The following is a 71,366-nucleotide window of genomic DNA, read 5'->3' as shown; positions in this document are numbered from 1 at the left end:
CTACAATGAGATTGCACTATATTTGAGTTGTGGGTGTTTTGAGACAAAATAATTCATTAGTGGTTGTGTGCAAGCTATATGCATTCACCAAACCTAACATTTGGCTACAATGTCTACACCTGGGCAGCGCCTCACATTTTACTTTGCCATTGTTACTAATGGGAAAATCTACTGCATTTGGAACTTGCAGCATGTATCTACTCTTGATATCTGCTTGTTTGCAGCCCATTCACTTTTTTATAATGTACAGTTTGTATCAGAATGAGTTAGGTTGTCATATTTTCATCACATGGGAAAAAATGGCAAACATGGTCCCAACCATACATTCACCGCTGTGTTGTTATCATGTACCTTTACTTAAAACTACAAGGGTTTCATATCCTTCTTCAATGTATAACAGTAACTACTGCCAGTGCTTTATATTGTTTTGTTTTTCCCTTATAGGAAACAAGCCTGGACTTTGAGAGCAACACAGAGATATTATCCCCTGAAAGTCCATCCTCTGGTGTTGGTGATGACCCAGATGTTCCACCTCTGGGGACCTTCAAGATGATGACAAAAGGTTGGACATTGAATTATTATTGAAATGAACATTTCATTAACATTGAAATAAGGAATTCTTCAACTCAAAATGCAGAGAAATCCACTGAAGGGAACATTAACGACACAACCAAATCTTACTTCTTAGTTTCTTCTGCCATTGTCTTCTCTTCACTTGAGCAATCTGGAAAGAATAAAGTTTGGAGAAACACGGTCAAAGCAAAAAGATTGTCTGTGATAGGAAACCGATTCAGTCATGGTGGTTATCACACCCTTACCTAACTCTGACCCGATATGCTTCATGAATCAGCAACCTCCTCTAACACCTCTAACAATGGCGCAGCCCCCCCTCCTCCTCCCCTCGTCTTGAATCAGCGCAAACGTTTGGGGTAAACATGTAATGCCTTTTTAAAGTCCAAACTTTCTAAAAGCGTGACAAAACAGGAGAACTTTGACGGTTCAAACACTTAAACCAGGCGAAGCAACTAATTCTAATGAATAATTCCACTGACACACTACTGTATCAGTTCACATAACTGACAGGGCGCAAATGATTGCGCTAATTGCAGAGAGGTGTCACACTTTTTTTCATTCTATTTCCATTAAAAGTAACGGAGGTAAACACAGAGAGAGAGGGACCTGCTTTTACCGTGTCTGAAGATGAGTGTCGACAGGCCAGAGGTGGGCCGTTCTGAGAAGCTTTACCAAACCCCATACTCTGATTGGCTGAGCAGCTCAGGGGGGCAACGTGACCCCCAAAGTGAGCCCGCTGTCATCATGGAAATTTAAAGAACAGACAATGATGAGATAACGTAAATGTTAATATTCTTATCACTTTCATTATTTCCCCCCATGTTTTAGGGATGCTAGAGGTTTTGACTTGAGTTGTTTTGACCAGAAATAGATTAGCAACCATTTTTCTCAAGCATTTCCATTTGTTGGGCATACTTGTTGATCATTATCAGAGAAAAGACAGATGTGATAGATTGTTTTCGTTCTGACGTTATTTCATGTCTCTTCATACCTTTATCCTTCCCCTCTCTTCCATGCCATCATACTTTTCCTCTCTCGCCATCCTGCTCACTCCTTTTCACATTTTCATCGTTCCCTCTCCAGTCCATGTAGATGGAAAGATGGCCTTGTTGATATTGTAGTATGAAACCGGAAAAAAAATCTTTGCATTTAATTTTTTTGTACTTTCTCCGACACTCTTAGACACTCCCAGGTCAGGTGGTGGTCTCTTCAACTCAGAGTGTCAGGTTTCACAGATCATCCAGTCAGAGTTGGTCTTCAATACAACCCCACTCCTGTCCTCTTTCTTTTCTTGATAGCCTAGAGCCTAGAGTTTCGCTCACCAAACCCGTAAGGCACGTGACTATGCTGCCATGGGCAAGTGTGTGACAAATTCATACCTGCTCTCTGAAACGTTTATTGAGGATCAATCGTACATTCGTTAACTAGACATGGGCTATCTAGACATTCTAAATGTTTAGAATGCACATTTCTAGTCACTCTGAACAATCACAGCGACTCAATCAAGAGTGAAATCGACCAGCAATTTCACCTCTGTTGTGACTTCCTGGGCACCACCGCTTTTACGGGTGACAGGTTCCCTGAAAGTGACACGCTGGACGTAGAAGGGTTCTTTACGGGGCAGACACCCTCGCTCTGCTCTATAAGACAAGCTTCCACGCGAAGCACGCAGTAGGACTTTTGACAGACAGCAGTTTGATTCTGCTGTTCCTAGCTCTGGCCAGCAGAGGGCACTCTAGGACCTCTCTTAGAAAATGTCACAGGCCCTTTGAGCAAACTCAAGCTACAGCAGGGACCTCTGACCTCCCATTTGTAGCCACATATCCCCCGTCTACTGTTGAACTTGTCAAGAGTGATTAGGATGTACATTTAAAATGTTTACTTGTATGCATCTCAATCTGTATATTCTTTGTACTTTTAATAGTTTATCAGGTAACTCCTCGTCTCCACCTCAATCCCTATATTTTATGTATTTGTAATAGTTTCATCAGATGTCACTGTGTTTTTACTTCAGAAGATGTTAGACTGCTCCATTAGCCTGCTGGCCTCCAAAATCCCGCTATCACGGGGTTCCTCCACCGCCTCCTCCGTCTCCTCATCCTCCTCCACCGCCTCCTCATCGTGCTCATGTTCTGGACTCAAGTCCATCTCCGTGTGCATGGGGACGGCAGGGTTCGAGGCTCTCAACTGCGCCAGATGCATCACCGTCACCTGATATTTGGCTGCCTTTTGTTGTAGCTCCCGAGCACCACGGTCCAGCTCGAGGTGGCCTTTCATTTTTCAGATGGTGGGGCATGGCCGCACATACTTTCTGACAGAGAGGGCAAGCGTGAACCATCTTTGTGCGAGTCATATCTGGAGGGGGGAAAAGGAAGGAAAAAGAGCCATTTAGATACGGTATTTCATCATGCAATTCGGGGAGAGGCAAACTGTTTGCCTGTTATCTGCTGCTGCTGCCTGCTGAAATGGCGTGGAACCGCCCCGCCCTGAAGTAGAGGAATCGGGGGGCAGTCGCTCCAGCCTTGAAGGCATTCATTCCCCCATGCTCCTCAGTAAATTGCTCAGTATGGCCATCTGTAGGGTTTTTGCTTAGCCTCCAGAACACACCCTTGCTATCAAATCATTCATGCCCACATGACAGCCATGCCATAGGAACAAGCTAAAGCCACCAAACTTGACACACACCTGCTCTGGCTTCATACTAACACGCACACCAAGTTTCAGGAGAATTGCACCACGTGACCCAGCACTATGTGTAGCGTGCACAGAATGACGTCACACAGGCTCAATCTGGTGCTACACATTCAATGAAAGTGCTCTGTAACATACAAAAATATACATTTAGGTGTACAGTCGCTCCACAGCGCGTTCTACTTCTATCCTGTACAGAGATTCTCATCCTCGCGAGACTTCAGTGTGGCTCTCCGTCACAGACACTGCTTATGTCGCAACACTGACACCTACTGGCGATCCACTGGATCTACTGCCTAACATGTAGCTGATGATAAATAACGCTGTACCCTCAATTTTAACTACAATTAACACTTCCTCCTCATAAACACATAGGAAACATAGTAAACTCTCTTAACTTACATTACACCCAAACAATTATTGTACTTTCTGAACGACATATGACTTGTTGTGCCACATATACACCATCTGGGCCTCTTCATCATATATGATGCAGTCTATGACAGCCATGCTGATTCAGCATTCCAAGTATTGTTCTTTGAATCTTTATTGTTGGAATGTTGATTCAGCATTCCAAGTATTGTTCTTTGAATCTTTATTCCACTATTTCTTCCGTCGCGCTTGAAACTCTTCTTCTTCAGTTTGTAAGCTACAGAAACCGTTCAACTATGTAAATGTTCAACTCTTTCAGCTCATGTGTGCTATGTCTCTTCATATTTCCAATCTTTCAACTTTTTGAATTATTAACTTGTTCAACTTTCAAATCCTTCTACTTCCTCATACTTTCAGCTACAGACACCATTTAAACTTTTGAATGTTGAGAAAACCCTGATCAATGATTGTATGTTATAATCATTTTGATATCTTTTACACTTTTTGAACTGTAGCAATTTAGCTTTTATGTGTTTTTCAGTCCTTTTCTGCTTTTATAATGGCTGTGTATTGCGCAGCTTAGAGTGCGTGATGTCACCGCTAGAGTGAAGAGGACCTTGAGATTCCTGTGAAAAAAATATTTGTCTTTTGCGACTGACTCCTCAATTTTCACTCTTCATGCATAATTTTTGGACGGAAACGTAGCTAATCTTGTCCTTGTCGTAGACAAATGACTGTGGAACACATTTGGAACAAAAGCCTTTAATTGCCTTTAATTGAGAGGAAAACCAACTTTCTCCTCCATAGACCCCAATGTTAAAACGTACTTCAAAAAAGTCTTGCACAGACAACCGTACCCCATTTCTAAATCGCCATTGAAGCCACTTTTTTTTACACTACAGATCCAATTTTCGCATGATCTGTTCTTCAAGTCATCCTTGCGCTCCACTATTAATATTGGAAGAATAGGGGCTATGGTTATGGGGGTTTGTGGTTTTGTTTGACAGGTGTTTTCCAGTCTTTTTCTCATGAAAAGGCTGCCAGGCTGACAGGTGTTCGTGCTTGAACTAATTACTGATGTTTATAAACACACAGACTCATAGACTCTCCAACCGCTGCGTCGTCACCATGGGAACCAGTAACACACACACACACACACACACACTCTCTCTCTCTCTCTCTCTCTCTCTCTCTCTCTCTCACTCTCTCTCTCTCTCTCTGTCTGTCTGTCTGTCTGTCTGTCTGTCTCTCTCTACACACTCAGTCCATCTGACTGTCTGTCTGCCTGTCTCTCTCTACACACTCAGTCCATCTGTCTGTCTGTCTGTCTGTCTCTCTCTACACACTCAGTCCATCTGTCTGTCTGTCTGTCTGCTTGTCTCTCTCTACACACTCAGTCCGTCTGTCTGTCTGCCTGTCTGTCTCTCTCTACACACTCAGTCTGTCTGTCTGTCTGCCTGTCTCTGTCTACACACTCAGTCCATCTGTCTGTCTGTCTGTCTGTCTGTCTGTCTGTCTCTCTCTACACACTCAGTCCATCTGTCTGTCTGTCTGCCTGTCTCTCTCTCTCCCTTTCTGTGAACGAATCCTGTTATTTAATAACTTCTGTTTGTGTGTTTCATACATTCTGATTCTGTGTCCTCTCCTCCTCTCTCCCCCACCCAGCCCAACTCTTTCAAAATAAAAGCCCCATGGATTAACTGTATTTAAACATTAAGTTCAAAATTAGGCTTTTTTGTTGAAATAATTAATGCTCTTACTAATACTGCGACAACTACTACTACTGCTGCTGCTAATATTTCTAGTATTACTACTACTACTACTGCTAATACTACTACTACTTCAACTACAACTTTTGCTGTTGCTACTACTACTACTATTACTGCTACTATCAATATTATTACTACCACTACTGCTATTCCTACCACTACAATTACTTATACTACAACTGCTACTACTACTACTGCTATTCATGCTACTACCAGTACTAATACTACTACAGCTATTAGTACGACTGCTATAGTACTACTACAACTACTACTACGACTACTACTACTGTTATATTAAATACTACGACCACTACTACAGCTATTACCACGACAACTGATACTACTACTTCTACTACTTCTTCTAATTACTAATACTACTATTAATAATACTTCTACTACAACTTCTACTGCTCCTACTACTACAAATATCACTACTGCTACTACTAGTACTTATTCTAATGCTACTAGTACTTCTACTAATGATAATACTTCTACTTCAACTACAACTTCTACTACTACTACTAATACAAATATCACTACTGCTGACATTTTTAAGCCACAGAAACCGTTAAAATATCAAAATGTTCAGCTCTTTCAGGAGAGGGTGATATGACTTCATATTTGTAATTTTTAAACTATTTATAATATTAAGCTTTTTGCAATTTGTTTTGAATGGTGTTGTACACTTTGCTTTTGCTTATATGTGTATTGGTTTTGTCTATACGTTACTGTCTATCTATGAATTTGAATTCTATTTTTATTTGAAATTTTGTAATTTTTAGGCAGCCTTCAAATATCTGGCCGGGGACAGCAGATGAAACTAGCCTCTCTGGCTAACTCTGGCTCACTTACAGTTTTACTGTTGATTGGTGTGCATTGTCCCTGCAAAATAAATAAACAAATAAAACAAATGAATGTATGTTCGGACAAGGACTTCAAAGTTAATGGCAAGAAGCCACCCCAACATATGGTTTTTGATTTAATTTTATTTCATCTCATTAAAGCTCCATAGCATGACCTAAACTGTATACTGTTTTCCAAAATATGTATGGTTCATGTGGTGTTGTAGTTTACAAAATAGTGACTGCTCCAGTTTTCTGCACCCAGGAATAGTACATATTGAAGACAAGCGTTATTGACCCATTTGGCCACAAGAGGGAGTACACCTTTAAGTGAGCACTTCTGTCAGGCTTGAACTAGTGCAGGGAACATACATATGTTTTAATTATCACCACAGGTATAGAGATGTTTTCCTCTGTTTTTCACATGATATGTGTTAGCTACAGTAGCTTACAGCAGAAACCTAAATAGACTTCAATTCATAATTTGTCATCCGTACACTTTGTAGCGCATCATTAGGTTCTATATTTGGTGTTTTCCATCGTACTGTCGTGCTCATACGGATATTAAATAGTATTCTAAGAGGTACTAACTACCGGTTTGTGTCTTTATGATCAGAAACAATCAGCGTCACGATGTCAGCTGATCAGGAGCTCAACACGGACACGGCTGAGCAACTGGTGAGAGAAACTAGTTAACTCACTTCTTTACTGGTTAACTGGTTGTTTCAGGGTTTGAATTAACTTTAGCCTGTGTGTGTGTGTGTGTGTGTGTGTGTGTGTGTGTGTGTGTGTTTAGGTGAGACCAAAGGTAGAGTTCCAGACTTTGCTGCAAGATGCAGGAGCTACAAAAGAAGTTTTTACCATGAAGGAGGTAAAAAAAAAAAAAGGACCGCATTTATGAACGGAAAGTTAAAAAAGTACTCGTCTAAATCCAGTTTCCTGCACTTTTGAACGCTTCGTTGAGCGTGATGGGGGACATCGGGAGCTGGTGTTCTGCACAGTCGGGTGTTTTGCACGTCTCCCATGATGCATCTGTGATGGTCTGTCTCGCAGGTGATATTCTACCTGGGTCAGTACATCATCCAGAAGCAGCTGTACGACCAGAAGCAGCAGCACATCGTCCACTGCTCCCAGGATGCACTGGGGCGGGTGCTGGGAGTCGACAGCTTCTCTGTTAAAGAGCCGCGGTGAGAAATAGACGCACACAGAACAGGAAGTAGATGATTAACTGTCTGTTTGGATTCATATACGTGTAATAAAAGTACAGTATGATGTACATGTATTTGGTGTGTTTGTGTTCTCCAGAGCTCTGTTTGCTATGATCACCAAGAACCTGGTGGCCGTGAAGAACCAAGGTAGGACCGATTCTTTTCTCTCTGGTCGGATCCAACATGTCTCCACAGTCTTCAGACTTCAGTTAGAGCCGAGTGAGTTTACAAACCGCGAGAGGCCTGAAGAAAGTCTGCCCCTCTGCTCCTCATACTCTAATAACAAGCTACAGACTTTGCACAAATCTCACATGAATGTCCTTATTGTTTCACATGAATAGTTCTAAACAGGATCATGAACTTTATATGTGAGGCGTGTGCTAATTCATCCCCAAACTTAACCATGACCATCCCACTGCTCCTGAGAATGAAGTTTGAAGAGTGGACATTTGGATTCAGCTCTATTCTTCCACTTCAACTCTTTGATGCTGAAGATTTTCTCTCTTTCTTTCTCAGAGTCGCCGCCGAGCTCGAGTGAACCTCAGACAGACAGAGGGACAGAGGTAAGACTAATAATAATAATATCATAATAATGCAGCCACGTTGTGTTGCACCAAATTCAAAAGAGCCTCTCAGACATCATTGTGTTGGTTTGTTTTGAGCGTCTTACACTTTTGGGTAAGAAAAGCTTAATGAAGTACTTTTAATGCTGACTTTAGTAGAAGACAATAAGACTTTAAGAACATGTCGCACACAGTGTCCTACGGGCTTTCAAATGGACAACATTCACACTTCTCTTCAGGGTTATTTTAAAAGATCACTAAAAGTGAGACTGAATTTGTGTTGTTTTTTTTTGCTTTTAGGAGGCAGCTTCAGAAAGTCGCTCTTCATCACCAGACAGGAGAGGCAGGAGGAGGAGGAGGAGGAGCTGGAGGAGCTGCAGCAGCAGTGATCCAGGTGAGTTTCTCCTCCCGCCTCCTCGTTATTGCTCATGAACACAGAACCTGTGATGTTGAACTCTGCTTCGTCTCTTCAGGGCCCTCGGACAGTTTAGAGGAGGAGGAGGAGTCAGGGGAGGAAGAGGAAGGGGAAGGAAGGAAGAGGAGGCGGTGGTCCGACAGTGTTCTGGACAGACACAGCAGCCAATCGTCAGACTCTCACAGCACAGTGAGTATCACACACACACACACACACACACACACACACACTGTTATTTAGCTGATGTTGTGTTTGTTTATAACGCAGTGTGTGTGTTTTAGTCCGGGAGGTCGGAAGTCACGGTTGCGGCCTCGGACTCAGAAAGCGACAACTTCAGCGTGGAGTTTGAGGTGGAGTCCATCGACTCTGACGACTACAGAGAAGACAACGCCTCTCTGTCTGCAGACGACCAGGTACACACACACACACACACACACACACACACACACACACACACACACACACACACCGTCCTCTGTCTGCAGACGACCAGGTACACACACACACACACACACACACACACACACACCGTCCTCTGTCTGCAGATGACCAGGTACACACACACACACACACAGACACCGTCCTCTGTCTGCAGATGACCAGGTACACACACTCCTTCTCCTCACAGCAGACACTCTGGACCCCCGACTCCCAGTCCTCCTCCTCCATGGACTCCCAGGAGCTTCTCCCCCCCTCCCCCCCTACTCCTCACCCCGTGGTCCCCCAGCTGGACCGCAGCGTTGCGGCGGAGTGGCGGCTGCCGGACTCGTGCCTGAACCCCTGTCTCATCTGTCAGTCCCGGCCGAAGAACGGCTGCATCGTCCACGGCCGGACGGGACACCTGATGTCCTGCTACGTCTGCGCCCGCAAGCTGAAGAAGAGGAACAAGCTGTGTCCCGTCTGCAGGCTGCCCATCCAGTCGGTCATCCTCACCTACCTCAGCTGAGACCCCCGGTCTGTCCTCAGCTGAGACCCCCTCACCTCCCTACACATCCCAGTGACCACAGAATTACATTGAATATTTACCAAATTAAGAAGGAAGTTGAGTTTCTGTCCTCAGGCACACGTTTGCACTTTCTGTCTCTCTGAGTCTCTTTTTCTAAAAGCTCGTATGGCTACCAACATCCTCTGTTATTTATTACATGTTTATTTAAGATGCTCATGTATATTTAAGCAGAGACTTTTCTAGGAGCTCTTTAAATAATAAGATGAATATATGAGAGCTGTAATATGTTCTTGTTATAGATTTGCTGTGAATTAAATAAAGTTTAACATCTGTTAACTTGGACTGACTTTTGCTTTATCACTTTATTTATATATATATATATTTATATTTATGTATAAATCTATATTTATATATAAATCTATATATATATATATATATATCTATATCTATATATCTATAGATATATATCTATATATAGATATATGTATATCTATATAGATATATATATATTTATATAGATATAGATCTATATATAGATAAAGTGATATAGATATATATATATAGATATATATCTATATTCTATATATCTATCTATATTCTATATATCTATATATATCTGTATAGATATATATCTATCTATATTCTATATATCTATATAGCTATATCTATCTATATTCTATATATCTATATAGCTATATCTATCTATATTATATATATCTATATAGATATATACAGTGCTGTGAAAAAGTATATGCCCCCTTCCTGGTTTCTTATTTTTTTGCATATTTGTCACACTTAAATGTTTCAGATCATCAAAATTGTTTTAATATTAGACAAAGATAACCCGAGTAAATACAAAATGCAGTTTTCAAATGATGATTTCATTTATTAAGGGAGAAAAGCTATCCAAACCTACTTGGCCCTGTGTGAAAAAGTAATTGCCCCCCTTGATAAATCAAGAATGAACTGTGATTTTTTGGAAAGCTGAGTTCAATTTCACTATCCACACCCAGGCCTGATTACTGCCAGACCTGTTGAATCAAGAAATCACTTAAATAGAACCTGTCTGACAAAGTGAAGTCGGCTAAAAGATCTCAAAAAGCAACACATCATGCTGATGATGTTGTAAAGAAATTCAAGAACAGATGAGAAACAAAGTAACTGACATGACTCAGTCTGGAAAGACCCCAGAACAACATCTGAAGAACTGCAGGCCTCAGTCTCCTCAGTTAAGATCAGTGTTCATGATTCAACAATAAGAAACACACTGGGCACAAATAGCATCATGGGACAGTTCCATGGCGAAAGCCACTGCTGAGCAAAAAGAACACAAAGGCTCGTCTCACATTTGCCAAAAAACATGTTGATGATCCCCGAGACTTTTGGGCAAATATTCTGTGGACTGACGAGACAAAAGTTGAACTTTTTGGAAGGTGTGCGTCCCGTTACATCTGGCGTAAAACTGACACAGCATTTCATAAAAACAACATCATAGCAACAGTCACACATGGTGGTGGTAGTGTGATGGTCTGGGGCTGCTTTGCAACTGCAGGATCTGGACGACTTTCCATAATTGATGGAACCATGAGTTCTGCTCTCTACCAGAACATCCTGAAAGAGAATGTCCGGCCATCAGTTCGTGACCTCAAACTCAAGCGCACTTAAGTTATGCAGCAGGACAATGATCCAAAACACACCAGCAAGTCCACCTCTGAATGGCTCAACAAAAGCAAAATGAAGGTTTTGGAGTGGCCTAGTCAAAGTCTGGACTTAAATCTGATTGAGATGCTGTGGCGTGAGCTTCAACAAGCTGTTTCTGATCGAAAACCATCCAATGTGGCTGAATTAAAACAATTCTGCAAAGAAGAGTGGGCCAAAATTCTTCCACAGCAATGTGAAAGACTCATTGTCAGTTATCGCAAACGCTGGATTGCAATTGTTGCCGCCAAGGGTGACAAAACCAGTTATCAGGTTTAGGGGGCAATTACTTTTTCACATAGGGCCAAGTAGGTTTGGATAGCTTTTCTCCCTTAATAAATTAAATCATCATTTAAAAACTGCATTTTGTCTTTACTCGGGTTATCTTTGTCTAATATTAAAATTTGTTTGATGATCTGAAACATTTAAGTGTGACAAATATGCAAAAAAATAAAAAACCAGGAAGGGGGCAAATACTTTTTATAGCACTGTAGATCTATATAAACATATGTATCTATATAGATATATATTTATATATATCTATATAGATATATATCTATATATATATAGATATATATCTCTATAATGATATATATATATATATATATATATATATATATATATATATATAAAACCAGTTGCTCTTCAGTCCACAGCAAGCCTATCCCCGATACAAAAACGGGACCATATGCGTGAACTGTATTAGCTCATACATAATACAATAATACCACTGGATTATGGGCCACCCGGTGTAGTAAAAATGCTGTACAATTGGAGACAAGTGCTAGAAACATAGTGAGAGATTCAACGAATTGGCCTAGCCCAGTGCCTTGGGATTTAAGATGGAAAAGGGGCTACCAGTTATGGACAGAGGTATGTGGGGAAACAGAACTGTCGTGGATACAGCCAAAAGCACATAATCCACACAGCGACATTATCTTTAGAGAAGATACTGTGACCCTCACCAACAGATGGAAATTTAAAATAGGGTTTGGAAACTGTATCCCTATCTGCATGAACAGAAAATCATATGAATTAACAAACTTGAGTTTGATCCAGGGCATATTCTTTGCGGCAGGAGAAGGCCTGAAAATTGCAGGCTCTGCTATTGTAGATACAGTGGACGGTACACTAAGTGTGGCAACCAATGGGATGTTATCAATTGCAAAAAATGCAGCCATCTGCTTAGGATGTCTATATATATAGATATCTATATAGATATATATCTATATAGATATATATATATATATATATATATATCTATATAGATATATATATATATATAGATATATATAGATATAGATATATATATATAAAGTGATATAGATATATATATATATATATATATATATATATATATATATATATATATCTATATAGATATATATATATATATATATATATCTATATAGATATATATATATATATATATCTATATAGATATATATATATATATATATATATATATATATATAGATATATATATATAAAGTGATATAGATATATATATATATATATATATATATATATATAGATATAGATATATGATGCTCAGATGGTGTATAGCGCTGGGTCACGTGGTGCAATTCTCCTGAAACTTGGTGTGCGTATTAGTATGAAGCCAGAGCAGGTGTGTGTCAAGTTTGGTGGCTGTAGCTTGTTGCCAAATTCTACCTGAGCAGGTGAGTCCAACAGCTTTGCCAGGTGAGCAGGTGTTTCTATCTGAGCCTGAGCTTCTACAGTCCAGGAGAGCAGACTCATGGCCTCCACACTGGAACTCTTTGGTCCACATTGGAGCCTCCACTTCTCCATAGAGCGCCCCCTGGAGGACTGATGGAGCTCCACAGCCAAGCTCCCTACAGCCCACCTCTGCATCCTTTTGGTCAAAGTCATCTTCACACACTGAAGACCACCACCTGTTAGACTGGTTAGACTTCACCTCCAGTCTGCCTGGGCACAGACTAGTCCCATTCACCAGCCTGACAGAGTCTGGAGAGATGATAGAAGATGAAAGAGACGAGAGATAAAAGACACCAGACATTAAATAACATTCTGTCTTATTTTTCTTAGAAGATCTGTGACCCAGAATATAAATCTGTTCATAAAATGATCCCTAAAATGTGAAAGAGATGGGGCTGGACTCTCTCCTGAAGGAGTGTCCAGGGTGAAGGACGGTGTGGAGGTACTGACGAGCCCCCGGCTGAGCTGAGCTGCTCAAAGTTGTGTCCAGTAGGTCATTGGTGCCTGTTATGGTGGAAACCATTTTTTAATTATTAAGCTTTTTGCAATTTGTTTTGAATGGGATATCTATGGAGAAAATCTTCAAATCTTGTTAAACTTCTTCAACTTTCAAAGCCTTCTTCTTTCTCATACTTTCAGCTACAGACACCATAGTTAGACGTTTCAATAGAAGGGTTTTCAGCAGTGCAGTTTAAATGCTTTCGGGCTTCAACATTTTTCAGACAGGTAGTCTCTCATTTCTGTATTTTCAGCAATGTTTTTGCAATTCATTTCAGCTTTCAGCTTTCAGCATTCCAATGCATTTTCAGCAGGAAATGCATTTTCTAGTTTGTTGAAACTCTTCTTCTTCAGTTTTTAAGCTACAGAAACCGTTCAACTATGTAAATGTTCAGCTTTTTCAGCTCATGTGTGCTATGTCTCATAATATTTCTAATCTTTCAACTTTTTGAATTATTAAGCTTTTTGCAACCTATTTTTTGAATGGGATGTCTATGGAGAATATTTTTAAATCCTCTTAAACTTCTTCAACTTTCAAATCCTTCTACTTCCTCATACTTTCAGCTACAGACACCATTTCAACTTTCAAATGTTGAGAAAACCCTGATCAATGATTGTTATAATCATTTTGATATCTTTTACACTTTTTGAATAGTAGCATTTTTGCTTTTATGTGTTTTTCAGTCCTTTTCTGCTTTTATAATGGGTGTGTATGGCGCAGCTTAGAGTGCGTGATGTCACCGCTAGAGTGAAGAGGAGCTTGAGATTCCTGTGAAAAAAATATTTGTCTTTTGCGACTGACTCCTCAATTTTCACTCTTCATGCATAATTTTTGGATGGAAACGTAGCTAATCTTGTCCTTGTCGTAGACAAATGACTGTGGAACACATTTGGAACAAAAGCCTTTAATTGCCTTTAATTGAGAGGAAAACCAACTTTCTCCTCCATAGACCCCAATGTTAAAACGTACTTCAAAAAAGTCTTGCACAGACAACCGTACCCCATTTCTAAATCGCCATTGAAGGCACTTTTTTTTACACTACAGATCCAATTTTTCGCATGATCTGTTCTTCAAGTCATCCTCCCTCTCCAGTATTAATATTGGAAAAATAGGGGCTATGGTTATGGGGTTTGTGGTTTTGTTTGACAGGTGTTTTCCAGTCTTTTTCTGATGAAAAGGCTGTCAGGCTCACAGGTGTTCGTGCTTGAGCTAATTACTGATGTTTATAAACACACAGACTCACAGACACAAGCCTCACTCTCTCTCTCTGTGTCTCTCTCTCTCTGTGTGTCTCTCTCTCTCTGTGTGTCTCTCTCTCTCTCTGTGTGTCTCTCTCTCTGTGTGTCTCTCTCTCTGTGTGTCTCTCTCTCTCTCTGTGTGTCTCTCTCTCTCTCTGTGTGTCTCTCTCTCTCTCTGTGTCTCTCTCTCTCTGTGTGTCTCTCTCTCTCTCTGTGTCTCTCTCTCTCTGTGTGTCTCTCTCTCTCTCTGTGTGTGTCTCTCTCTCTCTGTGTGTGTGTCTCTCTGTCATACAGTCATTCAGATATTAGGGACTTTTAGAGGACCCCCCCCCCCCCACACACACACACACACACACACCATTTTAAAATACAAGCCCCACTGAATGAATTCCAACTGAAATGCTTCTGATGAAGCCTGTCATTTAATAACCTGTTTGTGTTTATCTAACATTATGATACTTTAAACAATACTTCTACTACAACTACAACTACAACTTCTACTACTACTACTACTACAAATATCACTACTGCTGACATTGTTTAAGCCACAGAAACTATTAGAATATCAAAATGTTCAGCTCTTTCAGGAGAGGGTGATATGACTTCATATTTGTAATCTTTAAACTATTTATAATATTAAGCTTTTTGCAATTTGTTTTGTATGGGATATCTATGGAGAAAATCTTCAAATCTTGTTAAACTTCTTCAACGTTCAAAGCCTTCTTCTTTCTCATCCTTTCAGCTACAAACACCATAGTTAGACGTTTCAATAGAAGGGTTTTCAGCAGTGCAGTTTAAATGCTTTCGTGCTTTATAATCTGTACAATAGTCTGTTTTGTCATTTAGAAGAAAGAATCTTCCAGAAGACAAAATAAACCTTGGACTTGACAAAAAATAAATGTATTTTAATTAAATCAATTGAAATTCAACATACTAGCAGAATTATTATGTATTCCTGTTTTTTTATCGTGATAAAATATTACCCTGAGTTGGTAGTCATATTCTGCTTCATGGTTAAAGGCATATTGCTTCAGTAATAGTGGCAGCAATGCAAATAATAATGCATAGTTCAAAATTGCAACAGTTTACCAACAGTTTCATCATTATTCAATAATGTATGTACTAACCGCAGTTGATTAGGAATTTGTTTCAGTGCACTCAATAACCTTGGATCCTGTAATTGACCGCTTGTTCTGCTAGACTCGTATTAGTAGTGCTAGCGATGAGTGATATTATGGTAATTGATATTTCCTACGTACTACGGCTAGACCTGAAAGTTTTTCGGATATAGGGTACATCAAAAGAGAAACCATAATAATATTCTGTGTCATTCAATAATGACGTCACAATCAGAAATTCAAAACGTACAGACGCAAATAATTCATAAAAATGACAAACGCATTCCGTCGGTATCGGTCCTGAGCTTGTAAGCAGGACACAGTTTGTTCAAGAGGTAACAGTATATATAACACATCTCTACTCTGACAGTGATGAAAACTGTGTGTATTTATTAGTTATTAGTATTATTAGTTACTATTATTAAGTACAGTGATCATGTGTACAGACACAAACTTCTGAAAAGTCTCTACAGCTGACAGCTGTGATCAGCTGATCGGCCGTCATCAGAAACAGACATCGCTTCATTTTACGCTTCAGAAGAAAGGACGGCTCATGTATCTTAATTTAGTTTATTCTAAGGGCCTGTCTCCACACATCAGCCGCAGGGCGCTGGACAGCGCTTCAACCCACCCTTTCAATGGAAAAGCGCTCCGAAGGCTTTTTCCTAATGTTTGTATGACAACAATATTTTGAATATGATAACATATCACCACTGTGACCACCGTTGTATGCTAGACAGCATCGCTCCTTTGCTTTGTATGATCTATTTGGGCCACTATTTGTTTTATATTGTTGTTTCACCGATGTCTGCTTCATACGGACAATAGATAAACTCGTCATCTCTCAATCTGACAGCCGTATCGTCAGAGTAAGGCAAGCCAAGGGATACGGGGTATGGTAACAAAAACACAACACTCAATGGCAAAAGCATTCAAAGCATTACATTTCAGTCATTTAGCAGACGCTTCTATCCAAAGCGACTTACAATTCAGTATCTATCTACCATAGGCTCAGCTAAGGGAGCAATTTTGGGCTTAAGTGTCTTGCTCAAGGACACATTGACATGAGACTAGCAGAGCAGGGGATCGAACAGATGACGTCTGATTGAAAGGCGGCCCTGCTCTCTACTTAGCCGATCTGCTCCTACAAATGGGGGTTTCTGTCTTTGTTATGATAGTTTATGGGTACATCCCAAGTCTCTTAATTGCATCCCCGTTTCCCTTACTTGGGTCCTTTCCTTGCGTCTTAGTCCCTCCTCAAGGAAATCATGCGAGGAGAGAAGAAACGAGGAAATATGCTTTAAGAAAAAGAAAACTACTTGACACAACAGAGAGAATCAACCAACAAAAATTGGATTGTTTGTTAGTCCTAATCAGAGAATACACAGAGGCAGAATAACTGACGACTGTGATCCATAAGTAAGGAAATCTTTATGTAGGCAATAGTGAAAAAAGAGTATGATAGCCTACGAAGAAGTTAAACACATAGCCTAATCTAGGCTAAAAGAAACAGTTGAAGCTGCCAAATGCAGAAAGTACTATTATTTACGATGTATTACCATCACAACTGGCTATAAATCATCGACGGCGTGAATGTGTAAATAGACGGGTTTCTAATATCACTGCCTCTCTAAAGCACGATATATCTGACTATAATAACATGTGCGTATTATGATATTAATGTGTTGCTTGGATGTATTTTGCCGGGGCTTTAGAGGCAGTCATAGCGGGTTAGAGGAGAGCAGGGTCCCCCAAAGCATGTTGAAGGCTCCACACCCGCAGGAGTACGACACACTGTACAGCGGCTGATGGCTGGCACTCTGCCGTGGGGACTCCGCAGACCTCCCGCCCTCCGTTTGGTTCTCCAACATGCTCTGCGGACCCGGCTTGACTCAGACGCATATAAACGTCTATAGAAAATATGCATCACATATAAGCATCACAGCATTTAAATTAAAAATGAAGTTCACGTGAAACAACACACACCATTACTAAGGCAGAGTTTGAATTTAAATATTTGTATTTAATGGGATATATAACAATTCATAGATATAAAAACAGTTGAATATGAAGTGACATAAATAACACCACAATGAAAAATGGAATACACAACTATTACATTATAATAACAACTTTAAGGAACGCGAATACAACAACATTAAACAATGTATTATTTTACAATTTCTATCGTTCCGACACGATTGCCCGTCAATTTTATTGATACTTGGATTGGGGGTTCAATCATGTGTGGTTCGATTGGTGTCCAGAGAGCTTCTGCAATCAGAACTGTCCGACCGTCATCTAGGAGGAGGCTCAGGGTGCCTGGCTCACCCTCGACGTCCATCACGCCCAATGCCCCCACCACGTCTTCAGAGCTGACCTCCTGTCGTGAGAAATGTAGACATATACCCTTCTGTTAGATATTCTCCCTCTGTCACCAATCACCCAAACATCAATCGTACTTTTTACCATTTTTTAAATCCAAATAAACTACACAGCCCGTAGGTGCTGCTTATTCATTTTAAATGTCACCCTTTGTTCATATTTGTTTTTTTATTGTCACTTCAAATACATTTTATTTACATCACTTCAGCAGACTTCACTGTGTGTATTTTGAAGATGTGATTGTGTAAAAAGAATTGTCTAAAAAAACAAATGTCAATGTTATTTAAAAAAAATTAATAATAAATACAACAGCAACAACCAAGTAGGCCTACCTCAATTTTGGTATAGTTCGTGGACTGCAGCTGCATTCCATAGTCAGTCTGCGTGCCTTTAAGATGGGACACCTTGATACGTGTCCCAATCTGCAGCTTACTGTCCCCAGCAGCTTCCCTCCAAAGACAGAGACACATCTGTGTATCCCCCTGTAGAAGGTCATGTGAAATAATATTTTAATTTCTAATTCTCTGTCTCTTTCTCTCTCTCTCTCTCTCTCTCTCTCTCTATATATATATATATATATATATATATATATATATATATATATATATATATATATTAATGACGAAAACCATGAAATTGCTAAAAACAATTAACATTGCTAGCTAGATATCTCGGTTAGCAATCGTTAACCGAGATATCTATTCAAGCCGCCGCCAATTCACGTATGTGTGTATATACACACATACGTGAATTGGCGGCGGCTTGAAATAAGGCGTTGGGGGCTTAGTCCAGAGAAGTTTTTGTAACGCCATTCTGAAATAATACAATACACACAAAGTTATAGGATAAGTTAAGGAGTAGGCCAGTAGCCTACACGTTTTTATCTGTAACATTTCTTTTATTTCACAGTGTGTTGCCTCTTTAGCACATTATTATTAGAAACTAGTGTTTCGTATTAAAGAGTTCTTACAGTTTACCTAAAACAAGAGATAGATGTTTGATATTTGGAAATAACGATTGCTAACCGAGATATCTAGCTAGCAATGTTAATTTGTGACTGGCAAAGAAACAAAAACAAAACACACATACACACACACACACACACACACACAAGGTCCAAAGCGGTGGGATGAAAAGGCTCAGTGACTGCACAGATGTTCTCTGTGGTACGCTGTGTCCAGCCTGATGCAAGTTGTAAGAGGTGACTGTTGCTCTTTTCAAAATGTGATGATTCAAATCGTAAGTTAACCTATAAATTATCGAGTGATATTAAGAAAACATGTCACAAATTAGCCTATGTCTCAAAGTTGTTTTTTTTAAAGATGAATGAAATTGCCAGAATTTTTTGAAACATTATGGCTATATCTTGCTTAGCAATCGGTATTTCCAAACAGAAGTCATCTGTCATCTGTCTGAAACTATGTGTTTCTATTTCCAAATTTAGTTTGGAGGACAAAGCCTCCAAAGCCAAATTTCCTCATGTTTTCTTGTGTTGTGGTGGTATAGGAGCACCCCAGGTGGTGGCCTGGGAGTTTGACTCTACTGTTGCGGTACCAGCGTCAACTGAAAAGAATGTATTGGCCACAGTTTCGGAAGGGAAGAGTTTGCCACTAAATTTAATGAGGGCGGTATCTATGTAGTACGGGGCATACAGATGTATTCCATGACCTTCTCCAATCAGATCTGGGCATTCAACGGCCGGCGGGCCATACCCGGCCCGTTGGCTGTGGGACGTCAATGGGAAATTAGGAATAAAATGTAAATAATTGTACATCATGCACGGAATACAGCTGTATTGCTTTTATTTTGAAGGCGACTGTTGCTGTTTTATAATTGTGTATCTCAATTTACGTACGTTAGTATGTTCGTGGATGTGTGCGAGCAGCAGCGTCACTGCAATCACATTCCCCCGGAAGAGGACCGGTGTATCAGCTGGCCGTATCACAGCCGAGTCGGCAACCGGATTCAGCCCGACATGTTTCTTCCGCCATGCCGAGCTTACGCCGGAGCTGGGCCAGGTCATTTTGGATACGTGGGATGTGTTGAGCGGACACGGACATCTGAGGCTTTGCTAGCTAAACTGCAAAAGCAACACGCTCAGAAGACATTGGTTCTCTTTGGATCGACCTCCATATGTGAACAAACCTTCTCCGTGATGAAGTTTAACAAATTCAGATCCAGATCCTCTCTCACTGACGATCAGCTGTCAGCTGTTCTTCACATCTCACCTCACACATTCAACCTGACTTCAGAGCATCGTTCACTGAACTGAAGAACTGAACATGAGGTCACAGGACTATAAACAATAGTAATAAAAGTACAAATTTATCAGAAACATGATCCCTGTCAGTGTTTTACTATTATATATGGATATTACATATTTGTTTGGATCATTATTCCTGCTGCAGATGTTTCAGGTGGAGCTCATTTTTACTCCCTTATACTCTGTTGTTAGTTAGGAAGAGTTTGGAAAATTGTAATGTGCAAGTAGCACTTAAGCTGCCAGACTCAAGTAAAGTACCTTGAATTTGTACATGAGTACAGTACTTAAGCAAATATACTTAGTTACATTCCACCACTGATCATAATATTTACTCTTACCACTCGCAGCTTATCAAAACCATACAATTTACTGCTTTTTATAAAGGGTTGGAATAATATTGAGCAGGATTGAGTTCAGTCTCTCAGTCTCTAATGTCGCCCCTTGGGAAAAATAATTCTACTTCTACTTCTACTACTACTACTACTACTCCTACAAATACCACTACTGTTACTACTAGTACTACTACTACTTTTAATATGACTATATATTATATGAATACTTTTATGACTAATACTATGTATAGTACAACTACCACTTTTACTGCTACTACTACAACTGCTATTACTACTACTATTACTGCAACTACTACTACTACTACTACTACTGTTACTACTAAAACTACTAATAGTTATACTACTTCTACTATTACTACTACTACTACCACTACTACTATAACTTTGACAGTAAAATCGTTTAGCTTCAAGCTTTTCCTGCATTGTAATTCAGCTCTTAGCTTCTTTAGATAATACAGTTTAGCTTCCGACAGTTTTCAGCAGTACAGTTCAAGCTTTTCAATCTGAAAAGAAAGTGAAGCTGTTGGACAAAGGTAGTGCAGTAAAAGTACAATATTTTCCTCTTGGCTCTGTGTTAATGAATCTAGGGCCTGAAACAATTTAAGGTTTGACTGTATAAATAGTTTAAAAAATGGAAAGAATTCTCAAAATTCTAAAAGATTATCCACCTTGAACTGCTGAGTCAAGCAGAAGCAGTGATGAGGTGAGTATTAGACATTATAAACCCAGAGCAAAAGTGTATAAAATCAACTGTGACAAAGTACTCTTGCTTTATGGTTAAAGAGCACGTTTATATATTTTGATGTGTACATGTTGTATGAAAAGTAAAAGACATGATGTATCAATTTTTTTTGACTCTTGAATTTCCAAGTACCCTTAAACGCCTCATCTTAACCTCACTCCGGAACTAAACAGACCTTCTACATTGTTCTCTTGAGTCTTGACCGGTGAGTAACAAAGTGTGTTTCTATACTCAACGTGAAAAATTAAGCTTTCTCATTTACAATGGCGTTGCAATTGGGTTCTAACTCAAACAAGATTCAAATTTAGCAAGAAGAGCAAACTTTTTCCCGGTGAATCAAAGTAAAACTGTGTTATTGACTTGCTAATACTAGCGAAGTGCTAACGCTAGCATAGCTGCTAACGCTAACGTTCGTCATACAGAGAGGCGAAGTCCGGCTCTTTCCGGTTGACCACGTGACCCTAAACTTTGTTTATACTCTCGCTTCGCGCCGTAGCGCGAGCTCCTAGCATGAACTGAGGCGTTTATACTCTATGCTAAGCGCTGCATTATTCTCAAAAACGCCAGAGGGCAAACAAATAAAATTAACTTGAAGAATTAAAAAGACAACATGTGTAAGTCATATATATGCTCATATACTGTAGGTGTACCAAAACCGCCATAATCAAACATCTACAATGAAGAGGCTTTGTAATTATCTGTCAACTCATATCTCATATTCATGGACTACTTTATTGCCTTAATACAAACACTGTAAAGAAATTGTCAAGTATTACATGCGTTATGAAGAAACAAAGGCTGCAAAATATTTACTTATATTGAGATTTTGAAGACCTGTTTCGAAAGCATCTAAAACAAATTGGCCTATTTTGTATTATCCCTAGACATGTAAAGTGTACATGTAAGTGTTAAACTACCAAACGCCACGTCCACTTGCTGGGCCTACGGGCACCACGTGCCGGCCGTGACTGTGGAATTTTCTGAATGAATTACACATATGATGTTTGTCAATGTAAAATATTAATTTCTAAGTCAAGAACATAGCATTTTGTTGTCAAAGTGTTGAACTGTAAGACTGTAAAAAAGACTGTACTTGCATGAACAACAGGTATTTCCCATTCTTTGCTGATAAAAACAGTAGCAGGATAAAACACATGTTAGATAGGTACATTTGTAGATGAATGTAGCTAAGTTACCTAGCTAGCTAGCTAGCTAGCCACGGTAACGACCGTGCGGCTGACCTGCATGATGCTAGACCAGAGATGTAGTTCACTGATCGGTTTCACACAAAACTAAATGATACTATGACAAATGTATGACGATCTGAGACTTTCTTGACTTGCAAAATTAAATATTAAAATCACAAACATATGTGTAATTCATGGCACAATTCAAACGGGATGAAATATACATTTATCTCTCACAGTTAGCTGCTATACATAGTATTTATAAAGTCCCACAGGACACCGGCAAGGGCGTGACTTCATCTCTCTATTAACTGACAAGAAACCAGTAAGCTAATTAACGGGTTATTTCTAATATAAAACAAGTCATTTTCATCAACTTAACAAACTATCCTGACAACAATATGAAGCAGTAATGTTTGCTGTGGTAACGGTACAGTCAGTGTTATATAACGTCCATAAATATTTGGACATTGACACAATTTTCATCATTTTGGCTCTGTACACCACCACAATGGATTTGAAATGAAACAATCAAGATGTGCGTCAAGTGCAGACTTTCAGCTTTAATTTGAGGGTATTTACATCCAAATCAGGTGAACGGTGTAGGAATTACAACACATTTTATATGTGGCCCCTCCTTTTTAAGGGACCAAAAGTAATTGGACAAACTAACATAATCATCAATGTAATTGTCACTTTTAATACTTGGTTGCAAATCCTTTGCAGTCAATGACAGCCTGAAATCTGGAACCCATAGACATCACCAGACGCTGGATTTCATCCCTGGTGATGCTCTGCCAGGCCTCTACTGCAACTGTCTTCAGTTCCTGCTTGTTCTTGGGGCATTTTCCCTTCAGTTTTGTCTTCAGCAAGTGAAATGCATGCTCAATTGGATTCCGGTCAGATGATTGACTTGGCCATTGCAGAACATTCCACTTCTTTGCCTTAAAAAGCTCTTTGGTTGCTTTCGCAGTATGCTTCGGGTCATTGTCCATCTGCACTGTGAAGCGCCGTCCAATGAGTTCTGAAGCATTTGGCTGAATATGAGCAGATAATATTGCCCGAAACACTTCAGAATTCATCCTACTGCTTTTGTCAGCAGTCACATGATCAATAAATACAAGGGAACCAGTTGCATTGGCAGCCATACATGCCCACGCCATAACACTACCTCCACCATGCTTCACTGATGAGGTGGTATGCTTTGGATCATGAGCAGTTCCTTCCCTTCTCCATACTCTTCTCTTCCCATCATTCTGGTACAAGTTGATCTTTGCCTCATCTGTCCATAGGATGTTGTTCCAGAACTGTACAGGCTCTTTTAGATGTTTTTTTGGCAAACTCTAATCTGGTCTTCCTGTTTTTGAGGCTCACCAATGGTTTACATCTTGTGGTGAACCCTCTGTATTTACTCTGGTGAAGTCTTCTCTTGATTGTTGACTTTGACACAGATACGCCTACCTCCTGGAGAGTGTTCTTGATCTGGCCAACTGTTGTGAAGGGTTTTTCTTCACCAGGGAAATAATTCTTCTGTCATCCACCACAGTTGTTTTCCGTGGTCTTCCAGGTCTTTTGGTGTTGCTGAGCTCACCAGTGCGTTCTTTCTTTTTAAGAATGTACCAAACAGTTGATTTGGCCACACCTAATGTTTTTGCTATCTCTCTGATAGGTTTGTTTTGATTTTTCAGCCTAATGATGGCTTGCTTCACTGATAGTGACAGCTCTTTGGACTTCATATTGAGAGTTGACAGCAACAGATTCCAAACACAAATACCACACTTGAAATGAACTCTAGACCTTTTATCTGCTCCTTGTCAATGAAATAACGAGGGAATAACACACACCTGGCCATTGAACAGCTGAGCAGCCAATTGTCCAATTACTTTTGGTCCCTTAAAAAGGAGGGGCCACATATAAAATGTGTTGTAATTCCTACACCGTTCACCTGATTGGCACCTAAATACCCTCAAATTAAAGCTGACATCTTGATTGTTTCATTCAAAATCCATTGTGGTGGTGTACAGAGCCAAAATGATGAAAATTGTGTCAATGTCCAAATATTTATGGACCTAACTGTATAACAGTAACTACTGCCAGTGCTTTATATTGTTTTGTTTTTCCCTTATAGGAAACAAGCCTGGACTTTGAGAGCAACACTGAGATATTATCCCCTGAAAGTCCATCCTCTGGGGACCTTCAAGATGATGTCAAAAGGTTGGACATTGAATTATTATTGAAATGAACATTTCATTAACATTGAAATAAGGAATTCTTCAACTCAAAATGCAGAGAAATCCACTGAAGGGAACATTAACGACACAACCAAATCTTACTTCTTAGTTTCTTCTGCCATTGTCTTCTCTTCACTTGAGCAATCTGGAAAGAATAAAGTTTGGAGAAACACCGTCAAAGCAGAAAGATTGTCTGTGATAGGAAACCGATTCAGTCATGGTGGTTATCACACCCTTACCTAACTCTGACCCGATATGCTTCATGAATCAGCAACCTCCTCTAACACCTCTAACAATGGCGCAGCCCCCCCTCCTCCCCCCGTCTTGAATCAGCGCAAACGTTTGGGGTAAACATGTAATGCCTTTTTAAAGTCCAAACTTTCTAAAAGCGTGACAAAACAGGAAAACTTTGACGGTTCAAACACTTAAACCAGGCGAAGCAACTAATTCTAATGAATAATTCCACTGACACACTACTGTATCAGTTCACATAACTGACAGGGCGCAAATGATTGCGCTAATTGCAGAGAGGTGTCACACTTTTTTTCATTCTATTTCCATTAAAAGTAACGGAGGTAAACACAGAGAGAGAGGGACCTGCTTTTACCGTGTCTGAAGATGAGTGTCGACAGGCCAGAGGTGGGCCGTTCTGAGAAGCTTTACCAAACCCCATACTCTGATTGGCTGAGCAGCTCAGGGGGGCAACGTGACCCCCAAAGTGAGCCCGCTGTCATCATGGAAATTTAAAGAACAGACAATGATGAGATAACGTAAATGTTAATATTCTTATCACTTTCATTATTTCCCCCCATGTTTTAGGGATGCTAGAGGTTTTGACTTGAGTTGTTTTGACCAGAAATAGATTAGCAACCATTTTTCTCAAGCATTTCCATTTGTTGGGCATACTTGTTGATCATTATCAGAGAAAAGACAGATGTGATAGATTGTTTTCGTTCTGACGTTATTTCATGTCTCTTCATACCTTTATCCTTCCCCTCTCTTCCATGCCATCATACTTTTCCTCTCTCGCCATCCTGCACACTCCTTTTCACATTTTCATCGTTCCCTCTCCAGTCCATGTAGATGGAAAGATGGCCTTGTTGATATTGTAGTATGAAACCGGAAAAAAAATCTTTGCATTTAATTTTTTTGTACTTTCTCCGACACTCTTAGACACTCCCAGGTCAGGTGGTGGTCTCTTCAACTCAGAGTGTCAGGTTTCACAGATCATCCAGTCAGAGTTGGTCTTCAATACAACCCCACTCCTGTCCTCTTTCTTTTCTTGATAGCCTAGAGCCTAGAGTTTCGCTCACCAAACCCGTAAGGCACGTGACTATGCTGCCATGGGCAAGTGTGTGACAAATTCATACCTGCTCTCTGAAACGTTTATTGAGGATCAATCGTACATTCGTTAACTAGACATGGGCTATCTAGACATTCTAAATGTTTAGAATGCACATTTCTAGTCACTCTGAACAATCACAGTGACTCAATCAAGAGTGAAATCGACCAGCAATTTCACCTCTGTTGTGACTTCCTGGGCACCACCGCTTTTACGGGTGACAGGTTCCCTGAAAGTGACACGCTGGACGTAGAAGGGTTCTTTACGGGGCAGACACCCTCGCTCTGCTCTATAAGACAAGCTTCCACGCGAAGCACGCAGTAGGACTTTTGACAGACAGCAGTTTGATTCTGCTGTTCCTAGCTCTGGCCAGCAGAGGGCACTCTAGGACCTCTCTTAGAAAATGTCACAGGCCCTTTGAGCAAACTCAAGCTACAGCAGGGACCTCTGACCTCCCATTTGTAGCCACATATCCCCCGTCTACTGTTGAACTTGTCAAGAGTGATTAGGACGTACATTTAAAATGTTTACTTGTATGCATCTCAATCTGTATATTCTTTGTACTTTTAATAGTTTATCAGGTAACTCCTCGTCTCCACCTCAATCCCTATATTTTATGTATTTGTAATAGTTTCATCAGATGTCACTGTGTTTTTACTTCAGAAGATGTTAGACTGCTCCATTAGCCTGCTGGCCTCCAAAATCCCGCTATCACGGGGTTCCTCCACCGCCTCCTCATCGTGCTCATGTTCTGGACTCAAGTCCATCTCCGTGTGCATGGGGACGGCAGGGTTCGAGGCTCTCAACTGCGCCAGATGCATCACCGTCACCTGATATTTGGCTGCCTTTTGTTGTAGCTCCCGAGCACCACGGTCCAGCTCGAGGTGGCCTTTCATTTTTCAGATGGTGGGGCATGGCCGCACATACTTTCTGACAGAGAGGGCAAGCGTGAACCATCTTTGTGCGAGTCATATCTAGAAAAAAGAAAAGGAAGGAAAAAGAGCCATTTAGATACGGTATTTCATCATGCAATTCGGGGAGAGGCAAACTGTTTGCCTGTTATCTGCTGCTGCTGCCTGCTGAAATGGCGTGGAACCGCCCCGCCCTGAAGTAGAGGAATCGGGGGGCAGTCGCTCCAGCCTTGAAGGCATTCATTCCCCCATGCTCCTCAGTAAATTGCTCAGTATGGCCATCTGTAGGGTTTTTGCTTAGCCTCCAGAACACACCCTTGCTATCAAATCATTCATGCCCACATGACAGCCATGCCATAGGAACAAGCTAAAGCCACCAAACTTGACACACACCTGCTCTGGCTTCATACTAACACGCACACCAAGTTTTAGGAGAATAGCACTAAGTGACCAAGAGCTTTACACAATAGCTCTTGGTAATCTGGGCCTCTTCATCATATATGACGCAGCCTGGGATTTATTACAACGGCCGTCTATGACAGCCATACCAGAGGAAGTAGCTACAAATGCCAAACTTAATACGAAGGTGCCACAAAGTGCTGGGAACACACACACAAAATCTCAGGATTTTAGCACAAACTTGCAAGAAGTTATAGACGATCACCGTTTTGGTGATCGTGGTTATTACCCCTGTACTTAGACAACAGCATATACTAAAGGAAGCAGCTGGAAGCACCAAACTTACCACAAACGTCGTATGGTGGGCTAGAAATACGCTCCCAAAATTTCAGGAGCCTAGCACAAATTTTAAGAAATCCTTACATAACCCTAACCCTACCTCTAACTCTAAACTTAACCTTCTATGACAGCCATGCCAAAGGAACAAGCTAAAGCCACCAAACTTGACACACACCTGCTCTGGCTTCATACTAACACGCACACCAAGTTTTAGGAGAAATGCACCACGTGACCCAGCACTATGTGTAGCGTGCACAGAATGACGTCACACAGGCTCAATCTGGTGCTACACATTTAATGAAAGTGCTCTGTAACATACAAAAATATACATTTAGGTGTACAGTCGCTCCACAGCGCGTTCTACTTCTATCCTGTACAGAGATTCTCATCCTCGCGAGACTTCAGTGTGGCTCTCCGTCACAGACACTGCTTATGTCGCAACACTGACACCTACTGGCGATCCACTGGATCTACTGCCTAACATGTAGCTGATGATAAATAACGCTGTACCCTCAATTTTAACTACAATTAACACTTCCTCCTCATAAACACATAGGAAACATAGTAAACTCTCTTAACTTACATTACACCCAAACAATTATTGTACTTTCTGAACGACATATGACTTGTTGTGCCACATATACACCATCTGGGCCTCTTCATCATATATGATGCAGTCTATGACAGCCATGCTGATTCAGCATTCCAAGTATTGTTCTTCGAATCTTTATTCCACTATTTCTTCCGTCGCGCTTGAATCTCTTCTTCTTCTTCAGTTTTTAAGCTACAGAAACCGTTCAACTCTGTAAATGTTCAGCTCATAATATTTCTAATCTTTCAACTTTTTGAATTATTAAGCTTTTTGCAACCTCATTTCTGTATTTTCAGCAATGTTTTTGCAATTCATTTCAGCCATCGTCTACCCTCTTATATAGTATGTTATAACTGTACGGTGTGTTGATGGCGTTTGTTTACATGCAGGTTGCTGTGAAGCACGTGTGCAGAGACAGAGTGACGGGGTGGGGCTCTCTGGTGAGATCATACATGCAGATATAACTGTTGTATGTGCTGTGGTTCCTCTGGAGGTGGTGATGTTGAAGAAAGTGGGCGGGGCATTCGACGGCGTGGTGCGTCTGCTGGACTGGTGGGAGTAGGCGGACGGCTGGCTGATGGTGATGGAGCGTCCCGAGCTGAGCCAGAACCTGTTCGACTACATCACGGAGCGCGGCGCGCTGGACGAGGCGGCTGCGCGCGGCTTCTTCCTGCAGGTGCTGGAGGCGGTGCGTCATTGCTACGGCTGCAGCATTATCCACCGAGCCATCAAGGACGAGAACCTGCTGGTGGACCTGAGGACCGGGCAGCTCAAACTGATCGACTTTGGCTCGGGGGCCCTCCTCAAAGACGAGGCTTTCACCGAGTTCACTGGTGAGTCCGATCAGCTGAGAGAATCTGAAGAGCTGTGGGGATTGTTTCTGAAAATCTAGACGTTTTAAAATATCGGAAAGGTGTTTTGGGTCAGTGACTACCGTCCCATCATGCACCGGTTCTGTAATGTCGTCAGCGTCTCCGGGAGTATTTTCCCGCACGATGGTGATCCGTCACTTCCTGCTCCACTCTGACACACACTGTACCTGTAGTGATGTAACTCTCCTCCCTCCAGGCACGCGGGTGTATGGTCCTCCGGAGTGGATCCGGTTCCATCGGTACCATGGTCGCTCGGCCACAGTGTGGTCTCTTGGCGTGCTGCTGTACAACATGGTGTGCGGGGACATCCCCTTCCAACAGGACAAGGAGATCCTGAGAGGACGGATCTACTTCAGACGCATCATCTCCTCAGGTGAGCCGGAGCGTGACGAGATCACGCGACCAGGTTTTTACATCGACGTTTGAACAAAACCAGAGATGAGTGTTCTTCATCTCCTCCTTGTTTGTTTTTACTTCAGAGTGCCAGCAGCTGATTGGCTGGTGCCTGAGCCAGCAGCCGTCAGACCGGCCGACCCTGGAGCAGATCCTCCTCCACACGTGGGTGACTGGCAGCGACGGGCAGCGCACGGACGCCGCCAACGCCGCCAACCCCATCACACCTGACTCCTCCCCCAGCCAGCAGAGCCTCTGATTGGTCAGCGTTTGGCTGCTGGGAAGAGTTTATTTTTTTTTTGTGCTCCACAGCGACCCCCTGCTGTTCACGGGGGACGGAGCAGTTCCTCGTAGAGGCTCGACGCTCGTCGAGGGTTCATGTTCAGAGTGCCTTGAGTTTGAAAAGCTGCAGATCAGGAGTCGGAAAAGATATGTTTTTTTGAATATGTCTGCTCCCCTCTTCAGGTAAAGCTTTATTTTTCTACAGTGTCGGTTCATGGAGACGGTTGGTTGATTGTTTCTGTTGTTAAATGTTCTGTGTTGATAAACTACAACGTCTTCTCTCTGCCCTCGGTCTCTGGGTGTTAAATGCACGGTCAATGCAAATATTCAGTATTATATTTGTGTGTGTATATATATATTTTTTTATATATATATTTTGTACATTCTGTTATATTTCTTTAGTAAAGAGACATTCCTCATCATTTGTTTATTTATTTAAGTTGTCGAACTTTTCTAAAATGTTTTTACTTTTTGTAAATTTTTTTCTTTTTTTTCCTGAAAACGGGAATAAAATCAGAATCAGGATTCCTCACATTCTGATTCTGTTAGTTCATGTTAGTTCAAACAATTTTTTCATAAAACTTGTTTGTATATAAACTGATTTTCTGTGTGATTTTGTGTGTCTTTTACCTAAAAAAAAATACATAAATAATGAAGTCTCTAATAGAGGAGCAAAATACATGAATTTGAACTTTTGTTTAAGACCGCCCTGAACAAACACTTAATGTTGTGACTATTTAATTGATAATGAAATGAACAATATAGGAAGACACAACTCTTTATTTCTCATTTCAAGGGTTAAAGAAGTCTCATAGTCTTCCATTAAGGCAACGAATGTTGAAATCGCTGAATAACTGAATATAACAATATAATTTATTGATGATTTAATTGCTGAATTGAAGGTAATCCATTTAATAATCATTGAAGCTCCACGAAATGGGCAAACAAACCCCTCAGTGAACACGTGGACAGCATTGGTGTTAATCAGTGATGGTAAAGAAGTAAACTCTTATATTTTAAGCAGCACGTTCTGTGATTATTTTGTGCACATGTGTTGTAGTAATAGCTGGTTGTTGTAGTCACTGCTTGAATTCAAACCGTCACTGTTCACTCTGAATGTGGATCGGTACTTTGACTGGAGGACACACATGACACCCAGAAACATCCCGAAGAACAGAGAAAACAGACCCCACCACACACTTGTAGTGGGCCATAAGAGATCATTGAGAGAGCATTGACCAATGAATATTTCACAATTATGAAATCACTATTATGGATGATTACAAACAGTACTACGCCTCACACGGGACACCATTATGTTGAAGTTTGAGCTGGTCTGGTTGTTAGGAAATGACAAATATAATAAATGTTATCAATAGAACTCAATGTTTAAAAACATTAGATTTCAATAATAATGGGGAACCACAATGATGTTGGTTCAGTAGTTCAAAAAGGAATGAAAATGTCTACTAAAAGTAATTATTTATTATCAAAATGATACAATGTAATTAACAGGAAATCACATTTTTTACCAAAGGAAACTTTCAGCCATTTAAGGTAGACTCATAACATTGCTAATACTAAACTATCAATTTGTAACTTTGATTAATATTCAAATGAACAAGAACCAAATACCACCATATCAACAGCTGATAAATTGAAGTATTTTAGAGTTCCTGACTAGTAGTAGTAGTAGTAGTAGTCGTAGTTAGTAGCTGTAGCTGCTGATGTTAACACATCTATCGGAAATCATGAGAAAACACCGACAGCATTAATCTGATATACATCTCAGCCTGTCCTGGTTGTCATGGAAACATTCCTATGTCTGCAGTCAGTCAGCAGCTTCTTGTGAAATCAGATATAATCAGTTTCACACAACCGCAGTTCGGAAAGATGTGAATATGATCTGTAAAACTAAAGACGAGTCTCAGTAAAGCTCCACCTCGTCCTGTACGCAGACATAAACTGAGGACAGCACATGAGACAATCAGAGAGACAGACGGGCAGAGAGACGGTCCACCTGGACGTCATGGATCACCTGTTGATGATGCTGCTGTTGTTGTTGTGGATCTCAGGTAGGACTCTGAATTAGAGATGATGTGTTTTATTACAATATTTCTGTTGTATCTTTAAATCAGAGAACACACACACACACACACACACACGGGTCAACCACAAATAACTCTTTTCAAATTGGATGTAATGCATATTTGTGAACAATGTGTTTAAACTCACAAAATAAGGTCTCATTTGTTCACTTTTCAAAGTGGTTAAATATATTTTTAACAGTATTTTTTAACTTCATCTAAAAAATGTCAGGTGGCACCACCACATATTTGTAAAAATATATATATATATATATATATCTATTTCCCTACTATTCATTATCACTAATACTTTGACAAGTATCCCTCAGAGTGTCTACAATGCCAAACACATACTTATTTTGTAAATGTCTTATTTTGATATTTTCATAAAGTAACACACAAAAGTGATTTAAAAGTATCCAAATGCATTCATCAAACGTATTAACATTACATATAACATTAAATTAAAACGCTCAGCAACTGGAATGCAACACTACTACAGACTAAATACAAATGGATTGTGAACAAATACAGGTTTGAATTTGATTTAAAAAAATACTTGAATGATTTTGAAACTTGTGACAAAATATTTCAAAACGTGTTGAACCATGTAAGGTCAACATTTCAGGTATAAACACACGGAAGAAACAATAAAACTGAAAAACTATTTCATTGAAATTTCACAAAACAGTTCAAGATTATTACAATCAAATAGAAAACTTCTTACTGAAAAATATAAATCGATGTGTTATTAATTATTGACTGCATGAACTGTACCGGCCTCCATGTTTAAATAAAAACACCACGAAAGTTTCCTCTTGGTTTAGAAAACGTGATGATGTTTCCTGAACTTTGTCAAATCGAACACATTCAAGTTAAAAATCCCCCAAAAATGAATCTAATCATAAGTCATTGATTATAATTGTAGTAAATCAATATTCCTGTAATGAATGTATATTCAGTAATGGTCTCTGTGTGCAGTGTTTTATAGTGTTGGTGGTAGAGTCCTCCATAGATTCACACTCATGACTAATAGACAGGAAACGATGCAGCATGTGATCAGTGATATCAGCCTCACTGTTTCCTGTTCACTCTCCTACAGACGGATCAGAGCAGCGTCACGTTACTGCTAATGCTGACTCAACAGTTCCTGCTGATGCTGCTTCATATTAAAACACCTCAACAAGACAATCACAATGGGAGCTTTTATTGTGAAGAACTCACAGGAAACACAATGTATTCATCACTGAAATCATGACTCACTGCCTCTATATATATATATATATATATATATATATATATATACCTTATATAGATACATACATAGAATTATGGATATATTTATATATATACATACATTTATTTGTGTGTATATATATATACACACACACGTACATATACATACATATATTTAAAAATGATGGCAATAAAGTGACACTTAATATATTTGAATAGATTTTAAGTTTGATAAAAAAAAATTGAATAAATTAAAAAAAGAGTATATATAATAATAAGTATATCCAAATCAATTTCTAAAGCAAAACTGATTTATATTTACTAAGTATCGGAGAAAAAGTAATTTTGATTTACTCAATATCTGGGTGAACTTGATTTGGTTTTACTAATCCTCTGAAGGAAATTTAATTATATTTACTGATTATTTGAGATAAATTGATAAAAGCTTACTAAATATCTGGATAAACGACCAGTCACGCTGCCAATATTCTCAACGACACAGTTAAAGACTGTCAGAGGTGAATTTAATGATGAAATATTATACAAAACTTATAAAAAACTTACATTTCTGGTCTGTTTCTCTGCTGCGTTGGTGCTCAGCCTTCTGGTATCTCCGGACCGGGTAGCCTACCTTTGGACTACTGGAACAAAAAAATAAAATCACTCTTCTTCCACCTTAGCTAGACTAAAGTTAGCATATAGCAGACACCTGTAACGCCTGGAAGGGTGGAGCCAATCGAGGGCAGAGTAGGGGGCGGGTCTTTCCACAAGGCATTATGTCCCCTCCATTTACTGCCTGATAATAATCAATATAATATGCTGTTATCATAAGTAGTAGTGAGCTAATGACTGCTTCTGTCTGAAAGCTTCTCACACTGAAGTACACTCAAACAACACAAAGCTTGTTGTGATTGTATGTAATGGTGTGTGTGTGTTGGAGAAGTTTGGATGTGAGCTGCTATCTTCTTAACTTTGGACATTTGTCTTTTGTTAGCCCCTTCCCTCAGGATGCTCTGCCTTCTGAGGGAAGGGGCTGAATAAGAATTACAAATTAAATTAAAGCTGCAAGCAGCATTGATCGGGCCCTCGCAACGTCACACACGTCGAGGGTACTGGCAGGACTCTGGTTGATGCGGCAATAAATTTCTGTGACCATCATACACTGCATGCACAAGTTAGATGATATTTCCTGCGTCGACCAGCAGCATAGCAAGACCATGTTGCCAGGTCTTAAGCCTCAAATGTTTTGAGTGTACCTCCGATACAATCATAAATGTAAGCCTGTTAAGATCATTAAGAAAATGAACGTGTGAATGTGCTTCAGTATTTGTAACATAACAGACTGTCAGGTTACTGGGATGGAGTTCAACTCCCTGCAGTGTCCTACTGATTGTATTTGGACTTACATGAAAGTTAACAGAACAGCAGTGTCATTTGTTTTTACTTTAACACTTTAATTTAACACTGTTTTCATTTTAAGCTCTTCTGTAACTTTAGATTGTAGTGTGAAGCATTCATTGTAACATTTAACCTGATTCTCATGTAGAAGCTCTAGACAGATCATTTATACTAATGCCCACTGACATGGTTTGAAAAACACTGTTGATTAACTTTTGTTCTCCAAGCATCTTAGTTTGCACATATTTAGATCAGAGAAGTCTTTTTCTCATGGTGTGTCCACAAACCCTTTTTTTAAGATCAGTGTTCGGGCCGCTGTTATTATAGAATCCTGCTTACGTCCGTGGTTGCCAGTAGGTGGCGCTATGACTATGAGTTAATATTGGCATGCAGATGCCCTAAAATCATGACAGTAATCAAGCATGTCAACTTTGGGACAGTTTTGACAAAGTACAGTTGAGTTACAACAGCTTGATGGATGATGGCGAACCATGTAAAATGGCTGCTACACCAAGTCCATGTTGTTTGATGAAACCTCAAGCTTTTAGTAACTTTTAATCGCTATGGTCTTTAGATTGTTCTGACCAAATTCTAAGTTGATCGGATTAATTCACTAGGAGGAGTTCGTAGTACAGCACATGGAAATGGAAAAAAACAGGAGAAATTCATACAAAATTCAAAATGGCTGACTTCCGGTTGGGTTTAGAACATGAACCCCTAAGACTTTTTGTTAAGTCTACATGTGATACATCTGCTTACCAAATTTTATACAGCTAGGTGAAACGTACTGCGAGGGCTGCATCGTCAAAAAATTGTAGGGGGCGCTATCGAGCCAACTTGCCGCTCTGAAGCATTAAAATGACATCAGATAACTACATTCAGGATTTTAAATGTGTTTGACAAGTTTGGTTACGTTTTGAGCATTTTTAGCCCCTCAAAAACACTTTTGTTTTTCGTGGCGAAGAATGCGTCGCCACGGCAACGGCCTTTCACGAAACAACAACCTTTGAGTAACTTTTCATCACAAAGATCTTTAGATTGTACTGACCAAATTTGAAGTCGATCTGATTAATTCCCTAGGAGGAGTTCGTTAAAGTAGAGCCCCTGGAAATGTCTAAAATGACACTAGAAATTCATACAAATTTCAAAATGGCTGACTTCCGGTTGGGTTTAGGGCATGGCCCCAAGAGACTTTTATTTAAGTCCACATGTGATACATGTGCCTACCAAATTTTGTTCATCTATGTGAAACGTACTGCGAGGGCTGCTTCGTCGAAATTTTGTAGGGGGCGCTATTGAGCCGATTTAACACTCTGATTGAATAAAATCATATTATAGAACTACATTTTGGCCTTGTGATCTGTGTGTCAAGTTTGCTTGTGTTTCGAGCTTTTTTAACCTCTCCAAATGACCATCGTTTTTCACGGCGAAGACTGCGTTACCACGGCAACGGCGTTCGACGAAACATCAAAAGCTTAGAGAACTGGCATTATGAACTTCTTACATTTGTGTGGAACAAATTTGATGTTGATCTGATTTTCCAACTTAGAGAAACAAGCCAAAGTATAAAGACTTTAACTTACTGTTGCCAGTAGGTGGCGCTATGACTATGATTCAAAATTGGCTTGCAGATGTCTTCAGGCCTGGAGTTTAATCAAACATGTGAAATCTGGTAAAGATCTGATGATGCGGAGTCGAGTTACATCAGTTTATTCGTTCATGGCGAAGGATCGAAATTCGCAGAGCCGCCACGTCGCCACGCTTTGACAACTTCCTACAATTTTCACAATGAAGCATTATCAAGGTCTTAATGCTTTTGTGACAAAATTTGAGAGGGATCCGATTAATCTGTGAGCAGTAGGGTGTCAAAGTACACAACCTATGACTTCCTGTTGCCACTAGGTGGCGCTATTACTATGATTCTAAATTGTCATATACATGTGTTCAGGGTCAAGATGTTATGACATCTGAGAAATTTGGAGCAGATTAGGCAATGTACAGCCAAGTTACAACAACTTCCTGTTTCATGGCAAATGGTGTTTTTTTGCCGCCACGCCACGGACACATAGTTCGATAACTTTTTGATCTTTGAGTATCGTTTCACTGCCAAGGTCTCAAGAGCATACTGACCAAATCTGAAGGCAATCGGGTTTAATCTCTTGGAGGAGTTTGTTAAAGTACGGTGCCTTGAAACGGTCCAAAAACGTCATAAAATTCAAAATGGCCGACTTCCTGTTTGGTTTAGGATATACCTCCTTTTGACTTTTTTGTACGTCCCATCACGTTCCACACACCTACCAAATTTCATACAGCTAGGTGAAACCCAAAGTTGGGGCTACTCTGTAGGGGGCGCTATCGAGCCAAAATGTCATGCCGCAGCTGGACACCCCAATAATACTGGAATTTTCACCACGATTGAATTTTGTGCCAAATTTCAAAAGATTCCCAGTATCCCAAGCACCTCCTTTTTGCGATGAAACTGGTACGATAATAATAATAATAATAATAAAAAACATTAGAATAACAATAGGTCCTCCGCTCCGACTACGTCGGTGCTCGGGCCCTAATTAAAGCTGCGAGCAGCGATGAACGGGCCCTCGCCTCCTCCCGCACGTCGGTGGTGCCGGCGGGACTCCGGCTTGCGCGGCCACCTGATGCTGGAAAATGCAAATAGTCCACCGCTTCCTGTGTCCACTGTGTGGCGCTACAGAACACGCTCAAACATGTATTATGTTGCTCTATAACAACTGTAAACCACATCGTGTAAAAGTCATGTCAATCGGATGCTGTTTGTCAGAAAGCGCAGATTTCCTTTCGCCAGCAGGTGGCGCTGTGAGTATTAGGGGATATGAGCTTGTAGACATCCTCAGGCAGTTCAGCTATTGGAAGAGAAATAGAGTTGCATGATGTTTGGACAATGATCAAAAAGATGAGTGGGAAAAGAAAATCAGTTAAAATCCCAGTTTTGATAGATGGAGACTATCGGGCAATTACAAACGAGGAGAAAGCTGAGTTATTGGGGAAGAAGTTTGCAAATGTTCATAGCGGACGCCATTTACATGAGATGCACAGACAGAGAAAAGAAGAAATTTTAGCAGCAAATACAGAAGTTAAAAAGAAAAAGGTCAATGAAGGAACACCTCTAGATATGGAGTTTACAATACAGGAGCTGAAAACAGCGTTGGAGGGAAGTGGGTATACTGCTCCAGGTCAAGACCAACTATGCTACGCTATGTTTAGACAATTACCAGAAGAAGCCTTGGAAATAATTCTAAAATTATTTAATAAGATTTGGAGGGAAGGTGTAATGCCAAGCAGCTGGAAGAGTGCTTTGATTCTACCTTTTGGTAAACCTGGTAAAGACCTAGCAAATGCTGGCAATTACAGACCAATAGCACTGACATCTCACTTGTGCAAGTGGATGGAAAAGATAGTTACGCGCAGATTAACTTATTTTATAGAACAAAGGGGCTTGCTAAATAAATCTCAGAATGGTTTTCGTAAAGGTAGATCGACACTTGACGCTTTAATAAAAGTCAGTAACGAGGCAGAGAAAGCAATAAGTATGAAGGAGATTATGGCTATAGTTTATTTTGATATAGAGAAAGCATATGACTCCATGTGGAGAGGGTCTACTGATTAAAATGTATAGAATAGGTATTGGTGGAAGGATGTATAACTGGATATTGGATTTCTTGTCAAGTCGATCATTCAAGGTAAAAGTTGGAGATGCTGTTTCAGATGAATTCAATATTGAAAATGGGATCCCTCAAGGTAGTGTTATTAGCCCTATATTATTTAATATTATGATAAATGACATCTTTATGGATATTGACAGAAATATTGGCTCCTTACTCTATGCTGATGATGGAGCGATATGGAAAAGGGGAAAACATATTAGACAAGTGATCAGTAGCATCCAAAAGGCTATATTTAATGTTGAAAAATGGTCATATGACTGGGGGTTTAAGATGCCTGTTGCTAAGTCCTGCTACATGATAATTACCAGAAAGAGAAATATAAACAATACTCATCTTAAATTATATGGACAAAGTATGGAGAGGGTGGCAGAGTTTAAATATTTAGGTTTATGGTTTGATGAAAAATGTTTGTGGAGAACTCATATTAAGCATATCGAAACTAAATGTAAAAAGGTGCTTAATGTTATGAGAGCAGTTTCTGGTCATGAATGGGGAGCAGACAAACGGTCACTAATGGATATCTATAGGGCCATTATACAATCAAGTATAGATTATGGATGTATGGTGTATGGAGCAGCTGCTAAGAGCACATTAGAAAAGTTAGATATAATTCAGTTCAGAGCTCTGAGACTTAGCTTGGGTGCAATTAAATCTACCCCAAACAACGCTCTTCTAGTGGAAGCTGACGAACTGCCATTGAGCTTAAGACGTTCAAAACTAGCTCTGGCATATTGGGTGAAGCTAAAGGGATCAGGAGAGGAACTTCCCACAACTAATGTGCTGTGTGAATGCTGGGAATACACCCGAATTAAAGGCAAAGGGTTTGGTTGGACAGTCAGTGCAATAGCCAAAGAATATGGTTTAAATGGGTTACAGTATGGTCCCAATGCAATGTGGGGAAATGTTCCTCCTTGGATATTACCAGTTCACAATGTAGATTTATCACTCATAGAACAGAGGAACAAATGGATGGAAAGAAACTCCTATGACATTGGACATCAGACTCAAGTATACATCAACAATAATTATTATAACTATCTGCAGATTTATACAGATGGATCTAAAGACAACGGGAATGGACACGTAGGATCAGGGGTTTTCATTCCAGAATTCAGTGTGACCTTATGTAAACGAATTAATGACAGACTGTCTGTGTTCACAGCTGAAATGACTGCAATCATCTTGGGACTGCAATGGGTAGAAGAGGTCAGGCCTGAGAGAGCGCTCATCTGTTCAGATTCTGCTGCAGCTTTAAACAGCCTAAAGTCAAAACAAGCAATAAGAGAGGATTTAGTGATGGAAATATCTCTGATCATGTTGAGACTTCAAAGACTGGGAATAATTGTTAAATTTTGTTGGGTTCCTGCTCATGTAGGAGTGGAGGGCAATGAGAGAGCAGATATGATTGCAAAGAGAGCACTAAAACTAAAAGAAGAGCAAATATTGAATATTCCTTTTGGGAAGGGGGAAGCCAAAGCATTAATAAGAGAGGCAGTACGGGATTTATGGCAGAAGAAGTGGGACAACGACAACAAAGGAAGACATTATTATAACGTTCAAAAATCCATAAATGTGAAGACATACAAAGGGAAGTATAGAAGAGAGGAGGTAATAATATCGAGGTTAAGATTCGGACATACAGGACTTAACTCAACGCTGTATTTAATGGCAAAAAGGGATTCAGATAAGTGTACTGTTTGTAATGTCACTGAAGACGTGGAGCATGTTATCCTAAAATGTCGAAGATACAATTCAGAAAGGAACATCTTGAAGCAAAAAAATTCGTCAATTGGGACGGAGGTGGAGTTTGGAGGGAGTTCTTGTAGTGGACGAAGAATGGCGTGAGTGTTGCAGGGCACTATTGAGATTTCTTAAAGAAACGGGATTAGACCGTAGAATTTAGTTGTTAGCAGGTGTTGATTAGGTAAATATTATTAGTAGTATTATGTATTTATTTATGCGTTTGAATTTATTTAATTATTTTTTTAAGAACAGTAATGAAACTTTTACTCTGAAACTGCACACTCCGGTACAGTAGGTGGCGGTATGCACCTATTCAAGTTGGTTGCGACCCGCCAATCAAATTTAAAGAAGAAGAAGAAGAAGAAGACGGCAGCGGCTCGTGCAGCGGCGTCTGAAACCGGAGCGAGTGTTTACCGAGTTTACCGTGAGTACCGGGATGCAGAAAGGCCTGAAGAAGTACTTCGTCAGCATGGACGAGTACCTGTGCAGTCTAGGCCTCTACCGGAAGATGGTGGCGCGAGACGCGTCCAGTCTGTTCAGAGCCGTGTCCGAACAGGTGAGTCCGTTTAGGGGGGGGGGGGGGGGGGGGGGGGGGGGGGGGGGGGGGTCAGAGCGGCGCTAGCGCGCGCGCGTGCGTGCGTGTGTATACAGTTGTGGTCAAAAGTTTACATACACTTGTAAAGAACATAATGTCATGGCTCTCTTGAGTTTCCAGTTATTTCTACAACTCTGATTTTTCTCTCATAGAGTGATTGGAACAGATACTTCTTTGTCACAAAAAACATTCATGAAGTTTGGTTCTTTCATGACTTTATTATGGGTTAACAGAAAAAGTGATCAAATCTGCTGGGTCAAAAATATACATACAGCAGTGCTAATATTTGGTTACATGTCCCTTGGCCATTTTCACTTCAATTAGGCGCTTTTGGTAGCCATCCACAAGCTTCTGGCAAGCTTCTCGTTGAATCTTTGACCACTCCTCTTGACAGAATTGGTGCAGTTCAGTTAAATTTGATGGCTTTCTAACATGGACTTGTTTCTTCAGCATTGTCCACATGTTCTCAATGGGATTTTAGGAAGGCCATTCTAAAACCCTAATTCTAGCCTGATTTAGCCATTCCATTACCACTTTTGATGTGCGTTTGGAGTCATTGTCCTGTTGGAACACCCAACTGCGCCCAAGACCCAACCTTCGGGCTGATGATTTTAGGTTATCTTGAACAATTTGAAGGTAATCCTCCTTCTTCATTATCCCATTTCCTCTCTGTAAAGCACCAGTTCCATTGGCAGCAAAACAGCCCCACAGCATAATACTACCACCACCGTGCTTGACGGTAGGCATGGTGTTCTTGGGGTTAAAGGCCTCACCTTTTCTCCTCCAAACATATTGCTGGGCATTGTGGCCAAACAGTTGATTTTTGTTTCGTCTGACCACAGAACTTTCCTCCAGAAGGTCTTATCTTTGTCCACGTGATCAGCAGCAAACTTCAGTCGAGCCTTAAGGTGCCGCTTTTGGAGCGAGGGCTTCCTTCTTGCACGGCAGCCTCTCAGTCCATGGAGATGCAAAACACGCTTGACTGTGGACACTGACACCTGTGTTCCAGCAGCTTCTAATTCTTGGCAGATCTGCTTTTTGGTGGTTCTCGGTTGACTCTTCACCCTCCTGACCAATTTTCTCTCAGCAGCAGGTGATAGCTTGCGTTTTCTTCCTGATCGTGGCAGTGACAAAACAGTGCCATGCACTTTATACTTACAAACAATTGTTTGCACTGTTGCTCTTGGGACCTGCAGCTGCTTTGAAATGGCTCCAAGTGACTTTCCTGACTTGTTCAAGTCAATGATTCGCTTTTTCAGATCCATGCTGAGCTCCTTTGACTTTCCCATTGTAGCGTTTGTGGGCGTTTGTATCCAATGAGCCCTATTTAAATGGCCTCAGAGAAGTCACCAGCTGTAGTCACTCATAATCACTCACAAGAAGTTAAGAGGCCATGCTATGAAGCTCATTTCATTGACACAACTTTCTAAGTCACCAAAATTGCTAATTCATGTTGCTGTATGTATATTTTTGACCCAGCAGATTTGATCACTTTTTCTGTTAACCCATAATAAAGTCATGAAAGAACCAAACTTCATGAATGTTTTTTGTGACAAAGAAGTATCTGTTCCAATCACTCTATCAGAGAAAAATCAGAGTTGTAGAAATAACTGGAAACTCAAGAGAGCCATGACATTATGTTCTTTACAAGTGTATGTAAACTTTTGACCACAACTGTATATATGTATATATGTATATATATATATATATATATATATATATATATATACACACACACCGTATTTTCCGCACTATAAGGCGCACTTAAAAGCCTTTAATTTTCTCAAAAAACGACAGTGCGCCTTGTAATCCGGAGCGCCTTATATATGGATCAATTGGTTAATTGGTTGATCCATACTGGTTGTACACGGCGCTCTGTCAAAATGTTTCAGTACGACTGGTAAACTACAAAGCCGCACCGCTTGCAGCATTACGGCTACCGTAGTCAGGGGCGTCGCCGAAGTAATAGCGGTAAACACCGGTACTGTGCTTACCGCTTGACTGAGTTTGACTGAATGATTTATCTGACTGTTTTGTTGACATTCCCTTTAGCACAGCTCCATCTAGTGGATGCATAATGCAACCCCAGTCAAACGTTTGACTGTAGTAGCTTCTATTCTATGCGCCTTATAATCCGGTGCGCCCTATATATAAAAACAGTTCTAAAATAGGCCATTCATTGAAGGTGCGCCTTATAATCCGGTGCGCCTTATAGTGCGGAAAATACGGTGTGTATATATATATATGTATATGTATATATGTGTATATGTGTGTGTGTATATATGTATGTATGTATGTATATGTGTGTGTGTGTGTGTGTGTGTGTGTGTGTGTGTGTGTGTATATATGTGTGTGTGTGTGTGTGTGTGTGTGTGTGTGTGTGTGTGTGTGTTTGTGTGCTACACACCTGTACTACTCAGCACATCTGGTGTCAACTACCTGTGTGTGTGTGTGTGTGTGTGTGTGTGTGTGTGTGTGTAGTTGTATTACTCTCAGAACTACCATCAGAGGATCCGTCAGGACTGCGCCGACTTCATGAGAGCCAACAGATGCAACTTTGAACCGGTATGTTACATCATTAACTAGCTAGTTAACAGACACTTACTAGTTAATTAACATACACTAACCTGCTGGTAAACAGACACTAACCGGCTAGTTGACAGACACTGACCGGCTAGTGAACAGGCACTGACCGACTGGTGGACAGGCACTGACCGGCTAGTTGACAGGCTAGTGGACAGATACTGACCGGCTAGTGGACAGGCACTGACCGGCTAGTTGACAGGCACTGACCGGCTAGTTGACAGGCTAGTGGACAGATACTGACCGGCTAGTGGACAGGCACTGACCGGCTAGTGGACAGGCACTGACCGGCTAGTTGACAGGCTAGTGGACAGATACTGACCGGCTAGTGGACAGGCACTGACCGGCTAGTTGACAGGCACTGACCGGCTAGTGGACAGGCACTGACCGGCTAGTTGACAGATGTTGACAGGCACTGACCGGCTAGTGGACAGGCATTGACCGGCTAGTGGACAGGCACTGACCGGCTAGTGGACAGGCACTGACCGGCTAGTGGACAGATGTTGACAGGCACTGACCGGCTAGTTGACAGGCACTGACCGGCTAGTTGACAGACACTGACTGGCTAGTGGACAGGCACTGACCGGCTAGTGGACAGATACTGACCGGCTAGTGGACAGGCACTGACCGGCTAGTTGACAGACACTGACCGGTCAGTGGACAGGCATTGACCGGCTAGTGGACAGGCACTGACCGGCTAGTGGACAGATATTGACCGGCTAGTGGACAGGCACTGACCGGCTAATTGACAGACACTGAACGGCTAGTTGACAGACACTGACCGGCTAGTTGACAGGCACTGACCGGCTAGTGGACAGGCACTGACCGGCTAGTTGACAGGCACTGACCGGCTAGTGGACAGATATTGACCGGCTCGTGGACAGGCAAGGCAAGTTTAGTTGTATAGCACATTTCAACAACAAGGTAATTCAAAGTGCTTCACATAAAACCATTAAAAGCATCAAAACACAAGACAAAAGAAAAGATTTAAAAACAATTAAGAACATTCCTAGAAACATTAAAAACAGTCATTAAAACACTAAGACGCAGTTTAAGAAATAAAATACAGTATTAAAATGCAGGAGGTTGATTAATATCCTTGAATCTGGTTCAGTTATTAAAGGCAGCAGCAAACAGAAAAGTCTTCAGTCTGGATCTAAAGGAGCTGAGGGTCTCAGCAGACCTGCAGCTTTCTGGGACTTTGTTCCAGATATGTGGAGTAGAAGAACTGAACGCTGCTTCTCCATGTTTAGTTCTGACTCTGGGAACAGAAAGTAGACCGGTCCCAGACCACCCGAGGGGTCGGGATGGTTCATAAGATAGCAGCAGATCCCTAAACCATTCAGTGCTTTATAAACCAACAGCAGGATTTTAAAGTCAGTTCTTTGTTGGACAGGAAGCCAGTGAAGACCTCAGAACTGGAGTGATGTGATCCACTTTCTTGGTCTTAGTGAGGACTCTGAATCAGCTGCAGCATTCTGATTGACTTTTTACAGAGACCTGTAAACACACCGTTACAGTAGTCCAGTCTACTGAAGATAAATGATGGACACGTTGAGACATAAGTCCTCTAGTCCTTGATATGTTCTTCAGGTGATAGGACGCTGGTTTTGTGATTGTCTTGATGTGGCAGTTCAGGTTGAGGTCTGAATCCATAACTACACCTAGACTTCTGGCTTGGTTTGTGGTTTTTAATGTCAGTGATTGAAGCTTTCAATCGTTCGTCCTCGATACCAAAACCAATTACTTCTGTTTTATCTTTGTTTAATTGAAGAAAATTCTGGCTCATCCAGTTGTTGATTTGTTCAATGCATTTAGCAGCCCCTGTATGGGATTATAGTCGGCTGGTGATATAGTTATGTAGATTTGTGTGTCGTCTGCATAATTATGATAACACACAGACACTGACCGGCTAGTTGACGGGCACTAACCAGTTAGTTAACCTACACTAACCCACTAGTTAACCAGGTTGTTTACTCTTTCAGTTTGTTGAAGGTTCTTTTGAGAAATATCTGGAGCGTCTGGAGGACCCTAAGGTGAGTGTGTGTGTGTGTGTGTGTGTGTGTGTGTGTGTGTGTGTGTGTGTGTGTGTGTGTGTGTGTGTGTGTGTGTGTGTGTGTGTGTGTGAGACAGACAGGCGGGGTGTGTATGTGTAACAAGCGGTGTGTGTGTGTGTGTGTGTGTGTGTGTGTATAACAGGCGGGGTGTGTATGTGTAACAAGCGGTGTGTGTGTGTAACAGGCGGGGTGTGTATGTGTAACAAGCGGTGTGTGTAACAGGTGGGGTGTGTTTTCAGGAGACAGTGGGTCAGGTGGAGATCAAGGCTCTGTCTCAGTTCTACAGGTGAGAAACACTCAGGTACACATGATCAAGTCTTTCATTGACTACAGACAGTGACTACAGACTTTTGTACTGCAGACTGCAGACATGTGCAGTCTGTAGTACAAATGTGTTTTGTGTGCAGCCGTTGTTTCCTGATCTACCGTTACCCGGGGAAACCAGCCACGGTGATCTCAGAGGACGACTTTGTTGACAAGGTGAAGAAGTTTGTGTCGTTTATTGTATAAAAATCATCTCTCAGTATTTTCTACAATTGTTACTTTGTTGCCTAGGTGACGCTGTGTTGCTCCATCAACGGTCACTATGACATCGTTTACCCGAGGACTTACCCCGTCTCTGCTGCCCTCTGTCAGTGTGAGTACTGGTCACTGATTGGTGGCTCGGAGTGAGTGACAGCTTTAAAGGGACAGTACAACATTTGTGTGTGTGTGTGTGTGTGTGTGTGTGTGTGTGTGTGTGTGTGTGTAGCTCTTTTCTATGAGCTGCTCTACACTCAGGTGTTTGGGTTTGAGGAGGCGGAGCTCTGTCAGGCTATGGAGGCCTTCAGGGTCGGAGGTCGTCGCTATAGAAACAGCCCATCAGTGTGTAGTGACGTCGACTTTGGGTATGACACACCTGAGGACCGATGTCACAGGTACGCACACAAACATACACATAGATGATGTCATGAAACAACATTCACCCAAACTTTAGTCCTGCAGCAAAAACATTTAACAAAAAAGCAGTTTGAGTCAAAATTGTATAAATGTGTTGTAGATCATTATAACTGACAATATAATAAGATACTCTTCATCATCACTTCCTCTTTGTTCTCTGTGTTTACTGAGTCACTCTTCATTGTCACTTCCTGTTTGTTCTGTGTTTACCGAGTCACTCTTCATCGTCACTTCCTGTTTGTTCTCTGTGTTTTGATGGCTGCTCACCTGTACTGTGACATCATGTTGTACTCAGGTGTGTGTTTGTTTTGCTCCACAGGGAGGAGGCGGAGTCGGCTGGAGCTGCAGACGATAAACTGCGCACCGTGACAGCCGAGACAAAGGTGAGGGGCCGACTCGTCATGATGTCATGTGACCATATCAGGGTGTTTTGTGGTGGTTAATGAAGAGTACTCAAGTTCTTTTCTATTTTGTTTTCCACTGCAGATAGCCGCCTCTAAATCCTGACTGAAAATCAAATTGTCTAATAAACTATAGTTGTAGTGTAAAAGATTGTTACATGTTCTATTTCAAAGCCAGAATAACGTGTCGCTTTAAAACAGCGAGAGGGTTCATGTTCACTCTTACAAGAAGCCAGTCAAATCTAATAATGAGATAAAGTACTAAAGCTATCATTATCAACGTCCACGTGAATATTAAGATCACCTACAATAAGTACTTTATCTGTTTTAAGGACTAAACTTGATAAGAACTCTGGACCTGAGACGCGGTACAAGATAAATATATAGAAGTGTTTTATTATACAATCCTAAAAGCTGCATTCATCCTGACCCGTTGTTTTTAATTGGTCAGCCTCCTGCTGAAGCCCCGCCCCCTTCCAGACTGTCTCTTCCTTATAAGGTCATGAAGTCTCTGGATGGAGAAGCATACAGAAACCTGGAGTTTGACGTGTGGCAGGACACCTGTAAAGGTACGAGTCCTGGAGAGGAACCTTTTTAAAACCTCAAAACATTCATATTGTATATATAATTTAGTTTTAAATATGAGCTCATATGTACTCACAATGATGGTTTCTAACATATGAATCAATAATCAATGTTTATCTGACAGAGATGCAGAAGACGGACTACGTGGTGTTTGCAGGGAGGCAGTACTTCCTGGGAGACAAGTGTCAGGTAACATTAATACTGGAACCACTATATCCAAATACTGCTTCAGGATCAGTACTGCTGGTAGTACAGCAGTAGAGTAGTTCTCTAAAGGATTCAATGTATCTCGTATCTTTTGTACTTGTAATTCTTTAAAGGATTCGATGTGTCTCGTGTCTTTTGTACATGTAGTTCTCTAAAGGATTCATGTGTCTTTTGTGCTTGTAGTCTTTCTACTTGTGTTTCACCTGCTTTTGAAACCTCCCTCAAGGAGTTGCATCGACCAATTGGCTTGATCGAGGTCAACATGATGGTTGTCATGTGGACGTCTCTGGGACGTTGTCCTCCTGTAAGACAGCCTCAGGTGTCTCCATAGTTCCATCTGTGTCTGTCTCAGGTGCGTCTGGAGCCAAAGGGGAAGTACTACAATGCCTTCATCCAGGAAGTAGAAACACACCCATCAGCTGTCACTGTCTTCATCGAGGAGCTGGGAGAAAAGTAACACACAACCTGACTGAAACTGACTTGAGCTGAGAACCACAAAGACGTCTTTCATGTCCACATGTCCTTCTCTGTCTCAGACAACTGGTTCCTCTAACGGATCTGAAACCAGTCAATCCAGTTCCAGCCTGGAACGTTGCTGCTCCCACCAGAAAGGGAGACCTGGGTTCGTTCACTATGAGGTCCACTTTGTCCCCTCTCCAGATGTTTGGTCTAATACCTCATGTCTCTACTGACTCCATGTTTCTACTGTCTCTATTGTCTTCATGTCTCTACTGACTCCATGTCGTCTTGTCTCCATGTCACCTCGTCGCCTTGTCTCCGTGTTGCCATGTCGCCTTGTCGCCATGTCTCGCAATGTGTTGCCATGTCTCGTTATGTATCGCCATGTCTCGTTATGTGTCGCCATGTCTCGTTATGTGTCGCCATGTCTCGCTATGCGTCGCCATGTCTCACAATGTGTCTCGCCATGTGTCACCATGTGTCGCCATGGCTCGTTATGTCTCCTTGTCCTCATGTCTCACTGTCGCCTTGACTATATGTCTCGGTATATCGTTATGTCTCGTTGTGTCTCGTTATGTATTGCCATGTCTCGTTATGTCGTTATGTCTCGTTATGTGTCGCCATGTCTCGTTATGTCTCCATGTCTTCTTGTTTCACTGTCTCCATGTTTCTTCTGCCAGACACGGACCCTCGTGGTCAGCGACATCATCACCGTCATCGCTACTTCAGGAAGTCTCGTGGCAGCAACGGGTTGAAGGGGGCGGAGCTTCTAATGCCGCCGCCGTCCTACGGAGGCCCGGCTCCCTCCGCCCTGCCCCCCCGCTTCCAGCCAGCGGGCCACCCCCGCCCGCCCCCACCCCTGTCACCGGGAGCCATGACCTACGACCCCTACGCCCCCCCACACCACCACCACCACCATCCCTCAGCCAGACCTCCTCGCTACGGAGCCTCCAGGTGGGACTCAAGCAGACCAACACCTGAGTGTCACCTGTAGGTCACAAACATGTCTGAGGAACTCCGCTCTCTCTCTGTGTGTGTGTGTGTGTGTGTGTGTGTGTGTGTGCGTGCGTGCGTGCGTGCGTGCGTGCGTGTGTGTGTGTCATGGATTCCGGTCAGAAGCTCCACCCGTTTCCTGAACCGTCACTTGATTGGTCCTCAGTTGACCTATTACCACCCTGGCAGGAGATATTACCATGACTACGAGAGCTATGCCTTCAGGTCACGGTAAACATCACATGACACATGGTGACCATGACTTTGTGGTAGTCTAACAGGACTACCACAAAGACAAACTTTTGTTGTTAACGTCGTTTGTTGTTGTTCAGTCGCAGTCGCCGTCAGCTGGCGGCAGCCATGAATAAAGACGGTCAGTTTGGTTTCCCCCCGGAGGTCGAGGAGGAGGAGCCGTCCGACCTGGACGCGACCATCACCTTCTACCAGCTGGACGACGCCGACGGTGTCTTCCCTCCACTGGCCGTGAGGAAAATACCTTGTCGTCGTATCTTCATGTCTCCTTGTCGTCGTGTCTTCATGTTTCCATGTCTCCTTGTCGTCTCATCCTCATGTCTCCTCGTTGTCATGTCTCCTTGGCGTCATGTGACTGTGTAATATAATGTGGCTCCTCCCCTTCTCAGGGCCCCACTGTGGCCCCTCCTCCATCCATGGGAGCTCCGCCCCCTCCCACTGGCTCCTCCTACAGAGTTCAGAGAGGCTCGGGGCCCCTCCCCCCCGCTCCTCCTCCAGGGAGCACCCCCGTCTGTTCATCAGAGGAGGACCAGGAGGACACCAGTACTTTGGAGGACCAGGGTAAGTCCTCTTTTATTGTGGAGGAGTCAGCAGGAAGTTGTTCCATGTAATCTGATTACTGTGTGTGTTTCTGTCAGTCGAGTACACTGACGATTACATCTACATCACTCAGGGTGAGTAAAGTTTACCTGGAAGTCTTCACTAAGGGACAAGGTCACAAGAAAAAGATGTGATGCAGTCTGAATGTGACCTGTTTTCAGATCAGAACTACCAGACCTCAGGTGTTTACTCTGCTGCTGAGCCCTCCACCAACCAGGTAACACACCTGACCTCAGACCTGCTGGATGTTTTCATACTGGGTTTGTGTTGTGGCATCTCAAATCTACAAATGAGACAAAACATGTTTTTCTCTTATTTTGAAAGGACGACCAGGAAAGAGGAACTGCTGACTCTCCACCGAGACCAGAGATGAACTACAGCTACACACAGCAGGTACACACCATGTTTACACATGTTGCCCTCGCCTACGTCTCACTTATGTCCCCTCGCCTACGTCCCCTCGCCAACGTCCCCTCGCCAACGTCCCTTTGCCTACGTCCCCTCGCCAACGTCCCCTCGCCTACGTCCCCTCGCCAACATCCCTTTGCCAACATCCCTTTACCTACGTCTAGGGATGCACCGATCCACGTTTTTCACTTCCGATACCGATACAGATATCTGAGGTTTAGTATCGGCCGATACCGATCTAATAGAGAAAAACAGTGCTGAATTGATTTAAAAAACGCAGCCGACGCTACGCGCCCCCAGATTGTCCATCGCTTTTCTCATGTTGCTGGCGTTGTCCCTCAGAATCACGTGGATTTTGCTCAACTGAATTTGCCACTTGTCAAACATTTCCTTCAGGCTAGCTGCTATCGCTTCGCTGGTGTGCGACCCACGAAAGTTTGTTGCATTTAATATTGCACTGTGTGGCACAAAAGTTTCATCCAGCCAGTGTGCTGTTAAACTTAAAAGTGACACAGGGGAAACGTCGGAGCTCCAGATGTCTGTCGTGAAACTTATCGATTTGACATCTTTTATCTCCTTCAATATGTGTTTGCACACTTTACCGTGCAGTTCAGGTAGCGCCGTCTCCGACAAATATTTTCGGCTTACCATGTCGTAGCGTGGTTCCAGGTGGTTAACTAGCAGCCGGAATCCCTTATCCCCGACAACTGAGAACGGCTGCCCGGTTCCAGATGGCTGATCCTTTAGCTCGCTCCATTTTGAAAACAATCTATGCGGCCAGTTCGCTAGCGCATGACGTTACGCAGAGCACAACGCATATAATTGGACTGAATAGATTTGCCTTTATGGATCGGTCACATTGTCACCGATACCCGATCTAGAATTTTTTCCTATATCGGGACCGATACAGATATTGATATCGGATCGGTGCATCTCTACCTACGTCCCCTTGCCTACGTCCCCTCGCCAACGTCCCCTCACCAACGTCCCTTTGCCTATGTCCCTTTGCCTACGTCCCCTCGCCAACGTCCCCTCGCCTCGACTGCGTCCCGTGATCCTCTTCCTCACCCCCCTCTCACCATCGTTGTCAACATTGTCACTCGGCCGACGCATCTGATCTTCTCTTCACTTAAAACACGACGATAGCCGACTGAACTTCCTGAAATGGTTTGATTCTGAACTAATCCCTGTGTGTGTGTGTGTGTGTGTGTGTGTGTGTGTGTGTGTGTGTGTGTGTGTGTTTTTTCAGGTAGTGAAACCATTAGTCATTTGCTCTTCACCCTCCTCTTCCTCCTCCTCACCCTCTTCTCCATCATCACGTGTACCTGCAACTGCCCACCTGCCGGCAGGCACACAGACACGCTCAGGTACACACACACACACACACACACACACACACACACACACACACACACACACACACACACAGCAATACAACAAATGTGATTGTGTTTTGTTTTTTTTCTGTTCTTAGTTGCCATGGCGATTCCAGCCTCTTCTTCTTGGTTGGTTAATGAGTTAGGTGAGCCTGTCTGCACCAAGGTAGCTCCGCCCCCTTACTCCTATGACCCTAATGGCAACGATTTACCCCGAGGTCAGAGGTCAACCAACATAAACAACACACTGTGTCACTTTTTGTTGCAGCTTGTCGTCTCACTTCCTGGCTTGTGTGTGTGTGTGTGTGTGTGTGTGTGTGTGTGTGTGTGTGTGTGTGTGTGTGTGTGTGTGTGTGTGTGTGTGTGTATAGACTGCAGAGTTCTCCAGTATTACTTCAACTTAGGAGTCCAGGTAAGAGAATAACTAACTCTGCGCGGCCCCCCCCCCTTAACTATTTACTAACTAACCCCCCCCCCCCCTCCTCCTCTACAGTGGTACCATCAGAGCTGTTGGCAGCAGCAGCAGGCGTACCCCGCCACCTCGCCGGAGGCCTCCTACTCCTACCAGCACTACACCCCCTACCTGAACCAGGAGCCCCCCCTGCATGGTAAGACCTACTCACTCTCTGATTGGCTGCTGGGTGAGAGAGAGCTGTCAGTTCATTGGTGGAGGTGTGACCACCAATCAGCAGCATCCTCAGCTCTTATTGTCAAATGTCAAACTGACACTTTTTACTGTACTTAATTAATGAGTGAGTTAATGCGTTAGTTTGAGTGAGTTAATGAGTTGGTTTGAGTGAGTTAATGAGTTGGTTTGAGTGAGTTAATGCGTTAGTTTGAGTGAGTTAATGAGTTGGTTTGAGTGAGTTAATGAGTTGGTTTGAGTGAGTTAATGAGTTAGTTTGAGTTGGTTCATGAGTTGGTTCAGTGGGAGCTGCGTTCACATGCTCTGACTGTATGAAGACAGAAGAACACATGTTGCTGAAACGTGTGGAACATTGTATTCATGTTGCACAGCAGTGGAAGGTTTAAATACAGTCACACACTGAGCACAGATAGTAGAAATATAACCGTGTGAAGAATACTGCTGTTAACAAGAACCTGATCTGTTTAAAGTGATTCAAACCAAATGTTATTGTACTTCTGTTCATATAGCAGTACTTTAAAATACAAGTGAGTAATACACTACTTTTAATTCATTATTGAACTTTGTGCACAACAGTGAGATTAATCAAGATTAAACATTGTAATCGTTGCCCAGCACTAATTATTATATACATTATACTTCTGCCCCCCCAGCCATCCCTCCTTTGTACCCTGAAACAGGAGGACTCCATCAACCCCCCTCCTATTACCCAGAATCCACCAGGGCAGGAGACGGACAGACTGACGGACACAGCGGCGGTCTGTACTCTGTTGTGTCATATAGTGAAGATGTGTGTGTGTATATGTGTATTTGTGTGCGTATATATGTGTGTGTGTGTGTGTGTGTGTGTGTGTGTGTGTGTGTGTGTATATATATATATATATATATCTCTCTTCTTCCTTCTCAAAACCTGCTGCCTACATTACCCACAATGCACCTCTCCCTGCTGACAGCAGTGTGGTAGGTTGTATTGTTATACAAATAAGCTTTGATATTATTATGGTCATTATTGGTTAATATTAATCGTATTATTAATAACAAAGATTATGATGATTATCAATCACACAAGAAGTTTTTAGATTAAACATGAGGTCATCGATGACCACGCCTTGTGATGAGGACTCATCTCTGACTCGACTGACATCACTGGAGGCTCCTCTGATCTAATGTGATCTGTTGTCTCCTCCATCAGGCCCCGCCCCCTCAGGAGAAGGCTCCTCCTCATCGACTAGCCCCGCTCCTCCAGGCACCGCCCCCTCTCTCCTGTACCAGGATCAGACGCCCCTCCCCTCTCCGTCGCTGCTGCACCTGCCGTACAAAACTTCGCCCCCCGCCACTTACCTGCCCTCGGCCCCTCCCCCTCACCTCACCCATCACTCCTCCTACTGCCTCCCCCCCTCCGCCCACTGGGGGGCGCTGCAGACTGGAGGCCACGCACAGCGGGTCTACTGCCCCGCCCCTAACTCCGCCCACGTGGTCGGTTACATCACAGCGCCGCCCCCCCACTAAGTTCCCCCCCCCCCCCATCTAACATTTGTGTTCAATGAACAGGGCTAGCAGCTAACAAGTCAGCAGGAAAACCTTGTTTATCAAACAATAAAATAATAATAAAGAGCCAAGAAGACCAAAACAAAGTAAACATTTTAATGTTGAATAGACGTTTTAAAAATCTAAATTGAACTGTAGTTTTCCTGTGTTAGCTTCACATGCTAAATGTTAGCTGGTGGCTAAGTGAATTCGAAGTGAATCACTTCCTGTTCAAAAGGTTCGTTATTTTTTTTTTTTAGAGAACCTACAACAACGTCAAGAGTTCTCATGTTTTGTCAGCCAGCCAATCAGAGAAGAGAGGGGGCGTGGCCAGTCCCTGTTTATTGATGAGGGATCTATTTGTGTTGAGTTTGTTTGTTTTTGTTTTTTTGTTTTAATAAAGTTTGTGTTTCACCAGCAGATGATGATGCTTCCTGTCGGGTCACATGACCGTTCTCATGTCTTCACGTGCTAACAGGCTAGCATCCTCAGTTTATTTGGATTTAAACGCGTGTCTCGTTGTCGTCAAGGTAACAGCTCGGGGGGGATCTCCACAGTCCAGAGGTCCCGACCCCCCCGGGTCCTCAGAGGCCCCCTGAGCCAGCGGGGGTTGGACAGGTGAGTCAGGTGTTTCTCCTGTAGACCAATCAGAACAGCCGACCGCTCCAGAGGCCGTAGCTCCTCCTCCTCCTGCAGGGAGGTGGGGCACAGCCAGGTCCCGCCCACATCCACCAATCCTTAAAAAAAGAGGTAGTCGTCACAGGTGAGGTGATGATGCCTTCAGGGACGACTCGTAAACACAGACTGACGTCACATTCTATGGAAGCCCATTCCACCAGAAACAAAACTAAAAACACAAAAAATCTCACAAAAAATCTCACAGTTAAGACTTTAAATCTCAGTTAAGACTTTAAATCTCATAGTTTCTCTTTAGTTCTTGTATTTTTTTTAATGTAAATTTTATTTTTACTAACAGTAATGGGTTTCCATACACGTCCCACCTGCCACCACGCCGCGGCCGAACCTCTCTCCGGAGTCCAGGAGCGCTCGTATCTGGACCCGGTTCATCCCCAGCGGGCCGCTCAGCACCGCCCTCCAGTCCTCATCCTGGTCCCAGTCCCGCTAGGCGATGTGGACCGCCAGGGTCTGGTTCTCCAGCGGGGCCAGCAGGGGCCTCCAGCGGCTCTCCACCGTCTTCAGCCCGTCCAGAACCAGACCTGCGTACGGCTGCCGGAACGACAAGCACCGCACCTGGAGCGACATGTCTGCAAAACAAGCGCACCTTTAACAAATCACGATGTTAATACGTTTAATTATTTCATTAATATAAATGTTTGACCGTTATTACAGTAACACATTCACTGTGATCATGTATTCTTTAATGAATTAGTGTTTGGTTCTAGACAGAGGAACACTAAAGGAGCAGCTCTCTGAATGGAGTCTGGTAGAACGTTAGAACACGGTACTAAAGGAGCAACTGTCCGGAGAGAGAAACGGTCCGTTAATGTTCATCGTTACCGGTCAGTAAAGTATTCACGTCTCTCTTCTGTTGTTCCCGCTGCTTTCACTCACTTCCGGTCCGAGTGAGTTTCTTCTTCACGTTAAACAATGCGCAGCTCTGCTGCCCTCCACAGGTGTGTGTGTGTGTGTGTGTGTGTGTGTGTGTGTGTGTGTGTGTGTGTGTGTGTGTGTGTGTGTGTGTGTGTGTGTGTGTGTGTGTGTGCGCGCGTGTGGATTCCATAGACAGTTGTGTGTGACAATATTTCCTATAATTTTGGCCATAAATGGTGAATAGAGAGTATAAACTGTGACTGGAGCAATTTGTTTGTAAAAGTCACAGAATATTTTCCTGCTCTGCTCCACTCTGACCGTGATGTCATCACTCTAACAAGTGAATGGGGCGATTTTGCTCCGTTCGTGATTTTTGGGAAAATGGGAAAATTGATTTTACACAAATCAAGACACAAACATTCTTCTCCCACATTCCCCCTTGAGTGACTCGAGTCACTCGTACTACAAAAACGTTAGAACCTCCCGCTGGTCTTCAGGTCCATGTACTTTTGTTTCTTCTATGTTTAAATTTTCATTGGTCGGTTATCTAACATAAAGAGCTTATGCATATGTTTGTGGACCGTCTACTGTCCTAAGTTTGTCATGTTTTCTCTGTAATATTTCACTGTATTGTTACTGAATCAGTTACCTAGTTAACATACTAAGTTTACTTTCTCTTCTCTTTTAACCTCTAGCTGTGGTTCTAGACTCTTTTAGACTGGGATCAGGATTAAGGGATACAAGTTATATCTAAAAGAACAACAGTTCCCCTCTTCGGCCATTCAAGTATTTAAAATGTATCAAAACAACACATATCACCCAGAATGGTTTATTATGCACATCATTAATCGATGTTGTAGCTATCAGTGGAATGTTAACTTCAACATGTTGAAATAAATCTCCTGAGATGAGATGAGACGCCTTCATCTCTGGTTAACTGTATAATGAGACAAGTCAGTGAGGTTCATAACAAACAATAAGCAAACAAACAATTTGTAAGAAATGACATCATCTAAGTATTTATATTACATTACATTACAGTCATTTAGCAGACGCTTTTATCCAAAGCGACTTACAATAAGTGCATCAACATTGGTAATCAAAAGAACTATCACCAGAAGTCATAAGTACATTTCCTTTAAACAAGCATCTAAGAGCATGAAGCAGAGCATAACTCAGAGCCAAAGTACAGAAACAAGAAAAACAGTTAGTGCTATAAGTAATACAAATACAATTAAAGCTGCAAGCAGCATTGATCGGGCCCTCGCAACTTCACGCACGTCGAGGGTACTGGCAGGACTCTGCTTGACGTGGCCATACATTTCTGTGACCGTCATACACTGCGTGCACTAGTTAAATGATTTTTCCTGCGTCGACCTGCAGCGTAGCAAGATCATGTTGCCAGGTCTTAAGCCTCAAATGTTTTAAGTGTACCTCCAATACAATCATAGATGTAAGCCTGTTAAGATCTTTAAGAAAATGAATGTGCATGAATGCACTTCAATGTTTGAAATATAACAGACTGTCAGTTTACTGTGACGAAGTTCAACTCCCTACAGTGTCCTACTGATTGTATTTGGACTTACATAAAGTTAACAGAACAGCAGTGTCATTTGTTTTTACTTGAACACTTTAATTTGACACTGTTTTCATTTTAAGCTCTTCTGTAAATTTAGATTGTAGTGTGAAGCATTCATTGTAACATTTAACCTGATTCTCATGTAAAAGCTCTAGACAGATCATTTATACTAATGCCCACTGACATGGTTTGAAAAACACTGTTGATTAACTTTTGTTCTCCAAGCATCTTAGTTTGCACATATTTAGATCAGAGAAGTCTTTTTCTCATGGTGTGCCCACAAACCCTGTGTGGGCCGTTGTTATTATAGAATTCTGTTTACGTCGGTGGTTGCCAGTAGGTGGCGCTATGACTATGAGTTAATATTGGCATGCAGATGTCCTAAAATCACGACACGAATCATGTAAAATTGCCGCGACACCAAGTCCATGTTATCCGATGAAACATCAAGCTTTTAGTAACTTTTAATCGTTAAGGTCTTTAGGTTGTTCTGACCAAATTCTAAGCTGATCGGATTATTTCCCTAGGAGGAGTTCGTAGTGCAGCACCTGGAAAAGGAAATAAAACCACAAGAAATTCATACAAAATTCAAATTGGCTGACTTCCGGTTGGGTTTAGAGCATGGACCCCTAAGACTTTTTTTTAAGTTTACATGTGATACACCTGCTTACTTAATTTCATACATCTAGGTGAAACGTACTGCGAGGGCTGCATCGTCGAAATATTGTAGGGGGTGCTATCGAGCCGATTTGCCACTCTGAAGCATTAAAATCACATCAGATAACTACATTCAGGATTTTAAATGTGTGTGACAAGTTTGATTTTGTTTTGAGTATTTTTAGCCCCTCAAAAACACCTTTGTTTTTCATGGCGAGGAATGCATCGCCACGGCAACAGCATTTCACGAAACAACAAGCTTTGAGTAACTTTTAATCACAAAGGTCTTTAGATTGTTCTGACCAAATTCTAAGTTGATCTGATTAGTTCCCTGGAAGGAGTTCGTTAAAGTAGAGCGCCTGGAAATTGAAAAAACGACACTGGAAATTCAGACTAAATTCAAAATGGCTGACTTCCGGTTGGGTTTAGGGCATGGCCCCAAGAGACTTTTATTTAAGTCCACATGTGATACATGTGCCTACCAAATTTTGTTAATCTCTGTGAAACGTACTGCGAGGGCTGCTTCGTCGAAATTTTGTAGGGGGCGCTATTGAGCCGATTTAACACTCTGATTGAATAAAATCATATTATAGAACTACATTTTGGCCTTGTGATGGGTGTGTCAAGTTTGCCTGTGTTTCGAGCTTCTTTAACCTCTCCAAATGACCATTGTTTTTCACGGCGAAGACTGCATTACCACAGCAACGGCGTTCGACGAAACATCAAAAGCTTAGAGAACTGGCATTATGAACTTCTTACATTTGTGTGGAACAAATTTGATGTTGATCTGATTTTCCAACTAAGAGAAACAAGCCAAAGTATAAAGACTTTAACTTACTGTTGCCAGTAGGTGGCGCTATGACTATGATTCAAAATTGGCTTGCAGATGTCTTCAGGCCTGGAGTTTAATCAAACATGTGAAATCTGGTAAAGATCTGATGATGCGGAGTCGAGTTACATCAGTTTATTCGTTCATAGCGAAGGATCGAAATTCGCAGAGCCGCCACGTCGCCACGCTTTGACAACTTCCTACAATTTTCACAATGAAGCATTATCAAGGTCTTAATGCTTTTGTGACAAAATTTGAGAGGGATCCGATTAATCTGTGAGCAGTAGGGTGTCAAAGTACACAACCTATGACTTCCTGTTGCCACTAGGTGGCGCTATTACTATGATTCTAAATTGTCATATACATGTGTTCAGGGTCAGGATGTTATGACATCTGAGAAATTTGGAGCAGATTAGGCAATGTACAGCCGAGTTACAACAACTTCCTGTTTCATGGCAAATGGTGTTTTTTTGCCGCCACGCCACGGACACATAGTTCGATAACTTTTTGATCTTTGAGTATCGTTTCACTGCCAAGGTCTCAAGAGCATACTGACCAAATCTGAAGGCAATCGGGTGTAATCTCTAGGAGGAGTTCGTTAAAGTACGGCGCCTTGAAACGGTCCAAAAACGTCATCAAATTCAAAATGGCCGACTTCCTGTTTGGTTTAGGATATACCTCCTTTTGACTTTTTTGTACGTCCCATCACGTTCCACATACCTACCAAATTTCATACAGCTAGGTGAAACCCAAAGTTGGGGCTACTCTGTAGGGGGCGCTATGGAGCCAAAATGTCACGCCACAGCTGGACACCCCAATAATACTGGAATTTTCACCACGATTGAATTTTGTGCCAAATTTCAAAAGATTCCCAGTATCCCAAGCACCTCCTTTTTGCGATGAAACAAGCGATGAAACTGATGTAACCAGTAGTCCAAAGGTAGGCTACCCGGTCCGGAGATACCAGAAGGCTGAGCACCAACGCAGCAGAGAAACAGACCAGAAATGTAAGTTTTCCATAAGTTTCGTATAATATTTCATCATTAAATTCACCTCTGACAGTCTTTAACTGTGTCGTTGAGAATATTGGCAGCGTGACTGGTCGTTTATCCAGATATTTAGTAAGCTTTTATCAATTTATCTCAAATAATCAGTAAATATAATTAAATTTCCTTCAGAGGATTAGTAAAACCAAATCAAGTTCACCCAGATATTGAGTAAATCAAAATTACTTTTTCTCCGATACTTAGTAAATATAAATCAGTTTTGCTTTAGAAATTGATTTGGATATACTTATTATTATATATACTCTTTTTTTAATTTATTCAATTTTTTTTTATCAAACTTAAAATCTATTCAAATATATTAAGTGTCACTTTATTGCCATCATTTTTAAATATATGTACGTGTGTGTGTGTATATATATATACACACAAATAAATGTATGTATATATATAAATATATCCATAATTCTATGTATGTATCTATATAAGGTATATATATACAGTTGTGGTCAAAAGTTTACATACACTTGTAAAGAACATAATGTCATGGCTCTCTTGAGTTTCCAGTTATTTTTACAACTCTGATTTTTCTCTGATAGAGTGATTGGAACAGATACTTCTTTGTCACAAAAAACATTCATGAAGTTTGGTTCTTTCATGACTTTATTATGGGTTCACAGAAAAAGTGACAAAATCTGCTTGGTCAAAAATATACATACAGCAACATGAATTAACAATTTTGGTGACTTAGAAAGTTGTGTCAATGAAATGAGCTTCATAGCATGGCCTCTTAACTTCTTGTGAGTGATTATGAGTGACTACAGCTGGTGACTTCTCTGAGGCCATTTAAATAGGGCTCATTGGATACAAACGGCCACAAACGCTACAATGGGAAAGTCAAAGGAGCTCAGCATGGATCTGAAAAAGTGAATCATTGACTTGAACAAGTCACTTGGAGCCATTTCAAAGCAGCTGCAGGTCCCAAGAGCAACAGTGCAAACAATTGTTTGTAAGTATAAAGTGCATGGCACTGTTTTGTCACTGCCACGATCAGGAAGAAAACGCAAGCTATCACCTGCTGCTGAGAGAAAATTGGTCAGGAGGGTGAAGAGTCAACCGAGAACCACCAAAAAGCAGATCTGCCAAGAATTAGAAGCTGCTGGAACACAGGTGTCAGTGTCCACAGTCAAGCGTGTTTTGCATCTCCATGGACTGAGAGGCTGCCGTGCAAGAAGGAAGCCCTCGCTCCAAAAGCGGCACCTTAAGGCTCGACTGAAGTTTGCTGCTGATCACATGGACAAAGATAAGACCTTCTGGAGGAAAGTTCTGTGGTCAGACGAAACAAAAATCAACTGTTTGGCCACAATGCCCAGCAATATGTTTGGAGGAGAAAAGGTGAGGCCTTTAACCCCAAGAACACCATGCCTACCGTCAAGCACGGTGGTGGTAGTATTATGCTGTGGGGCTGTTTTGCTGCCAATGGAACTGGTGCTTTACAGAGAGGAAATGGGATAATGAAGAAGGAGGATTACCTTCAAATTGTTCAAGATAACCTAAAATCATCAGCCCGAAGGTTGGGTCTTGGGCGCAGTTGGGTGTTCCAACAGGACAATGACCCCAAACACACATCAAAAGTGGTAATGGAATGGCTAAATCAGGCTAGAATTAGGGTTTTAGAATGGCCTTCCCAAAGTCCTGACTTAAATCCCATTGAGAACATGTGGACAATGCTGAAGAAACAAGTCCATGTCAGAAAGCCTGAGTCAGCATTAGCAGTAACGTGACGCTGCTCTGATCCGTCTGTAGGAGAGTGAACAGGAAACAGTGAGGCTGATATCACTGATCACATGCTGCATCGTTTCCTGTCTATTAGTCATGAGTGTGAATCTATGGAGGACTCTACCACCAACACTATAAAACACTGCACACAGAGACCATTACTGAATATACATTCATTACAGGAATATTGATTTACTACAATTATAATCAATGACTTATGATTAGATTCATTTTTGGGGGATTTTTAACTTGAATGTGTTCGATTTGACAAAGTTCAGGAAACATCATCACGTTTTCTAAACCAAGAGGAAACTTTCGTGGTGTTTTTATTTAAACATGGAGGCCGGTACAGTTCATGCAGTCAATAATTAATAACACATCGATTTATATTTTTCAGTAAGAAGTTTTCTATTTGATTGTAATAATCTTGAACTGTTTTGTGAAATTTCAATGAAATAGTTTTTCAGTTTTATTGTTTCTTCCGTGTGTTTGTACCTGAAATGTTGACCTTACATGGTTCAACACGTTTTGAAATATTTTGTCACAAGTTTCAAAATCATTCAAGTATTTTTTTAAATCAAATTCAAACCTGTATTTGTTCACAATCCATTTGTATTTAGTTTGTAGTAGTATTGCATTCCAGTTGCTGAGCGTTTTAATTTAATGTTATATGTAATGTTAATACGTTTGATGAATGCATTTGGATACTTTTTAATCACTTTTTTGTGTTACTTTATGAAAATATCAAAATAAGACATTTACAAAATAAGTATGTGTTTGGCATTGTAGACACTCTGAGGGATACTTGTCAAAGTATTAGTGATAATGAATAGTAGGGAAATAGATATATATATATATATATATATATATATATTTTTACAAATATGTGGTGGTGCCACCTGACATTTTTTAGTTGAAGTTAAAAAATACTGTTAAAAATATATTTAACCACTTTGAAAAGTGAACAAATGAGACCTTATTTTGTGAGTTTAAACACATTGTTCACAAATATGCATTACATCCAATTTGAAAAGAGTTATTTGTGGTTGACCCGTGTGTGTGTGTGTGTGTGTGTGTTCTCTGATTTAAAGATACAACAGAAATATTGTAATAAAACACATCATCTCTAATTCAGAGTCCTACCTGAGATCCACAACAACAGCAGCATCATCAACAGGTGATCCATGACGTCCAGGTGGACCGTCTCTCTGCCCGTCTGTCTCTCTGATTGTCTCATGTGCTGTCCTCAGTTTATGTCTGCGTACAGGACGAGGTGGAGCTTTACTGAGACTTGTCTTTAGTTTTACAGATCATATTCACATCTTTCCGAACTGCGGTTGTGTGAAACTGATTATATCTGATTTCACAAGAAGCTGCTGACTGACTGCAGACATAGGAATGTTTCCATGACAACCAGGACAGGCTGAGATGTATATCAGATTAATGCTGTCGGTGTTTTCTCATGATTTCCGATAGATGTGTTAACATCAGCAGCTACAGCTACTAACTACGACTACTACTACTACTACTACTAGTCAGGAACTCTAAAATACTTCAATTTATCAGCTGTTGATATGGTGGTATTTGGTTCTTGTTCATTTGAATATTAATCAAAGTTCCAAATTGATAGTTTAGTATTAGCAATGTTATGAGTCTACCTTAAATGGCTGAAAGGTTCCTTTGGTAAAAAATGTGATTTCCTGTTAATTACATTGTATCATTTTGATAATAAATAATTACTTTTAGTAGACATTTTCATTCCTTTTTGAACTACTGAACCAACATCATTGTGGTTCCCCATTATTATTGAAATCTAATGTTTTTAAACATTGAGTTCTATTGATAACATTTATTATATTTGTCATTTCCTAACAACCAGACCAGCTCAAACTTCAACATAATGGTGTCCCGTGTGAGGCGTAGTACTGTTTGTAATCATCCATAATAGTGATTTCATAATTGTGAAATATTCATTGGTCAATGCTCTCTCAATGATCTCTTATGGCCCACTAGAAGTGTGTGGTGGGGTCTGTTTTCTCTGTTCTTCGGGATGTTTCTGGGTGTCATGTGTGTCCTCCAGTCAAAGTACCGATCCACATTCAGAGTGAACAGTGACGGTTTGAATTCAAGCAGTGACTACAACAACCAGCTATTACTACAACACATGTGCACAAAATAATCACAGAACGTGCTGCTTAAAATATAAGAGTTTACTTCTTTACCATCACTGATTAACACCAATGCTGTCCACGTGTTCACTGAGGGGTTTGTTTGCCCATTTCGTGGAGCTTCAATGATTATTAAATGGATTACCTTCAATTCAGCAATTAAATCATCAATAAATTATATTGTTATATTCAGTTATTCAGCGATTTCAACATTCGTTGCCTTAATGGAAGACTATGAGACTTCTTTAACCCTTGAAATGAGAAATAAAGAGTTGTGTCTTCCTATATTGTTCATTTCATTATCAATTAAATAGTCACAACATTAAGTGTTTGTTCAGGGCGGTCTTAAACAAAAGTTCAAATTCATGTATTTTGCTCCTCTATTAGAGACTTCATTATTTATGTATTTTTTTTTAGGTAAAAGACACACAAAATCACACAGAAAATCAGTTTATATACAAACAAGTTTTATGAAAAAATTGTTTGAACTAACATGAACTAACAGAATCAGAATGTGAGGAATCCTGATTCTGATTTTATTCCCGTTTTCAGGAAAAAAAAGATTTTTTTTTACAAAAAGTAAAAACATTTTAGAAAAGTTCGACAACTTAAATAAATAAACAAATGATGAGGAATGTCTCTTTACTAAAGAAATATAACAGAATGTACAAAATATATATATATAAAAAAAAATATATATACACACACAAATATAATACTGAATATTTGCATTGACCGTGCATTTAACACCCAGAGACCGAGGGCAGAGAGAAGACGTTGTAGTTTATCAACACAGAACATTTAACAACAGAAACAATCAACCAACCGTCTCCATGAACCGACACTGTAGAAAAATAAAGCTTTACCTGAAGAGGGGAGCAGACATATTCAAAAAAACATATCTTTTCCGACTCCTGATCTGCAGCTTTTCAAACTCAAGGCACTCTGAACATGAACCCTCGACGAGCGTCGAGCCTCTACGAGGAACTGCTCCGTCCCCCGTGAACAGCAGGGGGTCGCTGTGGAGCACAAAAAAAAAATAAACTCTTCCCAGCAGCCAAACGCTGACCAATCAGAGGCTCTGCTGGCTGGGGGAGGAGTCAGGTGTGATGGGGTTGGCGGCGTTGGCGGCGTTGGCGGCGTCCGTGCGCTGCCCGTCGCTGCCAGTCACCCACGTGTGGAGGAGGATCTGCTCCAGGGTCGGCCGGTCTGACGGCTGCTGGCTCAGGCACCAGCCAATCAGCTGCTGGCACTCTGAAGTAAAAACAAACAAGGAGGAGATGAAGAACACTCATCTCTGGTTTTGTTCAAACGTCGATGTAAAAACCTGGTCGCGTGATCTCGTCACGCTCCGGCTCACCTGAGGAGATGATGCGTCTGAAGTAGATCCGTCCTCTCAGGATCTCCTTGTCCTGTTGGAAGGGGATGTCCCCGCACACCATGTTGTACAGCAGCACGCCAAGAGACCACACTGTGGCCGAGCGACCATGGTACCGATGGAACCGGATCCACTCCGGAGGACCATACACCCGCGTGCCTGGAGGGAGGAGAGTTACATCACTACAGGTACAGTGTGTGTCAGAGTGGAGCAGGAAGTGACGGATCACCATCGTGCGGGAAAATACTCCCGGAGACGCTGACGACATTACAGAACCGGTGCATGATGGGACGGTAGTCACTGACCCAAAACACCTTTCCGATATTTTAAAACGTCTAGATTTTCAGAAACAATCCCCACAGCTCTTCAGATTCTCTCAGCTGATCGGACTCACCAGTGAACTCGGTGAAAGCCTCGTCTTTGAGGAGGGCCCCCGAGCCAAAGTCGATCAGTTTGAGCTGCCCGGTCCTCAGGTCCACCAGCAGGTTCTCGTCCTTGATGGCTCGGTGGATAATGCTGCAGCTGTAGCAATGACGCACCGCCTCCAGCACCTGCAGGAAGAAGCCGCGCGCAGCCGCCTCGTCCAGCGCGCCGCGCTCCGTGATGTAGTCGAACAGGTTCTGGCTCAGCTCGGGACGCTCCATCACCATCAGCCAGCCGTCCGCCTACTCCCACCAGTCCAGCAGACGCACCACGCCGTCGAATGCCCCGCCCACTTTCTTCAACATCACCACCTCCAGAGGAACCACAGCACATACAACAGTTATATCTGCATGTATGATCTCACCAGAGAGCCCCACCCCGTCACTCTGTCTCTGCACACGTGCTTCACAGCAACCTGCATGTAAACAAACGCCATCAACACACCGTACAGTTATAACATACTATATAAGAGGGTAGACGATGGCTGAAATGAATTGCAAAAACATTGCTGAAAATACAGAAATGAGGTTGCAAAAAGCTTAATAATTCAAAAAGTTGAAAGATTAGAAATATTATGAGCTGAACATTTACAGAGTTGAACGGTTTCTGTAGCTTAAAAACTGAAGAAGAAGAAGAGATTCAAGCGCGACGGAAGAAATAGTGGAATAAAGATTCGAAGAACAATACTTGGAATGCTGAATCAGCATGGCTGTCATAGACTGCATCATATATGATGAAGAGGCCCAGATGGTGTATATGTGGCACAACAAGTCATATGTCGTTCAGAAAGTACAATAATTGTTTGGGTGTAATGTAAGTTAAGAGAGTTTACTATGTTTCCTATGTGTTTATGAGGAGGAAGTGTTAATTGTAGTTAAAATTGAGGGTACAGCGTTATTTATCATCAGCTACATGTTAGGCAGTAGATCCAGTGGATCGCCAGTAGGTGTCAGTGTTGCGACATAAGCAGTGTCTGTGACGGAGAGCCACACTGAAGTCTCGCGAGGATGAGAATCTCTGTACAGGATAGAAGTAGAACGCGCTGTGGAGCGACTGTACACCTAAATGTATATTTTTGTATGTTACAGAGCACTTTCATTGAATGTGTAGCACCAGATTGAGCCTGTGTGACGTCATTCTGTGCACGCTACATATAGTGCTGGGTCACGTGGTGCATTTCTCCTAAAACTTGGTGTGCGTGTTAGTATGAAGCCAGAGCAGGTGTGTGTCAAGTTTGGTGGCTTTAGCTTGTTCCTTTGGCATGGCTGTCATAGAAGGTTAAGTTTAGAGTTAGAGGTAGGGTTAGGGTTATGTAAGGATTTCTTAAAATTTGTGCTAGGCTCCTGAAATTTTGGGAGCGTATTTCTAGCCCACCATACGACGTTTGTGGTAAGTTTGGTGCTTCCAGCTGCTTCCTTTAGTATATGCTGTTGTCTAAGTACAGGGGTAATAACCACGATCACCAAAACGGTGATCGTCTATAACTTCTTGCAAGTTTGTGCTAAAATCCTGAGATTTTGTGTGTGTGTTCCCAGCACTTTGTGGCACCTTCGTATTAAGTTTGGCATTTGTAGCTACTTCCTCTGGTATGGCTGTCATAGACGGCCGTTGTAATAAATCCCAGGCTGCGTCATATATGATGAAGAGGCCCAGATTACCAAGAGCTATTGTGTAAAGCTCTTGGTCACTTAGTGCTATTCTCCTAAAACTTGGTGTGCGTGTTAGTATGAAGCCAGAGCAGGTGTGTGTCAAGTTTGGTGGCTTTAGCTTGTTCCTATGGCATGGCTGTCATGTGGGCATGAATGATTTGATAGCAAGGGTGTGTTCTGGAGGCTAAGCAAAAACCCTACAGATGGCCATACTGAGCAATTTACTGAGGAGCATGGGGGAATGAATGCCTTCAAGGCTGGAGCGACTGCCCCCCGATTCCTCTACTTCAGGGCGGGGCGGTTCCACGCCATTTCAGCAGGCAGCAGCAGCAGATAACAGGCAAACAGTTTGCCTCTCCCCGAATTGCATGATGAAATACCGTATCTAAATGGCTCTTTTTCCTTCCTTTTCTTTTTTCTAGATATGACTCGCACAAAGATGGTTCACGCTTGCCCTCTCTGTCAGAAAGTATGTGCGGCCATGCCCCACCATCTGAAAAATGAAAGGCCACCTCGAGCTGGACCGTGGTGCTCGGGAGCTACAACAAAAGGCAGCCAAATATCAGGTGACGGTGATGCATCTGGCGCAGTTGAGAGCCTCGAACCCTGCCGTCCCCATGCACACGGAGATGGACTTGAGTCCAGAACATGAGCACGATGAGGAGGCGGTGGAGGAGGATGAGGAGACGGAGGAGGCGGTGGAGGAACCCCGTGATAGCGGGATTTTGGAGGCCAGCAGGCTAATGGAGCAGTCTAACATCTTCTGAAGTAAAAACACAGTGACATCTGATGAAACTATTACAAATACATAAAATATAGGGATTGAGGTGGAGACGAGGAGTTACCTGATAAACTATTAAAAGTACAAAGAATATACAGATTGAGATGCATACAAGTAAACATTTTAAATGTACGTCCTAATCACTCTTGACAAGTTCAACAGTAGACGGGGGATATGTGGCTACAAATGGGAGGTCAGAGGTCCCTGCTGTAGCTTGAGTTTGCTCAAAGGGCCTGTGACATTTTCTAAGAGAGGTCCTAGAGTGCCCTCTGCTGGCCAGAGCTAGGAACAGCAGAATCAAACTGCTGTCTGTCAAAAGTCCTACTGCGTGCTTCGCGTGGAAGCTTGTCTTATAGAGCAGAGCAAGGGTGTCTGCCCCGTAAAGAACCCTTCTACGTCCAGCGTGTGACTTTCAGGGAACCTGTCACCCGTAAAAGCGGTGGTGCCCAGGAAGTCACAACAGAGGTGAAATTGCTGGTCGATTTCACTCTTGATTGAGTCACTGTGATTGTTCAGAGTGACTAGAAATGTGCATTCTAAACATTTAGAATGTCTAGATAGCCCATGTCTAGTTAACGAATGTACGATTGATCCTCAATAAACGTTTCAGAGAGCAGGTATGAATTTGTCACACACTTGCCCATGGCAGCATAGTCACGTGCCTTACGGGTTTGGTGAGCGAAACTCTAGGCTCTAGGCTATCAAGAAAAGAAAGAGGACAGGAGTGGGGTTGTATTGAAGACCAACTCTGACTGGATGATCTGTGAAACCTGACACTCTGAGTTGAAGAGACCACCACCTGACCTGGGAGTGTCTAAGAGTGTCGGAGAAAGTACAAAAAAATGAAATGCAAAGATTTTTTTTCCGGTTTCATACTACAATATCAACAAGGCCATCTTTCCATCTACATGGACTGGAGAGGGAACGATGAAAATGTGAAAAGGAGTGTGCAGGATGGCGAGAGAGGAAAAGTATGATGGCATGGAAGAGAGGGGAAGGATAAAGGTATGAAGAGACATGAAATAACGTCAGAACGAAAACAATCTATCACATCTGTCTTTTCTCTGATAATGATCAACAAGTATGCCCAACAAATGGAAATGCTTGAGAAAAATGGTTGCTAATCTATTTCTGGTCAAAACAACTCAAGTCAAAACCTCTAGCATCCCTAAAACATGGGGGGAAATAATGAAAGTGATAAGAATATTAACATTTACGTTATCTCATCATTGTCTGTTCTTTAAATTTCCATGATGACAGCGGGCTCACTTTGGGGGTCACGTTGCCCCCCTGAGCTGCTCAGCCAATCAGAGTATGGGGTTTGGTAAAGCTTCTCAGAACGGCCCACCTCTGGCCTGTCGACACTCATCTTCAGACACGGTAAAAGCAGGTCCCTCTCTCTCTGTGTTTACCTCCGTTACTTTTAATGGAAATAGAATGAAAAAAAGTGTGACACCTCTCTGCAATTAGCGCAATCATTTGCGCCCTGTCAGTTATGTGAACTGATACAGTAGTGTGTCAGTGGAATTATTCATTAGAATTAGTTGCTTCGCCTGGTTTAAGTGTTTGAACCGTCAAAGTTTTCCTGTTTTGTCACGCTTTTAGAAAGTTTGGACTTTAAAAAGGCATTACATGTTTACCCCAAACGTTTGCGCTGATTCAAGACGGGGGGAGGAGGAGGGGGGGCTGCGCCATTGTTAGAGGTGTTAGAGGAGGTTGCTGATTCATGAAGCATATCGGGTCAGAGTTAGGTAAGGGTGTGATAACCACCATGACTGAATCGGTTTTCTATCACAGACAATCTTTCTGCTTTGACGGTGTTTCTCCAAACTTTATTCTTTCCAGATTGCTCAAGTGAAGAGAAGACAATGGCAGAAGAAACTAAGAAGTAAGATTTGGTTGTGTCGTTAATGTTCCCTTCAGTGGATTTCTCTGCATTTTGAGTTGAAGAATTCCTTATTTCAATGTTAATGAAATGTTCATTTCAATAATAATTCAATGTCCAACCTTTTGTCATCATCTTGAAGGTCCCCACAGGTGGAACATCTGGGTCATCACCAACACCAGAGGATGGACTTTCAGGGGATAATATCTCTGTGTTGCTCTCAAAGTCCAGGCTTGTTTCCTATAAGGGAAAAACAAAACAATATAAAGCACTGGCAGTAGTTACTGTTATACATTGAAGAAGGATATGAAACCCTTGTAGTTTTAAGTAAAGGTACATGATAACAACACAGCGGTGAATGTATGGTTGGGACCATGTTTGCCATTTTTTCCCATGTGATGAAAATATGACAACCTAACTCATTCTGATACAAACTGTACATTATAAAAAAGTGAATGGGCTGCAAACAAGCAGATATCAAGAGTAGATACATGCTGCAAGTTCCAAATGCAGTAGATTTTCCCATTAGTAACAATGGCAAAGTAAAATGTGAGGCGCTGCCCAGGTGTAGACATTGTAGCCAAATGTTAGGTTTGGTGAATGCATATAGCTTGCACACAACCACTAATGAATTATTTTGTCTCAAAACACCCACAACTCAAATATAGTGCAATCTCATTGTAGCTGCACATATAGCTGGGGCTCTACCCAATGTCATTTTTTGACATTTGTTTGAGGTTTACGGATGAAGCTCAGAATGTCTGTCATCTGCTTATGTCGTCATCACCCAAAAAATGTATTTCTCAAACAAAATTGTCATTGAATGAAGTGATTCATCAAATGAAATGAGGTAGTCCTTTTTATTAAATGAACTTCCTTGAATGAAAATAACTTTTGTTCACAAAATGACATAACAATAGGTGCAGAGTGCCGTGGTGCTTGCTGTCAATGAGAGAGAGAGTGACAGAGAGAGGGGAAGGGAAGGTAAAAGGTGGACTATTGCATGCAATGTTCCTTTAACTTTCTTTTGCTATACTGAATAGTTTGAAGCTTTTAAGCATCATTCATAACGTTGACACTCAAGTTACTAATATTAATAACTTACAGAAACATTGAATGCAATAGTACACCTTTCACCTTCTTTCTCACTCACACACACACAGCGAGTGACGCAGTCCTCATCTCTGTAATTGTCCAGTCCAAAACTCAAAATTGATTGAAAAAAGAACATGTTTTATTGAACAAACTATTGTGCATCAATCCATATTTTTTGGAGTTAAGGCTTTCGCTTTCGATTATACGAAAATCTTTTATTTGCGTATAATAGTTGTGTAGAATGGAGTTTGTAGTTTGTAAAAATGTGTTAGATTGTACGTTTTACCCAGATCTTTTATTTTTTGGGGGGATATTCATATTCATATTCATAAATTGTACACATGCATAAATGGACTTTTTTCGACGGTAAATGCTACAGCGGACCCGAATTCGGGTCCGTCGGGCTTTAACACAATGAATGAATAGACATGCAAAAAAAAAAAAAAGCAGTGGAGAATTCAAATGTTGATTTAGAATTTGCCTATCATCTTTTATGATTGAAGATTTGAAGCTTCCAACTCTACAGTACAGCCAGCAAGTAATCATTTCTGATTACCTGGGTGGATACTTGCATTGTAACTGGCAAGTAACAATAACAGGGTGAAGTAAACTATTAGGAGGCCTGTCATTAGGGACAGGACCAGTTCAAAGGGTTTGTTTGACACTTACCAAGCTCGTGGAAGCTGCAAGTGGCTCAGATGAAAGTTCTGATAGTGATGAGATCTCCCCATCTTTGTTTGGACTTCCTGAGGGCTAAAACAGCAGGGAGAGAGGCAGATACAGAGGACACATGTATTCGCATTTCTCAAGAAAATGAGTTTCAGAAAGAGAA

General features: G+C 41.6%; 4 protein-coding genes, 1 long non-coding RNA gene and 1 pseudogene across 12 annotated transcripts in view; 4 read left to right on the top strand and 2 right to left on the bottom strand.

The window, feature by feature from the left end:
* Positions 1-9,715, top strand: part of LOC137868510 (E3 ubiquitin-protein ligase Mdm2-like) — an 11,748-nt gene extending 2,033 nt beyond the window's left edge. The window contains exons 3-12 of one of the 3 annotated variants that reach the window (XM_068705326.1): positions 445-562; positions 6,864-6,925; positions 7,044-7,118; positions 7,301-7,434; positions 7,553-7,674; positions 7,972-8,018; positions 8,319-8,412; positions 8,492-8,622; positions 8,715-8,846; positions 9,065-9,715. In XM_068705326.1, coding sequence (XP_068561427.1) covers positions 550-562; positions 6,864-6,925; positions 7,044-7,118; positions 7,301-7,434; positions 7,553-7,674; positions 7,972-8,018; positions 8,319-8,412; positions 8,492-8,622; positions 8,715-8,846; positions 9,065-9,379 — 1,125 coding nt within the window. In that variant the 5' untranslated portion in view covers positions 445-549 and the 3' untranslated portion in view covers positions 9,380-9,715. Of the gene's footprint in view, positions 1-444; positions 563-6,863; positions 6,926-7,043; positions 7,119-7,300; positions 7,435-7,552; positions 7,675-7,971; positions 8,019-8,318; positions 8,413-8,491; positions 8,623-8,714; positions 8,847-9,061 lie in introns of all 3 variants that reach the window. The other 2 variants (XM_068705325.1, XM_068705327.1) reach the window with 2 other exon arrangements.
* Positions 9,716-21,529: 11,814 nt separating this feature from the next.
* LOC137868509 (uncharacterized) lies at positions 21,530-28,868 on the top strand. Its single transcript, XR_011102223.1, has 3 exons — positions 21,530-21,620; positions 24,731-24,816; positions 28,806-28,868. It is a non-coding gene; the product is annotated as an uncharacterized lncRNA (long non-coding RNA).
* Positions 28,869-28,888: 20 nt separating this feature from the next.
* Positions 28,889-30,564, top strand: LOC137868514 (serine/threonine-protein kinase pim-3-like; annotated as a pseudogene).
* A 9,942-nt stretch (positions 30,565-40,506) lies between these two features.
* LOC137868522 (UDP-N-acetylglucosamine transferase subunit ALG13-like) lies at positions 40,507-54,161 on the top strand. 5 transcript variants are annotated; one of them, XM_068705350.1, is made up of 25 exons: positions 40,507-40,684; positions 43,205-43,288; positions 45,292-45,342; positions 45,603-45,649; positions 45,771-45,843; positions 45,919-46,000; positions 46,115-46,280; positions 46,622-46,685; positions 47,155-47,272; positions 47,413-47,477; positions 47,848-47,948; positions 48,032-48,117; positions 48,635-48,908; positions 49,074-49,178; positions 49,280-49,430; positions 49,589-49,760; positions 49,838-49,873; positions 49,961-50,016; positions 50,124-50,192; positions 51,457-51,574; positions 51,682-51,801; positions 51,955-51,995; positions 52,077-52,191; positions 52,883-52,987; positions 53,422-54,161. In XM_068705350.1, exons 1-25 carry the CDS (start codon positions 40,565-40,567, stop codon positions 53,736-53,738), a joined length of 2,736 nt encoding a protein of 911 aa, XP_068561451.1. In that variant the 5' UTR covers positions 40,507-40,564; the 3' UTR covers positions 53,739-54,161. The 5 variants fall into 5 exon arrangements, with proteins under 5 accessions (XP_068561451.1, XP_068561450.1, XP_068561453.1 ...); XM_068705349.1 differs by having other exon boundaries at positions 49,071-49,178; XM_068705352.1 differs by lacking the exon at positions 45,292-45,342 and having other exon boundaries at positions 49,071-49,178.
* LOC137868523 (protein EOLA1-like) lies at positions 54,148-55,371 on the bottom strand. Its single transcript, XM_068705354.1, is given in 3 exon segments — positions 54,148-54,493; positions 54,758-55,021; positions 55,275-55,371. Coding segments are annotated over 2 exon segments (474 nt in total). The 5' UTR covers positions 55,020-55,021; positions 55,275-55,371; the 3' UTR covers positions 54,148-54,281.
* Positions 55,372-63,769: 8,398 nt separating this feature from the next.
* LOC137868507 (serine/threonine-protein kinase pim-3-like) lies at positions 63,770-69,674 on the bottom strand. 2 transcript variants are annotated; one of them, XM_068705324.1, is made up of 4 exons: positions 69,562-69,674; positions 65,096-65,539; positions 64,684-64,860; positions 63,770-64,577 (listed from the first exon to the last, which is right to left on the bottom strand). In XM_068705324.1, the coding sequence occupies exons 2-4, from the start codon at positions 65,349-65,351 to the stop codon at positions 64,396-64,398; spliced, it is 615 nt and encodes a 204-aa protein (XP_068561425.1). In that variant the 5' UTR covers positions 65,352-65,539; positions 69,562-69,674; the 3' UTR covers positions 63,770-64,395. The 2 variants fall into 2 exon arrangements, with proteins under 2 accessions (XP_068561425.1, XP_068561424.1); XM_068705323.1 differs by having other exon boundaries at positions 65,096-65,435.
* Positions 69,675-71,366: the final 1,692 nt, after the last annotated feature.

The sequence above is a fragment of the Cebidichthys violaceus genome, unplaced genomic scaffold (assembly GCF_023349555.1).
Source record: "Cebidichthys violaceus isolate CVI_PGR_0920_01 unplaced genomic scaffold, fCebVio1.0.p SCAF_114, whole genome shotgun sequence".
Classification (NCBI taxonomy): Eukaryota; Metazoa; Chordata; class Actinopteri; order Perciformes; family Stichaeidae; genus Cebidichthys; species Cebidichthys violaceus.
Note: the sequence above shows the minus strand (reverse complement) of the source record. Positions and strands in the feature narration are given on the sequence as shown.

What these genes read in the sequence shown, in the direction of transcription:
- LOC137868507 (XM_068705324.1), bottom strand. Translation starts at nt 65,351, where the DNA reads ATGGTGATGGAGCGTCCCGAGCTGAGCCAGAACCTGTTCGACTACATC. An exon ending in GGCTTTCACCGAGTTCACTG is followed by an intron (nt 64,861 to 65,095) that starts GTGAGTCCGATC and finishes TCCTCCCTCCAG; the next exon opens with GCACGCGGGTGTATGGTCCT. An exon ending in CAGACGCATCATCTCCTCAG is followed by an intron (nt 64,578 to 64,683) that starts GTGAGCCGGAGC and finishes TTTTTACTTCAG; the next exon opens with AGTGCCAGCAGCTGATTGGC.
- LOC137868522 (XM_068705349.1), top strand. Translation starts at nt 40,565, where the DNA reads ATGCAGAAAGGCCTGAAGAAGTACTTCGTCAGCATGGACGAGTACCTG. An exon ending in CCGTGACAGCCGAGACAAAG is followed by an intron (nt 46,686 to 47,154) that starts GTGAGGGGCCGA and finishes TTAATTGGTCAG; the next exon opens with CCTCCTGCTGAAGCCCCGCC. An exon ending in ATCGAGGAGCTGGGAGAAAA is followed by an intron (nt 47,949 to 48,031) that starts GTAACACACAAC and finishes TCTCTGTCTCAG; the next exon opens with ACAACTGGTTCCTCTAACGG.